We start from the raw sequence: 72,089 nt of genomic DNA on the forward strand, positions 1-72,089 counted from the left end.
GGGCCATGGAACTTTCCCTCCTGCCTTAGCCATTCCCCTTTCTGGGAGTCATTACCTTGATACAAAGGGAATGTATAATCACTGTACAAAAAATTAAAACATACAGATAAGCAAGAAGAAATTAAAATCACTTCAAATCTCACCATTCAGAGAGAACTATGGTTAACATTTTGGGTATCTCTCTCTCCAGAATTTTCTTCAATTAAAATATTTGCTTAAATAAATATGTATATATATTTAGGCCCAGGGTCAGCATGCTAAACCTCAGGCCCTCAGAACTCCCCTTAGGCGGATGGGAGACCAGAGCACTGTTGGTGACTCTGAGTCCAGGACCCTGGCAGGCTGGGGACAAAAACTTTCTGCCTGGCACCAATTTGCTCCCCACCCCCAGCTGGGCGTGAGCTGCCTTCTCCCGCTCTGCATGGAATGCCCCATCTTGGAGCTGCTTCTGATCCCGTCTACAGAGGCAACTTGTGTGGGATGATTGTGTCAGAAGGGAAACCCACAAGAAGGCCCCAGGGAATGAATTGGGCTTTTATGTGAAAAGCAGCTCTCTGCCTAACTCCCAGCTCCTCCTAACCCGCTCTGAAAGCTGACCATGACATCGCTAATAACTGAGATTTTGAGGGGATGGGGGCGGGGAGCCCCAGAATAGATGCAGCTTAACAACAGCTGGAGAACTTAGTGGCAAATGCAAGGGTGACATCTATCTAGGCTTTCTCCACGCCTCCCAAACCTGGGGGCTGTGGAGTCTGCTTTCACGCTCTACCATGGAATTTCTTGGAAATCTTAAAAACCATGACTATACTTTACATATTCTGTGCCAAGCCCTTTACAGAAATTATGTTTATCCTCGCCTCAGTTTTACAAGGCAGGTAAGGACACTGAGACTTGGGAAGGCAGTGTCACGGCCCAGCCCATGCTGTCAAAAAGAGAGTAGACAGATCTGAACCCATGGAATTGGACTCTGGAGCCCACGCTCTTTATTTTCCCATAAAAATTAATGTTTATTAAAGTGACTATTCCCATAGTTAAAAATCAAATGGGGCTAAAAGACAGCAAAAATCAGCCACCCGCAGCCCAACCCTCTCTACTCCTCTGCCCTGCTCCCCAGAAGCAACCAACTCAGCTTTTTTCCTGTTCTTTACTCCCAATTTCATTTCTTATATATTTTTTCCCTTGAGTAAGTAATCCCCCTAGTCTCTTTCCCATTTCTTAGCTTCTTCTTATTGCAATTTCCCTCAATTCCTTTAATGGGTCTATCAAAGGCCTAGCAATAATTTTTTAGCAACTCGCCCAGGCCATATCATCTTGCCCTCCCTTCCCTGTGCTCTGTCCCACTGCTTCGGACTGAGCTGGCTCTCTGCTCTTGGCCCTGAGACTTCTCTTTGCCATTCCCTTTGCTGGGGCCTCTATTCTTAGGTGCCATGGTTTCCTTTTTTGTGATAAGCACAGCTTTTGAGTCCTGCATGTCTGAAAATGTTTTTATTTTCCTTTAACATTTGATTGGTCATTTGGCTGAATATAAAATTCTGGGTTGGAAATCCTTTTCCTTCATAAGTTTGAAGGCATTTCTCCATTGTGTTCATCAGTGTTTCTGGGGAGAAATCTGCTGCCTTTCTAATTTCCATTCCTTTCTCTATTACGTTTTTTGTTTGTTTGTTTGTTTTTTAATTTCTGGGGCTTTCCAAACATTCTCTTTATCTTTTGTTTTCTAAAATCTAATACTATGTGGTCTGATATGAATTATTTTGGGCTCATTGTGCTGATCATCTATTGAATTTTTAAACTTTAGTTATCATTTTAAATTTCTAAAAACTCTTCTCTGATTGTTCCTTTTTCATGGGATTCTATTTTTATGTCATATTTTCCTGAGGTTACTAATTTATAGGTTTTTTTTTTTTTTTAGAATTTATTTTAAGGTTTCTTTTCCTTGCTATATGATGTCTGTTTCCTCCAACTTCCCTCTTTTCTTCTGTTTTAAACCCTCTCATTTCAAATGTCTGGTGATCCTTCACATTTAAGAGCAAGGCAGGCTTACGGCCTAGCAGACATCACAGTAGGGTGACCAGATGGCTAGAAAGCTGTTTCACTGGGAATCTTCAAATAAAATTTTGTGGAGGTCTTTTCCTAGGAGCAAGGGCTGGGGGTGAGAAGCAGCTCAATCTCTCCAGAGAATTTTCCAAATGCCTGCCTAGAAGAGAAGTGACACTTAGTTCTGGGAGCCAGCAGGGAATCTGAGTGTCCATAAAATAAGTTTTTAATTTAATTAATCTCCCAGTTTTCAAATTCCTACCTCGCCGTCACTGTCTGCTGTGACTAATGTGCTGGAGTCCAGAGCATCTCCAGTTCCAACACTCCAGAGAATAACTTCAGGTGGCTCCCATGGAAAAAGACAGTGGGGGCAGCTTCCCGTTTCGCAGCCCTGAGCCTCACTCCTGTCTGCTATGGTACCTGGTACCTTTAAGCACCCAACACTTGCAGATTCCGTGGGGCTCCTTGGTCCTCTTCTCGTCATTTTCCTCTCGTATGCATGGGACTGTGACTTCCTCCACTCTATGCAGTCAGAGACGGCTCTTCTCTCCACCTGCCCATCTATAGAAACGTTTTCCTTCCCAGTGCTGTTCTCTCCTCTTCTCTTCATCCTTTTGGCGTGATGCCTCTGTTATTCCAGTGCTGGTGGTTATCAGGGGAAAGGGGTGAGTGAAGTGGAATTATCAGTTATAATTGCATTAGTTATCTCTTTCATATAACAAATCACCCCAAAACTTAGTGGCTTATTTTTCATGATGCTGTAGATTGACTGGGTGGTTCCTCTGCTGGTTTCACCTGGACTCGTTCATGCAGCTGTGTTCATTTAGCAGTTGGCTGGGCTGGAAAATACAAGTTGGCCTTCTTCACATGTCTGGCGGTTGGTGCTGGCTGTTGGCTGTGATGCCTCAGTTCTCCTCCATTGGCCCCACATCTTCCAGTGAGCTAGGCTAGCTTCCTTAAAGGGTGATCTCAGGACAATGTTCCAAAAGGTTAAAGGCAGAAGCTGCAAGGTCTCCTAAGGCCTGGCCCCAGAAGTCGTGCAGCATCACTTCCAAATTCTATTGGTCAAAGCAAGTCAGCCCAGATTCGAGACATTGTCTCTTGATGGGAGGAGTGGCAAAGCCACACTGTAAAGGGGTATACATATAGGGAAGGAGAAACTGGTGCAGCTCTCTTTATTTAAAAAAATCTGTCATAGGAGAAGACATAAATGCAGATCCATCTACCATGTTCAACTGGAAGTCTTCTCATGCTCCTTAGATTACCCCACACCATCAGAGTCTGTGTCCTGGACATTCATATAAGATCATTTCAGAATTTTGCTGATCAAACCCCCACAGTCCCAGGTAGTTGTAAGTATATAATACCATAACCCCATACTGAGGAGAGGAGTAGAGTACCCTAATTCTCATCAAAGCATTTAGAATTGGAGGAACTTGGGATCGAATCCCAGTTCCACTATTTATTAGCCCCATTACCCTAGGTATGTTAGTCTCAATTTCCTTCATTATAAAATGTGGTCTTGTGTACAGTAAATGAATTAACAAATGTAAAACCCATACTTAGAACAATGTTTGACACAGAGCAGCATTCACTAGTTAGTGCAAGTAAATGATTTTTCTGGGAAAATATCACATCTCTAATAAATTTAACCACCGGAGATGAAATTTGAGAAAGAGTCTAATTTAAGTCTCGGCTCTTTACATAAATACCTCATAGGGCTGTTGCAAGAATCCAATGAATTAAAATAGATAAAGCACCTAGAAGACTGCCTAGCACATCACATGTGCTCAATATGCATTTGTGAGCATCTTGCTTTCTTGGCTGAGTGGAAGCATTCAGCATAGCTTGGCTCTGACAGGGCCACTGTGATGGACAACACTGCCTGTCAGGTAAGGTAGGGGTGCTCCATACAGTGAAGACCAGGCAACAGTGTTAAATCACTTTGTCTGCTCTCTAGGGTTGGGACAGGCAGCTCACAGGTGTGTCTATTTCTACAGCTGTGGTTCTTAGCCTGGGTTCCATGGGTGCGTCTTAGGGGGCAGAGAACCGCCTGATATTGTATGGAGCGCAGGGGTATGTATACATCTTTCTGGGGCTAGAGTTTTCAGCTTTCATCAAATCCTCAGAAAGGTCACTAACCCCCAAATATTGAACATCTCAGCTCTACAGGCTCTCTCACCCTTCCAACATGTGTGCTTCTAATGTAATTTGGGTTGAGAAATAAAGTGATTTATCATGTTAGAATTCTGATTGAAGTAGGTCAACAGGACCTGGAAAAGAGCCAGGTGGGCTCTCCATTTGGGGAATGGGTTGAGCTTCATAGTGGATTCCTGTTTTGCTGCCCATAAGCCCGCTTTTGCATCTGGGCTGATGTAGCTATTTGTAAAATTTGAGTGACGAGAAAATTGATCACCAGCGAAGTTAGCTGGTTTCCACTTTGTTCATGCTATGGGCATTTTCAATGTCTGTCAGGCAGTCCACATATCCTGAGTCCAGTGTGTATGCTCCATCTTAACCTCTGGGTTGGGTACATCAAAGAAACCCCTTACACTGCACCAGGAGCAGACAGAGAAGGGCTGGCCTTATCTGCTGACTTGCAGTGATATCTGTCCAAGGAAATCATCTGCTATTCCTTGACTGGTTCTTTTAATATAGTCACATTTATGACCAAAAGAATCAACTTTTAAGGTTGGAGCTATTCTCATGAACATGCTATTGTATCATTTTTAAGGGAAGGAAACAAGCCCAGCAAAGCTGCAACATTTAAGCTAAATCTTCCCTTTTAAGTTTAATTCTTTATCATCTTCTTTTGTGACTCAAAGGCAGAGAGAAGATTTACCCAAACTCTGTGAAATATTTGCTGACTGATCCAGTCCTCGGTAGGGTTGTGCTAAACTCCTGGAGAGGAGCCAGGGAGTCACCCGGAGTCTCACTCAAAAGCATCCTGGGTAATTTGGTGGCAAGCAGAAAGAGAATTCTAGAGCCTGTTGTGCCCAGCGTAATATCTGTGCAAATCTACCTCAGGGCACCATCTTCCCCCAACTGGAGGCTGCCTCCCTCCCCCGCTACCCTCACTCACACTATGACTAGTCATTGCTGATCCTCTGGTGGGGACCTGGGGAGGTAGCCAGGACAAGGACAGCTGGGGGCCAGTGTTCCTGAGTTAAGCCTGTCTCTGAAAAAGGCTCCTCCCCCTGTGCTTCTTAGCACAAAGATTTGGTGACTCATTCTGAATAAGACAGCATAAATTTCCTCCTAATAACACACTTGTCACTGAACCATTCCAAGAATTTGGCATTGCAAGAGATCTGGCTCAAGGCAGTGGGACCAACAGGTAATACTAGAGGGGTGAGGACCACCAAGTCAATGTCACGCATTCCTTTAGGAGCCAAATATTCCCACTTTACAGATGGAGGATGTAGTGAATCAGCCCCTAGGCCCAGCTGGGACCGATCCTGCACCTCCTCCCATAGACAGCACTGTGGAGGAGCTTTGGTGGCAGAGAGCTGGGGTTTGAAACCTGCTTATGCTACTTCCACACTGGGCCACCTTTGGCCCAGGTTTCTTAATCTCTCTAGCCTCTCCTTTCGTCATCTGTAAAACAGAGATAATACTTAACTCGTGAAGCTTTTGTAAAGATTCAGTGAGGTAGGTTAGATAAAGAAGTGAGTGCTCCCAAGTGCAGGGTTAGCATTGCTGTTCTACTCAAGTGCCACCTGCTTCCCTGCTTACCTCGTTTGGCGTACTGCTGTCCTCTACGCTGGCATTCTGTCCTGTTATTCTTTCTTTTGAATAGGAGAGGTGGCCACTCCTACATTATACCACTTATTATTAACTAGCATTTGAGGGAGATATTATCCCTCAGTTGACGGGTAGAAACCGAGGCTGGGAGAGTTTGAGTGATTTCCCCAAGGCCACCACTAGGGGCAGGACAGATCAAGATCTGAACCTGGGTCTGACTGAATTCATTCTCCAACACATCAGCTCCCAGGGGAAGCCCATATCAGGACCAGCTGCCAGCAGGGAAGACCTGGATGTGGCCAAGTATTTTTGTCACTGCATTCTTCCCAGGCAGTTCACTCTCCGGACTCTGGACAGTTGCCAAGGAGGTGTGAACGAGAAGGCAGAAAGAGGATTTCCTTTGGAGGGTGCAGTGAGGCAACTGAGCATTCATCTACTGAACCCTTGCTACGTGCCCTCCATGCTAACGCTTTGTGTCTCCTTTAATCCACACACACTCCTAGTGCAGTCCCTACTTCACAGAGGAAAATGAGGCACAGAGAGGGCAGGTCACTTGCCCCAGCCTGTCCCTGGGTGTCTGACTGTGTTGTTAACCCCTCCACCTACTGCCTCCCACCAGCACGGCATAAAGTGCAGCCAGAGCAGTCACTTTTGGATACCACATTCAGGCTAAATGACCTCCACCCACCACCAGAGGCAGAACTGGCAGGCCCGGTGTTCTTTCGGGAGCTTCCCAGGCATCTCACTGAGCATTCTTGAATTTCTGGGGGGCAGGGTCAGTAGGGGACATCTCCTGCTACTTCCATGCATCCTGGTGGTGGGGGCAGAGGTAGCAGCAGCCTCCTCAGGACTGCCCACCTCAAAGTTACCTCTGTGTGTCTGCAGTGGAGCTGGATTTCAGCAAAGAGCAAGGCGGGCCCTGGAGCCCACGGGGTCCTCTGTCTCCCTTGAACTAAACTTGCCTGTACCTCACCCCATCCCATGAGGATAGGGGTACTCTGCCTGAGAGCAGGAGCTTGACCCCATTCCCTTCTGCATCTCTAGCGCCCAGAGCAGTGCCTGGCCCTCAACAGACATTTGCTGACTGACAAAATGACAGATGATGGAATGGCTGACGAAGCCCACCGGCCCCAGTGATACACAGAAGCCAGCATGGCAGGAACTCGCTGGCGAGGGGTCCAGACGGCTCCTCAGCAGCTACCGTGTGGGAGCTGAGGCGGGGAGGCGCAGGCAGTCTGGATGCAAGGAATGTGTAAAGGACTCCAGGAAGCACAGGTTCAAACCCAAACTAGAGAGGCCAACGGGCTGGCCAGGGGTGCCACGGCCACGCAGTCCAAGGCTTCCCAGCCATGTGCCAGTCCTGTGCCATATGATGCCAGGGCTGCTAAAGGCCTTCTGCCCCCAGCACTGCCTTCTCTGCAGTCACTGACAGGGAGAGTCCTTCACGAGAAGGGGCTTGGCAGGTGGTGGGGGGCAGGGGATGGGGAGGGTGGGGAGGTGGTAATGGAAACTGACTGCCCGAGGAGTTACAGATCTAGGTTGGCATGTCCCACTCTCTGCTTGCTGCTCTCCCTCCTAGTGGATGTCCTCGGGACTGTCCCTTCATCTTTGGGTTGTTTGCTCACAGCTTCACCGTCTGTTTGTCGAATGGAGAGGGAATCTGCCTCCCACAATTGTGTGGAGTGAGGATGTAGAGCCTGTGTAGGCCCTGCACCCCAACCACGCCCCAGCACAGGTGAAGGCGCCAATTCTGCCAAGATGCCACATCCCTGAGATGTCTCAAGTGCAGACTTTCTACATCCCAGCTCTCCAGGCCTGGACCCTGGAAATTCTTCACTTCCTTCCTGCCAACCCTCCTAGCCCTAGGAGCCTGGCTTCCCAGTGGAGCAGTCCCTGACACAGAAAAGGAAGTAATTAGCGTATTCACCAACTGAATTCTTTCCACTCCTCTGTGAAAATAATTTGTCAGCGCCCAGAGAGAGGGCTCCCCTACTAGACATGCCAGGCGGATGGTGAGGCTCAGGGAATTGTGGAATCTCACGCTAATTAAGTGGAAGATGCTCTGGGGGAAACAGGCTCTGTGTTCCTGCTGCTCTGAACACATCACATTAAACAGAGAAGCAGCCTCTGGAAAATGTGGAGAAGGCATGGAGGGATGTGAATGACAAAGATGATTAGAAGGTTGGAAAATGAGATGGATGTGAGATTAAAGGTTAAGGCAATTGAAGTATGTAGCCTGGAGGAGAAAAAGGCATGAGGGGCTGGCAACTTAATCATCCCTTCCTGTGTTGCAAAAAGAATATTCCCCTTTGGGTCTTTCCCTCCTCCAGGCCTGTGTTCTCTTGGCCTCGTTCCCTTTATCTCATCTCCCTTTTTGTTCTATTTACTTGTCAATTCATTCAGACCTTTACTGAACACCCACTCTGTGCCAGACACTTTGCCAGATTCTCGAGATGAAAAGACAGTATCTGCCTTGCAAGTCAAGTGTCAGGAATGGGCCCATAAGCCCAAACTGCCTAGACTATAGGACTGGAGGACTACAGGACTACAGGCCCCGTCTAAGGGACTGGAGGTAGGCAGAACTGAGGCTTCAGTTGCACTGGGAGTCCAGGAGCAAAGCGGGCCTCTCAGCTCTGTCTGGGCTTCAGGGAAGGTTTCCTGCAGGAGATGGTGCCCAAGTGGAATCTTGAAGAATGAATCAGTGAGCCAGGTGAGGACAGGTGGGAAGGGCATTCCAGGCAGCAGGAGCAGCCTGAGCAAAGGCCCAGGAAATAAAATGAAGAGCATATGTAAGCAACTACAAACTGCTAGGCTTTACTGGAGCAAAAAGTAGAGACCCATGTGGTGTGGCGTATGGGTCACAGGGCCCAGATCCCAAGGCCCTGGACTCTGTGGTAGGAAATGTAGGCTTCATCCAGAAACAGTGCTCCCCAGAGTGTTTAGAATGGTACAGGTTACTTGCAGCGTTAATAGCTGTCCTCCCAAAATAAAAGGTGTGTCACGGTCAAATAAGTTGAGTGACACTGAGTTAAACCAGTGGTTCTCAACTGAAGGGCAATTTGTAAAAGGGGACATTTGGCAATGTCTGGAGATATTTTTGGTTGTCCTAATTTTGGGGTGGGGTGCTGCTGGCATCTAGTGGGTTGAGGCTTGGGATGCTGCTCATCATCATCCTACAACGCACAGGTCAGCCTCCTATAAAAACCTCTGCCCCCTACCCCCAGGGCTCCCACGGCCCCCGCACAGGCCCCACTGGATCGTTCATCTCTGTACTATCAGGGTCCGTCTGCCAGTTAGTCTCCCCAGTAGACTGTGCAGGTCGAAATGGCTGGGTTTAGGTCGTTAGTGTTTGGGGGAGGGAGAAGGAAAAATGAGAGACTTTCTGGTGGGGCTGGGAGAGAAGGCAGCTTTGGGTAAAATCTGACTCATGGGGGATACCTCTGCCAGCAGGATTGGTGGGTGATTCTAGGGGGCGATCTTTCCATCCTACCAGCCCCCGTCTGCTGTGGCTAGGGGTGTAGGAATCAAAACCAGCTCTAAGAAGCTGGCCAGATCAGGGTCAGGGGCCTACTCTGTGCTAGGCCGTGGGTGGTGCTGAGACAAGAATCTCCTATGGCCAGATTCTTCTTTCCTGTTTTATTTTTCTCCACAGATTCTTTTAACATACTTATACCTATTTCAAAATTTATTTGCCTGTCTGTTCTCCTCACTCCCTTTCCTGCCTCAGAATATCAGCCCCGTAAGGCAGGGCTTTTCATCTGTATTGTTCACTGCTTTATTCTCAGCATCTAGAACAGTGCCCGGCACATAGTATGTGCTCAGTTAAAATGTGTTGAAGAGACGAATGTCTGAGCCACCCCCTGCCATACTTGGAGTGTCTGGGTGCTGGGGCCAAAGGCTACCACATGTAGTCCTTTCTTCTCTGCACCAGCGGGAATGGGGCACGTCCCAGGAAGCACCCTCCTAAGCCATGCAGCATTCTCCACTGTCTAGAGGCTAGCCCCCAAAACTGCTGTAGGGGTGGGCAACACTTGGGAACTTTACACGTACACCCTGGTCTTCCCTGAAAGAGCGGGAATGGTGGACTAACCATTAGCCATGGGAGGAGGAAGCAGGATGGGGTGATGGAAAAGGCCCAGCAACCTGGCAGCCAAATGAAACTGTAACCAGCTGACAGGACAGCGCCATGAATGAAGGCCTCACTGCCTCCTGGAACTACTGCCAAGCACTGTGACACAGGGACAGTCGCACCATAGTGCGCGGCCGTGGAGGAGTGGCCCACGCGCTGGCTGGGCTTCAGTCACAGCCGCTGCCTGAGGAAGTCCATCCTTCACAGCACAGGGCCAACAGGGCGCTCCCCGATTACACAAAGGGAGCGAGGACCAAAGCACAGAGAGCAAGTGCCTACTGGTCCCCTTGGAAACAAATGCAAGGAAATAGAAACCCGTGGGTCGAAGCAGGTATCCAGGTCTAGCCAGGGTTGCCAGGTTCTTTGTTAATTGGAGGCGGGATCTGTGTACCCCTAAAGCTGTGGCCCATGGGGCCTCTGTTAAGCTTGGGCTCATAGCCTAGGCTATGGGCAAAGCAAGGCTATTAGAAACCTGGGTTCAGATCCCAGCTGACCCTCCAAGCTGAGGTTTCTAGGCTGCGGAGGCCAAAGACCTGACACTGTCCTCCTGAGCTTTGTGGCCTCAGGTAAGTGATCCTTAGAAAGTATATGTGGGTGAAGGGAGGGTTTATCTGCTCTGTTAACCTAACCGGGTTATTGGGAGAATCAGAAAGATGGGGCAAGTAGAAGAGCCTTGAGAATGTAAATAAAGCCGGAAGTGCAGAAAGGCATGAGGGGGTGCAGCTGTGTCTCTCCCCAGGGAGGGGTCATGCACAGGAAACAACAGCAAACCCTTGGGGTGGCCTGTAGCTACCTGCTGAATCCAACTGCTTTCATGGCACATCCCCCTCAGCAGGAGATACCTTTTCAGATCTTGAGGTGGTTCTTAGAATCCCACTGAAGGACCCTCAGTGTACAACCTGGAGGAGGCCCAGAAACACAGTTCATTTGGGTTATTTTGAATGATTTCTTTAGGCAGATAAATTTATAGTCAGCTCATATATATATATGACATTTTCCATTTTTTAAAACTAATGCAAATTTCATCCTTAAATAACACCAGAAGATAAGCATCATTATGCTCATGTTATATAGGGTATAATTTTAGAGCCTCAGAGAGGTTGGGTGGGTTTTCCAAAGTCACACAGCCGGTTTGCATCAGACGTCTTTGAGTCCAGGCCTCTGGTTGTAGGTTAGATTGATGCCTGCTGTGCGGACATGACTGTCTCTCCTTTCAGTGTCCTCTCCACTCCTTCTTTTTTAGGGTCTTGGTTTGGGGCCCACTTTTATTGCTTGGATTGTTTAACCACCTTCCCTGACAAATTTAAGCAGAACTCTCTTTCTGAAGAGGGCAGCCTGGAATATGAAATTCTCCTGGGAAAAGCTAATGTTCTGAGAGCTGAGCCTGGACAGCTTCCTCGGCGGTGACACGGGGGTACTGAACTCGGGAGGGCACCTTACATGGTGTGAACCACACCTGCCCTGAGGACCTGCAACCCCGAGTAAGGCAGACGCGACTATTCACAGTCACCTGAGAAGGTGGTTACGGTACATCTCCTAGGTATGAGATGATGGACGCTCTCTCCTTAAAAGAAGTGCAGTTCACTTACCTCCCTGTGAACAGCTTGTGTCTGGATTTCAAATCCTGAGGGAAAAAAACAGGGGAAGAGAACATTAGTTTATAATAAAGGTTAAAGTGCTTTCGGATTTTTAAATGACACTTTACATATTACCAATCGAGTTCACGTCCATTACCACATTTAATCCTTACAATAGTTCTGTGAGAGTAGTTACAGCCCTATGAGGTATTATTATTCCCATTTTAAAGATGGGGAAAATGAGGCTTAAAACTGCACAGATGATTTGCCCAAGGTCACAAAGGTGATACAAGGTCGAGATGGAAAAAAGATCTGATTCTTTTATATACAAGTTCAGGACTTCACATATGGCAACATTTTTTACCTATGAAGTGAGAAGTTAATTAACAGTAAATTCAAAGGTTGATTAGAGCTTCTAAGGAGAATTCCTTTAATCCCTTGTAACATTATTACTTATCTCTTCTTCAAGAATCATAACATCAGGCTAAAGGCATCTAATCAACCTTCACTACAAACCTACGATCTAACATCCTAGCAGGCTCTGTAACGAGAAGACAGAGCCTCGCCAGTCACGGCTCAAGGCTTGGGCACTGCCTGGGACTCTGCCTTTAGAGTGTCCAGGCCGGGTTAGTGTTGCTCCAATGAGCATTCATCCAGCGGCGCTTGGTTGGAGCCCAGAGGAGTTTAAGAAGTGTATATCATAGTCCCCACTTTCAAAGAGTTTATGATTTGGTAGGAAGGTGAGATTTGTTATGAAATCTTTGAAAGGCAATGTATAAAACATAATGGAGTTAAGTGCCCATCTGTTTGGTATACAGTCTAAGAAGGCTTCACGGAGGATGTAGGTCTTGAGAAAGGGTAGCGTTGGAGGGGGAGGAAAGAAAAAGCGTTTCCATTCCGGTGGAGGACGAAGTGCCAGTGGCAGGCTGGTGTGGAGATGCACGGTTCCCGGCTCCACGCCCCCCGCCCCCACCCCGCACGCCCAGCACTGGTCATTCCGCACACATTACCTGGGACCTGGCACAGGCAGGTTTAATGCATCTCTGAGCCTTTATACCTGCTATTACCTCTTTGGGAAAGAAACTCCCTCCCTGGTTCCTAACAGCCCACAGACCGGTACCAGTCTGTGTCCCTGGGGTTGGGGACCCCTGAATTAAGAGAATTAAGCCATTTCCACAGGATAATGGGACACAATTAGACCTTCAAGCAGGGTGTGTTACAAGATTATTATTTTCCTTTTTTTAAAGAAAGAGGGCTCTGACTGAAATGTAGAGATGGATCAGGGGAGAGCAAGCCTTGGAAGCCAGGTTTTAACGGTGCTGCAGAAGCTTGAGGATGAGAGAGTGGGGGCTGCACTAGCAGGGTGGTCTGTGGAGATGTAGAAACAGAGAAAGTTGAGAGTGCTGAGGAGTTAGAATGGACAGGACTTAGTGACAGCAGGATTGGCGGGTGGCTGGTGGTTCTGGTGATGGGAGTGGAGGAGAAGGAGCCAAGGATGAGAACGCCAAGGAATCTGGCTTGGGAAACTGGGTGCATCCCAAATGAGACATGGGAATCTAGGGGAAGAGATGCAGTTGGGCTGAGAGTGGAAATAATGAATTATTTCCAGAAATTTTTTTATATGTAGAGTCTTAAATGTGTGTGTGTGTGTGTGTGTGTGTGTGTGTACATATACACAGATATAGATATATTATGCTTTTTCAACTAATGTAACAATATCTTCCCATGTTATTACAGACTCTTCATAAACATTATTTCTAATAAGGGGCAAGCTGTGAATACACACACAAGCCGTCAGAGAAAATGAGTCAACTATGCTGATTGAAGAGGGTCTCCCAGGCTACACACATGCAGGCCATCAAAGCATGTTCCCACAGAGGCCTGTTCTGTGGTGAGTGATACAAATAACACATGAAGAGCCTATGGTTGTACCCAGGAGGCCCCAGAAAACACAGTACCAGCTAGAATGTGGCCTAGGTTATAAATAGCCTACAAAAGGTGCAAGGGACCCAAAGGGTAGTCTTGGCCACAGGGGATGGAGGTGGGGTGGGAGGAAGATCTGTGACCATGATGGAGGTCTGAATAAAACTTCCCAAACCAGCTGGGAAGGGAAAAGGAGACTGTGTCTTTGAAGGTATTTAGTAATCTCACAAGCTGAATACAAATTTAAGGAGCCATCATTATTATTCATACTCACAACCATTAATTTAAAACTGAGGAAAGTTTCCTAACATTCACTAACAAAGAAACGGGTGGAAATGGGACTTTTTACTATATTCTCCTTTGTACCTCTTGAATCTTTCAACAATAACTTAAAAATTTGTTAAATCTATGCAAACCAATTCTCTCTTATTCACTAAGAGTTGAGATGGAGAAACAAGTCAGATCACGAGGATTTTTTGACTTGTCCAGAAAGAAATCATAAAAAGAAAGAAAACAATTGCATTTAACAGTGGTTTTATTCATTTGAAAAGCATGATGCCCATTACTAGAATGACATTAAATGATCACACATTGAGTTAAAAGAAAATAAGCCAGAGTGGCTTTGAGGGAAAGGGCATGGCAAGAGTGAATAGGACTTACAGTCCAGTTAGACGCAATCTCTTGGTGCCTCCATTTTTTCAACTGTAAAATGGGTATTAATACAACCGAGCATAAAGAATCATTATGAGACTCAATTGTACCCAACTGAGTCTTCTGTGAAGGCAGCTAGTACCAATGACTTGTAACACTATACATGTCTACTGAATCTTAGAAATACCAACTTTGCACATGCATCCACAGACATGCTTGTGACCACAAATAACAAATAAACCTGATTACAACGTCTAAGATAAATAAGGGCTATTTGTCTCATTATATATTAAGAACTCTCTGGAAATAAGCATTCCTGGGCTACAACAGGGTGACAACCCTAGGATAGGGTCCAGGTTTGCTCAGGACCATTCTGGTTTTGGCAGCAGAAGTCCTACATTTCAGGAAACTCCTCAGTCTCGAGCAAACTAAGAGGTTGCCCAGTCTAGCAATAATGGTCATCAATGATGCCACCAAGAACCAAAGTACTTCCTTTTTTTTTACTTGGCCATTCTGACTGTTGCTTGTTGCCTCATGGTTGCAAGATGGCTATTGTACCTCCAGGCATCCTGTCTGCATGCCAAGTAGGAAGAAAAAGGAAGGCCAAAGGATCAAAGGCTTTCTCTTAGAGAGGCTTCACCTCTCTAAAGTTTTCTGGAAAGAAAACTTTCCTCAAAGTGTTACATCTCGCTGGCCAGAACTGTTTCACATGGCCACCCCCAGCTGTAAGAACAGCTGAGAAAACTGAGTGATTCGTTTCCAACCCCACAGAGAAGAAGGCAAGGGGAGAAGGTGATGAAAGGCTTTTGGGTGGTTGGTCCACAGTGTCTGCCACACCCCCTCCCTCTTTACTACATCTAGCCAATGCTGAGCACCTGCCAGGTGACAGGCACTGTGGTAGGATCTGCAAAGGAGACAATGAATAAGACACAATCCCCCCACCAAGTAAGGGCATGGTCTCGTGCAGGCTGACATGAGACAGAGGTGACTATGTCAGAAGGCAGCCGTGAGAGAGTGGGAAGTGCTGTGCAGGCAAATCTTGCCCAAGAGGCAGGTGGGAATGACGTGGTTGGTGGGTTAGCCAGGGGACAATGAATACGATGCACCTTGCGAGGACAAACCCAAAGATGTGAGGATGGGACTTGGCACCAAGAAAGTTTCAGGAAAAAGAGCAAGTGGGTGTGAGAAGAAGGAATGTGTGTATAGGGGTAAGTACTTTTCATCTCTGAAGATGACCTGCCTTTGGGGGCCTCTGGTCAGGACTATGACATTCGGGAGTGTGCGCATAGCAGGTCTGAGTAACTGTGGAGTGCACGCTGCAAAGAGCTTAGGAACATCTCATAGAGACAGGACCTCAGTAAATAAGACTGCAAGCCAACCGTGGAGAAAGAGAAGATCAAACCTGTGTCCTCTCTGAGAATCCTGTTGGGTGCCCGAGCCCTCACTTTACCCTTGTTTTCTAACCTTTCAGCCTCTGAAGCCAGTCCCCACCCCTTCGCTTCCCAGCTTCTCTGCTTCCCTAGCTTAGTTGTTGGATCCATCTCCAGGCTGGGTCTGACCAGCCTCCAAGCCAGGCAGTGCAGAGGCTGCAGCCTCCGTTGCCAACCAGGGCCAGTGCCTGATGCCAATGACCTGCCTGATTTCTGGGAGAGCAGCCACATGCCCTATCCCCACTGGTGCTGGCCCTGGTCACAGTACAGCTCTTGCCTTAGTCTGCTCTCAGGATGCAGCTGAGAGCCTCTGGAGCAGATCTGTAATTGTCCTTCAGATGCCTTATATTATCCCACAGAAGCATCAGAAAACAAACCTACAAGGTGGAAGGAGTTATTCCCAGGTAGTGGGGGACAAAATGAGGCTCAGGGAAGTTAGGCAAACTACTGGGGTGACACAGCAGCGCAGTGGTAGGAGAGGGATCCAAACCTGGGTTGGATTCTTATGGTCCCTGCTTTCTCCACTGTTTCACATTATTTCTCTATACAGAGCCGAGCTCCCTCCCCGCAGTCTCCTTGCCCTGCAAGCTTGTCTGTGCCCAGGCCCCCGGCCCTGATGGCATCTTCTGGTTTTGATTGCCAGAGACCATGATGAAACTTCATTTATTCCTCCACTCAACAAATATTTATTGAGTAACTCCTATACGCCAGGCACTGTGCTGGGCCATTGTGTTATTTTCTAGCTGCCTAAATTTGTCCACAGCTTGGACGACTGACCTCTAAGGACATCAGCTGTCAGACATTGCTCTGTCCTCAGGGCACCATGTGTAGTTCTCTGTGGCCAGCTCAGACCGCCCCAGGGGCACGGCTGGACCCCCTCTTCTTCTCCTCTGTGCATTAATGGCTGCTCTGTCCTTGCTTCTCGACCTTTCTTGCCAGACCTGTTTGCAGTCTAGGCTTAGCATAGTCGTATCTGAGCCTGTTCCAATTAAAACAACTAGTCACTGCTGTCATCAAAGTAATGGATCAGAGGATGAGAAATCATTGAAACAGCCATCAGATCTATTTGATTCTTGATAAACAATATGGTGAAAGTGGAGATTAAACAAGAAAAGTCTTTCTGGGGGGTGGGGGAGCTGTCAATAATCACACTTTCCCTGTTAGGTAGGGGTTCCTAGAGGGGTGCCATGGAGAAACTGAGACAGAGGGGTTAAATGATCAACCTAAGTTGCATTTTTTTTCTATTTGTAAAAATAATACGTTAATTGTAGAAAATAGGAAAGTACCAAAAAGTATAAAGAAAAGAAGAAAATTAGAAAATATCAACAGGTTAAAGAATAAAAACACCCTGTGATATCATTACCCAGAGATGATAACCACTGTTAACATTTTGTGTGTTTACCTCTAGATTTTTCCTATGCACATATGTGGATTTATTCTGTACATACTATTTTGTATCCATCTTTTCTCACTGAACATTTATACCACTGCCCACTTGACACTGTTTTATGAAAACATTTTAATTGGCTGCACAGTATTCCATTATGTAGGTGTACCAAATTATTTGACCTATACTCTAAGCTATTTGGGTTGTTCCCTACTCCTCCATTTTGTCCTGTATAAATAATAGTGAGATGAATCTATTTGTACATAAACATTTGTGCACATATCTGAATTATTCCTTGGGCTGAATTCTGAGGGACACAATATGACAAACCACTTTGGTATGACCTGTCTCTCTGCCCAGAAAGGAGGGATGGGGGCATTAGTTATCACCAGGCTTCTTGAGCAGGAGCTTTGGAGGTACCCAAAGGGGGAAATGCTGAAGCAGGGGGCATGGGCACCCTAAAGCTTCACCTCTCTTTTAGTTTTTCTTTGAAGGAACCCTGATTTATTACTCAAGACTCTTTAGTTCAGAAATCTGCTGAAACCAGCTCAAACAAAAGAAATGGAGATGAGCACATCAGGCAGGAACCTGGCCAGTCCTCAGAGAGGGCCTGGGAGAGAGCAACACTGTCTGGACTCCCTCTCCTCTCCCTTCTCCTCCCACCATCAGTTCCCATGGGGCAGTGGGTCTCAAACTTGACAGTGCATCAGACTCATCTGCCGGACTCATTAAAACAGCAGCTGCTTAGAAAGACATTCCCAAGTTTCTGACTGAGCAGGTTGGAGGCAGGACGGAGACTCTGCATCTGTAACGCGTTCCCAGGTGATGCTGTTGCCCCAGGGATGACTCTTTGGGAGCCACTGCTGGAGGACAGCATGGCCACTGGGGCAGGGCAGACACCCTCCAAGGCTGCTACCACACCCTGGTGAGTCCACCCCCAAAGTCGGGATGTTGCTGCCTCCTGTCAGGAAGAGACCCCCACAAGGGGGTGAGGGTGCTCGGGCCTTTCCCCGGGGTCCTCTCTCCCTTACGGCCTTTTTCTGAGAACTAACTCAGTCCCTCCTCAGGCAGTTCTCTCACAGCCAAACCTTCTTTCCGGCAGCCTGACGCCTAGATGCTGAGTGCTGGTTAAGGAGGGTCTCCCATCCTGGGGCCACTCAGAAGGGCTCCTCTGGTCACAGTACCCATCAAGCAGGGCTGCTGAGGAAGTCGGGGTGGCCAGAGCCCTCCCCAGAATAGGGCCACCAGGGAGATGCGGCCCAGCCCCAGGGGTTGGGTTGCTTGGAGGGTCACCAGATAATGACTCCAAGAGGCCACCAACAGGGGGATTACTGTCCACTGTGAAGCCACAGAGGAGCTCCCACACTGGTGACAACTACAAAGTGAAATGGTGCGGGGGCCTGTAAAATCGCAGAAGAAGAAGAACCAACATTTACTGTGCTCCTGCCTATGCCGGGCACCGAGTGCCTTATGTTGGTCATCTGATTAATCCTCCCTAAAAGCCTATGAATGCAGAGACGGGTACTTCTATGCCCATAATACAGATGAAGAAATTGAGGCACAGAAAGCCTAGGTTACTTGCTCAGGCTCACTCAAGCTCTTAACTACTACTCTATAGCTGTTTTTGGAGAAAAGCCAGAAAGCCAAAAAAGGGCAGAGGGGATGAAACTAATACATATATTCTTTTAGTCATTCTATTAACATTCTCAGAAAGGCAATTTTATCCCCATTTTATAGGTGAGGAGACTGAAGCTTAGTTAAGAAGCCACCCAAGGTCACACAGTTGGTAAGTGCCACCCCAGGCATGGAGCCCAGAGCCCAAACCCCCTTCTCTCTACCACTCTGCTTCCCAGGGATGATTAATTGCTACCAGGGAAATGGGCGGGCTTCAGCATAGGTGGTACTGGAACTAAATAGTCAGGTAAGGGTTCAGCGAACAGATGGAAACGCCTGCATGAACAGGGGCTTGAAAATGCTCGGCCCGTCCGTCAGTGGAGAAGTGGCACATTTCTTCCAACAAAAAACTAACTGGCCAATAAAATACCACATCTGAATATTTGGACATGCAAAAATGATAACAAAATAAATAAATCGAAAACTCAGGACATAAAACCATATATGCTAAGGTTCTAATTTAGAATCAACCTCTTCCTCTCCTGACTTCCTAGTTCACACATTGATTTTCTAAAACTTTTTATTTATAAGCTCTTGATATTTGATTCATCTGTTCAAAAACATTTTTTGAGAGGGTGGGAGAGATGGCGTTCAATGGAGTCTTGCTTTAAAGACCTCAGGGAGAGCTCTAATTTAGCCACAGCTGGAAAACACAGACAGACTGACACACACACACATGCACACACGCACGCACGCACGCCGTAGTCTTCTCAGAGCTTTTCCCATCTAATGGGCCTGAGGTGTGGTTTCCCCTGAAATCCTCAGCAGACTTCCGAGCACATAACCCTTAGGCTCATCTTGCCTCTCCACGTAAATCACTGCCCTGTAGAAAGCAAACCCTCAAACTCAAGTTGAAATTTCTATGATCTTTAAAAGCTTTCTACAATCAAACCACCCTGGAACTTAGTGAGATATAATAATAAATTTGACTCCATTAATTTTCTTTTTATGATTTCATTCTCATAAATTTCTATTTGTATTTGGAGGAGTTTGACGCCTATGCTAAAGTGTTATTAAAAAATTTCTTCGGAGCTAAGTAAAAGGAAATTACATAAAAGGAATATCCACCAAAGACTGGAACAAAAGAGCAGCTCCAATTTAAAACTAGTCTGTGAGGTGACTTACAAAAAGAATTCAAACATCCCCCCCTCTATCACCTATATTTGAAAAGTACCTCTCCTCCTCCCCCTGTATAATTTTTTAAAAGGTCTTGGTTTCCATTTTCAAAATAAGTTTTATATTTTTAAGGGTGACATACCAAGTAACCAGAAACTGATCTTGGCTTGGAAAACCTCCCAGTTCTCATAAACATGCAATCACTAGTTCCTTTCAGGATGATGAATGCTATTGATTGGCTCGGATCAGCTTGTGACCCAACGGTGGTATTAGACATTGGCTATTAAACATCTCCTTATGAATTTTTCATTGGCTCGAGTGTCTGGAGAGCTGACAGCTGCCTCCCCCACTGCTCATTCTCCCTCCTCGGCCTCCCTCCTCCTCTCTGAGTCTCAGGGCTGATGATGCCACTCTGCAGGGCCACATTATTGGATCAGAGTGATTAGCTTATAGCCTGATTTTCTGGGTCAAATCCAATTTCTTTTTCAGGTACAGCGGGCTTACGAGTAGTCATGTGCTTTTTGTTTTGCGATGGCATCACAGGATTACTAGCAGATGCAGTCAACTGAAGTCATTTCCCATTAACCGTATTCCTCATGATACTAAGACAATGTGTCACTCTGCACTTGCATTCCCGAGCATTTTTTAGGAGAAAGAGTGCTTTTAGCAGCTCAAGTAAAAGCTGACAAAGAGGCAAACTGTTGAGAAGCGCTGTGTCAGCCACTTTCAGATACCTCGGCTCCCCCGAGAGAGGAGCAACACTATTTCCTCTTTTACATGGCTAGACATCTGAGAAATTTGGCAATTTCTTAGAATTTATTATTGTGGATTTTTCAAGTGCACACTGAAGCCAGTGGGAAAGTGGAACCCCAGTACTCCAGACTTGATTAGGTGGCTAGAGCAAACCCAAGAGTCACCTTCTTTTAAGAGAACAGGGAAAGCTTCGCTCATAGCGAACCTGTCCCCTGCCACATCTCCATTGGTTCTTATATTCTAGACGTGGACTGCATGAAAAATTCAACTTCTCATGTCTAAAAATGGGGATTTTTTCCCATTAACATTCATATCCAGGTGAAATTGAGTTACAGTAAACTTCAAGCATCAATATGGGAGAGAAAATAAATAACATACGGTCATCAGTCATTGGGGTATGGAGGAGGGTTGAGTCTGTTTATCAGCCTTCTCTCTCATGTGTAGCTCTCCCTGGTCCTGCTTCCTCTGTAAAACATGGAGGCTCTGGGTCTCAGAACACACAGTGAGTGAGAGTTCTGAGACATTTTAAAACTATGCTAAATAGGTGACTATTGCCAAATATTTTATTGGAGGAGAAAGAAAAAAATAAAGGAATCAGGAAATGCCACGTTGTTAATGAAAGCAAGAATTCTTCCTGGTTCTGGTCTTTGCTAGACTACTTGGGAACACTGGACAATTTGAACAAAGTATATCATTCATCTCATTCACAGCGACCTGCATACCTGAGCCATGAGCCTGTAACCGCCAGAAACAATCACGCCAAAAGAAATCTATTTTTGTATCCATCATCATAGCACAAGTGCACCATTTGCTCTTGAGTCTTTGATATAAACTGTTAGGTAAGACTGAAGACCAGAAACGAACACATGCCTAACTAGCCCCTTCTCCGGAGGCCAGATGAAATGGAAATGATTGTGCTGAGGTGCCTGAGGAGACTGTGTGGTTTCTGCTCCTGCACATTACATCTTCTCCTATATTCACCCTTGTTTTTATAACGAAAAGTCTCAAATGACTCCAGAGAAACCCAAGAGTTAATTAGCTGAGCCAGATTGAATAGAAAAGTCATATTATAGATTCTTTGAAACTCATTAACCTGGCACCTTCATCGGGATGCTTAATGATTCTTCTAGACAGCAAATGGTAGCTTACCTATTTCATGGATATTAAAAACTCGTTGGATGACCAGATGCTTTGTCAATCTTTGGTGATTATCTCATACCGATTTCAGTTTTCAAGCCCTCGGGACTTTCCTAAAAATTTGTATTTATTGATAAAATTTCAAGCAAAGGTGGACAAAGTCTTGCGTTAAGTTCAAAGATAGTCATTCTGAAATATCAAAGGTGAAAGGAACTCCCATTAGTCTTCCAAATTACTGTCTAGACCCACAGGCCTCAGTCTCGGTGGACATGTCTGCTTCCCACTGTTTTATCCGGAGGAAACGACAGCCCCTGGTAGGGGTTTGTTATAAGTTCACTTCCTTGCAACCATGCTCTCCTGAAGCTCTGGGAGCCTTCTATCCTCTGTATCTTTAGTCTCTCCTTGGTGGATTAAACAAGTTAATAGCACCCGTGAGAGAGTTCATAGTCAAGCCCACCCCGCTGAATGCCTTTTAACTCAGAGGGGATCTTAGAGGTCACTTTGTTTAACCCCAATATTAAAAATGAACTGGCTCGTAACAAAAGGGTCTGATATCACGTGGTATGAAGAAGGACAAAGTTCAACTTCTTTGAAACTGCAAATGGGGGCCAAATGTCAGGAGAGGTTCTTGGGGTCACACGGGTCTTTGAGGGGCACAGTCCCTGGTCTCATGACAAAGCTGACACAAGATGACAGAGCATTTGGGGATGCTATTTATATCTGCCTTGCAGTTTTGGGTGAAAGAGTGGGTTGATTCTGATGACTATGGTGAGCTCTTCCTTCCTCCTTTTTCAAAAAGGTGAATGGCCCGGCACAGCCTGGTCTTGAGATGGTCCTTCACATGAATATCAGCGATGGTGAACATTTATTTATTTTCTTATTTTGCTGGAAAATGTTTTTCCTAACTAGTGGTGTGATCATGACACAGAAGCATATTTCCGCTTCCAGCTAAGAGAAACAATGCGAGAGAAACAGAAAAACAAGCAGAGACAAACTTTTTCTTCAGGGTTTAAGGAGGGATAGCGACCTCCATGGTTAGTGAATAGCTTTCAGGATCACTTTTGTAATCTCATTTGCCCCTAAACTCTCCACATCCACTCTGGCCAGGCGGGGATTTCACTGGCCCACAGGAGGGCAGCTTGCGTTGCCTTCACGTGTGTTCTACAGGTTGAAGATTGCCTGCCCTTCCCCACTCTGACTCATTAAAATCAATTTTTAAATTCGGTTTAGAGACCCCTCTCACTATTCCAGCTTAAAAGCCATCAGTAGCTCATCTCATTATTAAGCAGAGAACTTACTTCCCTCTAGATTCATCCCTTAACAAGATCCCAGTGCCTGGCACAGAACAGGGGGTCAGTGGTATCAGGGGACCAAGTTGCTTACTTTTGGCTCTGCTCTTGGTGTAGTTCTTTGCTGCTTTGTATGTACTTTCTCCCGACCCGCTGCCTCTTCCTGTCCCTTATATTTACACTTTTGCATCTTTTCTACAGAATCCAGTCCTTGCTGCCGCTTTAGGAAGTCATCAGCCACTATTTGTTGACTGGACATTGGCAACAGAATATATCATAGGACACTGTGTGACAGACAGTTCCAGTGTGTAGTCTGAAATCCTCGGGCAAGCTATTCACTTAATGGCGGGTGTCTACAAAGAAACTAAGTTGTCTACAAAGACAACTCTATTTTCTCTCACCTCTTCCCCACCACACTTCTTGAGAGAGTAATCTGTATCTACTCCCTTTGTTTCATACATTGTCCACTTAAATCTGGTTTCATTTTCCATAACCCTTCCCATAACACATATGTAAACTCTGAAATGCTCACTCTAATTGCCAGATGGAATAGCTTTTCTTGAATTCTGTCCTCACCAATCTTCCTAATGAATGTGATACAGCTGTTAACTACCTTCTGGAAAATCTCCCCTCAATTTTGGAGTTACTGAAGTATAGTTTTCCTCCCCACTCTGACTGACTTACTATTTCCTTCATTGGCTTCTCTTGTGCCTCAAATAAAACACAGGTGTGTCCCAAAATTTGTCCTCAACTCAGTTTCTCTTCCTTTTCTATACCTCCTTTCTGGTGATCTCTATTACTCCTACTGTTTCAATTAGCACCTCTCTGCAGATGCTCCCAGATCTTAGGGATCTCGATTTACCTACAGAGTTCTAATTTCATATTTTTAACTATCTGTTGGATCTCATCATCTAGATAATCCTCCTAGTTTTTCAAATCAGCAGTTTAAAAGTATATAAATCATCTTCTCCCCCAAACCAGCTCCTACTCCTAACTTTCCTATTAAAAGAAAACATGCTACTAACATTGAAATAAGTTCAAAACTGAATAATCTTTCACTCCTCCATTTCTCTCAATCTTATATCTAATGAGGTGATATTCATTGAGGTGACATATCTAATGAGGTGACATTCATTGAAAGCCTACTATATATCAGACTCTGGGGATTTGGTACAGAAAAAATAAAGAGAGGGAGGTAAGGAAGGAGGGAGGAGGGTAGGGAGGGAGAGAGAGAATGTGATCTTATCCCTGAGAACTTACAAGAAGGAGACAGAAAGTTACTCATTCATTTGATGAATATTTCTTGAATCCCTACTAAAAGCCGGGCTCCGTTCGGGTGCCAAAGTCCTTCAGCCCCACCTCTGCAGTGTTTCTCAAGTGTACTGCAGCCTACTTCAGATCTGGTGGAATTTCCCATTTTTGCCTTTAGTATTTTATTATTTTTTCCACTAGTAATTGTCGTGTTAGCTGTTGGTTTAAAATAAATACTTTAAAGCGGTATTTGTCTATCCTAAATCATTATGTCTAACTTTTCCTTTTTATATTAAAATTTTGTTTGTTCCCTTATCTTTCCAAAGCTTCCTAACAGACCTTCCATCTTTTGTCTCTCCATGCTTCAACACAGCCTGTATGCTGCTATCAGATAAATACTCCTACAACAGAGCCCTAAGGGTGCCTCCTGATTTTGAAATGTTTGAAAGCTCAACGAATATAATCTACATTCTGCAATTAGGAATTCAAGACCCCCATCCCGAGACCTGAGCTCAAATCTCTCCTTTTTTCCCAGTCCCCTTTCATGTATACCTGCTCTCCAGCCAAACCAGACTACTCAGTATTTGCAAACATGTCCTATATTTTCTTTTCTTACTGAAGTCATGTCCTCCATTGGGAATGCCACCTGGTCTATCAGTATTGAGTCAAAGCCTTCCTTTCTCGTTCAAGGGTCAGCTTAATTGCTTTATCATTATAAGGATTTGTGCCTTATTCTCCCTGGTAGCTCGCACAGATGGCAATGACTGAGTTCTAATCATCTTTATGGTAAGCCCACCCACTGCTCCACATTCAACTTGCAAAGGGGTCTTCTCATTACAGATGCTAAATGTTTAGTATTTCCTAAATACATGTTACTAGAAACAATTTTCTAGTAGTTTCACATGTGTATATTATTTCTTTCCAACATATAAAGTCAGGAGAGCAGGGACCATGTTTTCTCCCTTTCTCTTTGTTTTCTATAGAACTATAAATACAGGAGGAGTATAAATGTTAGCAGAATAAACAAGTGTTTTTCATAGAAAAACACAATATTTTATTAAAATCCATAGACATCCTGCAGTCTAAGATTAATGCCATGTTTGTACACTAGGGGAAAAAACTGCAGCCAGTTTATTAACATCCATAATATTCTTTAGCTATTTTTTCTTTATGTTTTCTAAGTAACTATTACTGCTCTATAAGAAATCTATCACTTTTTATGTACTTATTTTATAACTGAATCTCACTGAACTCCACTATAAGTCCTTCAAAAAATTATTTTAAGTTTTCCTGGTAGATAATCATTATCTATAAAAATAATTTTGTCTCTATTTTAAAATCGTTGTATAACGTCTTTCTTTTTCTTATCTTATTACATTGGCTGGAATTTCCAGAACAATATTTAAAAAATAAAAACAATGAGCTGTTTGTTTTTAGTGAGTTTTTTCTACAAATAATCAGGTTAGCTGTTGATTTAAATTAAATATTTTTATTTTAAGGAATATTAAAATAAATCACCGCATCTAACCTTCCTTTTTTATATTAAAATTTTATTTGTGCTCTTATCTGATTGCTCTCTCAGACTGAGCTATATAATCTAAGTGAAGTAGAAATCTAGCAACTGTTCAGTGACATGACCAATTATAAATGGCTATACCAGATAACTTCAACCATTTGAAGTCATTTGGTCTATCTTTTGATAAAACTATCAAGAAAGTTAATGAACACACATTAGCCTTTGTACCATTTAGACATGAACACTCTAAAATAAAGGTGACAAAATATGAAAACACTAGTGAATTTTTCATCCTTTTGTTCATTCATTCAACAAATATTTCTTAAGCATTGCTATGTGCTAGACACTACTCCAGTGCTAGGCTAAAGGAACAGATAAGACAAACTCCCTGTTCTCACTGGGCTTCTATTCTAGGGAAGATAAACAGTAAGTTAACAAATAGGTGAGCTCGATATTTTCAGATATTCATAAATGCTATAAAGATAATAAAGTAAAGTGATGTATTAGAGAGTGACTGATAGGGATGGGTTATTTTGGCCAAGGTGGTTAGAGAAGACTTCTCCCAGGAATATTTGAAGAGAGACCTAAGTGACAAGAAGGAGTCAACTATGTAAAGATGATAGAGAGAGCACAGCAGGCAGAGGAAATAGCAAATGCAAAGGTCCTAAGGTGAGAATGATCTTAGTATTTTGCAAGAACAGAGAGAAGGCTGAAGAGTAGTGAACGGAAGGAGAGAATAGGATATGAGTTTGGAATGATAAGAGGACCAGATGATATACATATACTATGAAAATCGCTCTCAAGGCTGAGCATAATAACACATTTGCAACAATGAAATATTTACACTTAGAATATTTACAATGTAAATTATAAACAGATAAACTTAAATCTTAAGTTTATTTTGTTATTTGCATAAATAAGGCAAATAAGCTCTTTACTGCATTCTATTCTACATCGACATTCTCATTTACTTGTGTTTTATCACACTGAGTGGCAGTGCAAATCTTGGAATAATATGCATTACTGGGAGCAAAAGTTTCTTATGTAACAGTCTGTGAGCCAAAATCTTTTTGGCAGTTTAGGTAGTTCAGAGGGACACATCGTCCCAACTAATTAGCCGTGGGCTTTCCAAAGCTGAGGAATCACATCATCAATACTAGTTGCAACATTCATGGAAGTTAAACAAAACCACATGACTTAGTTCCTTTCTTTGTACTCTTATTTGGAGAAAAAACAGCAAATGAAACACTTTCAGTCCCCATTAGAGTTATCTAAAAATAAAGTATGTAACAAATGAGTCTGGGTGACTCAGGGTGGTCACTCTCCATGTGTCTTGATTTAGACTATGGGGCTATTTTTGGTTTGTCATAACTAGCTGGCTGTTGTGGTCTCAGACCAGACCCAGTACACTGGTCAAAGCAGTGCTTTGTCACAGCACAGAAGCTTGTGGCAAAAAACCTGGCAACTTTCTGTCCCTTTGTGAAATGAGAACAGTGAGTCCCAGTGTGGCTAGATCCTGCTACAACAGCCTCCGAAGGGCTGCTCACGCCTTGGTTATATTGGAGTTTTAAATTTTCATATAGTGATCATGTTTTTGGAATGAGCCGATCACCAATGAGATCTTGTGTCCTAATGGTTTTCATGGTGACTAGAATCAGAAAGAGGCAGGGGCAGGCTTCTCTACTCAAACACCGCTAGGAGGTCATCACTCCTTAAGCAAGCAAAGTACTTAGCAGAGGGCCTGGAATAGAGTAACCCTTCAATAAAAGTCATCTATATTTTGCCTCTATATGGTCCCCAACGGGATTCTTTGGGAGTCTCTGGAGCAGCTCTCAAAGACCAGTCTACAGAATTAGGCCGGTCCATTTTCACTGGCCTCCAGCAAAATGTGAAAAAAAACTTTAAAGTTATCATTGATCACTTTTTGTTAATTGCCTCTACTCTGATATTTTCGTCTTTCCTACCAGGTTTTTCTTAACATTTACATGGTCTTTCTCTTAGTAAATAATGTTGTTAGTATGTGGTCATAGTTGTTGTTTTAAATATCCATACTTGGCAAATTAAATGGTGGAATCTTGATGCTAATCCTCCCAATTTTTAAAATTAATTAATTAATTAATTAATCAATTAATTTAACACCTACAGCACCCAGGATTCCTAGGTGGTCTCCCATCCAAGTACTAACCGGGCCCAACCCTGCTTAGCTTCCGTGGTCAGACGAGATTGGGCCAATCTTCCCAATTTTTTGAAAATGTATTGAGCCCTGAACCCTAAATCTTGGAATCTTAGTCTGGATGTTTACAGCCTCTAGTTATCTGACTTTTCTGGTCCCTACTATAGTATTTGGGATGGAAAAAGGCTCACTCTGTAGCCTCTTCACCAATTTACATCCTTCTATGCAATATCTTATAACTGACAGCTGGAAGTCTGCAAGGAAGGGAGGAATGTGGTAAGAAAACAGGAATAAATATTAGCTATTAATAGTAATAGTACTAGCATTTATATTAATATTGCACAGGGACAGAAAATAAGGCCACATAAATAAAACATACGCATTTCAAATAAGTATAAAAGATCAGGAGATTTCCTAATGAGTATATTTGTTTTGTAATAATATGAACATATTTTAAATATTAAATGCTTCCGTTCCTTGTAATTAGTTTTCTGTTATTAGTTTGCAAATATAAAAGGTACTTTAGACATTTTAAGAAATATTTAGAACCAGAAAGACCCCGAATAGCCAAAGAAATCCTAAGAGAACGAAGCCAGAGTTATCACATGCCAATTTCAAATTATACTACAAAGCTACAATAATTAAAACAGTATGATATTGGCAGAAAAACAGACACACAGACCAATGAAACAGAATTGAGAGCCAAGAAAGAAAACTCATACATTTATGGGCAACTGATTTTTGACAAAGCCCAAAACATTACAATAAAGAAAGGAAAGCCTGTTCAATAAATGGTGCTGGGAAAATGGAAAGCCACGTGCAAAAGATTGAAACTAGACTGCTATCTGACACAGTCACAAAAATTAACTCAAAATGGATCAAAGACTTGAATATAAGACCTGAAACAATAAAATACATAGAAGAGAACATAGGTATTAAACATATGAACCTTGGTCTAAGAGTTTTTATGAACAAAGGCAAGGGAAATAAAAGAAAAAATAAAATCAAACTAAAAAGCTTCTGCACAGCAAAAGAAACCATCGGCAAGAGAAAAACCACAACTAACGCAACTTACAAATAATACCTCTGATAAGGGGCTAATATCTAAAATATATAAAGAACTCATACAAATCAACAACAACAAACTATAAACTAAAAATGAGCAGAGGACCTGAATAGCCACTTCTCCCAAGAAGACATACAAATGGCCAACAGGTATATAAAAAGATGTTCACCTTCACTAGCTATAAGGGAAATGGAAATCAAAACTACAGTGATGTACCACTTCACAACTGTTAATAATGGCTAGCATTAACAAGACAAGAAATAAGGGTTGGAGAGGATACGGAGAAAAGGGAACCATTGTATATTGTTGGTGAGAATGTAAATTGGTGCAGCCTCCATGGAAAACAGTATGGAAGTTCTTCAAAAAATTAAGAATAGAGCTACCATATTACCCAGCAATCTCTCTTCTGGGTATCTACCTGAAAAAATTGAAAGCACTTCTTTATAAAGATATATGTACCCCTATGTGCGTATGTGCATTGCAGCATTATTCACGATAGCCAAGACATGGAAACAACCTAAGTGTCCTTCGACCAATAATTAGATAAAGAAGATGTGGTAAATGTATACAATGGAATACTACTACTTGGCCATAAAAAATGATGAAATACTGCCATTTGCAACAACATGAATGGATTTTGAAAGTATCATGCTAAGTGAATTAAGTTAGGCAGAAAAGGACAGAAACCATATGATTTCACTCATATGTGGGATATAAAACAGAAAGCAACTAATAAACAAACAAACTCACAGACACAGACAACAGTGTATAGTTACCAGAGGGGAAGGAGGATGCAGGGAGGATGAAGAGGGTAAAAGGGGTCAAATAGATGATGACGGAAAAAGACTGGACTTAGGGTGGTGAGCCCACAACAGAGTGTACAGATGAAGTATTATAAAATTGTATACCTGAAGTTTATATAAAATTATTAACCAACGTTAACCAGGTAAATTAAAGAAAACCAACAAAATGAAGAAACATCATACCACAAAGCAAACATAGATTTTCTATAATTAAATCAGTCTAAATCATTGCTTAAATTATGCTTCATGATACAACATACAAATAAGAATGTAAAAAGCTAAGTGGCTATTTTTATCCTAGTAGGACATCCTGGCTAGAGTACAGGACTCTGAGATGTTGGTCTTGTATTCATCTAAGTAACTGATTTGCTATTGTATCACATTGGGAAAATTGCTTAAGTAGCTTCTGTTCCATTTTTATAAATTTGAGATAGTAAAATTTATTGCTAGTGGGTCACTGTCAAGGGTGTTGATGAAGACAGATTACAAATGATGGCCTTATTTGCTGGAGGATAGTTATTTGCGTATTTGAAGGTCATATAACTATCATATATATCTGTAATAAATAATAGCATAAGAATAAACATTTGGATTAAAAAGTTTATAATAGCATTAATAACAGCTACCATTTATCTCACATTTATTAGGTCCCAGGCATTATTTGAAGTGCCTTATGAACAGCATCTGCTCTACTCTTTTCAGGAAGGCACTACTACTGCCTTTGCCTTACAGTTCAGGAAATCGGGGCTTCGGAGACTAATTCCCTATGAGTAACAAAGACCAGGCTGGGAGGCCTCTTAGGAGACGGGCAGCCCACCTGTTCCCATGGAGCAGCACTGACTCGGGCGGCCCATCTGTTCCCATGGAGCAGCAATGACTCCCTTGGAATCTCTCTGTGTTGACCAGGCTAGTGAGTTATGCATTTCTCCCATCTAATACCTAATAAGGCCATATTTTCCTTTTTCTCTACTTCCTTTTAGAATTCTTAATTTTCCTTTGTCTTTTGTCATTTCACTTTCATTTCCTGTTTGGAGTTTTCTGCTTTCATAGCTCTGAGCCTTCGGTACTGCCCTGACTCATTCCTCTTCTTGGTGGATTTGACCTAAGTTCCAGTTTTGGTGCTTTTTCTTTAATGTTTCAGTTCCTTACACAGTCTGTGTTTTGCAAGTGAGGTTACTTTTTATGGTCTCCATCACTTTTTTCCAAACAAAGTTTTCTAGTTTTTCTATATTCTTTTCATATGTATACACTTAAAGGGATTTCCTTTGGAGGCTTCTAGGTTGGACTTCAAAAAGAATTTTTTGATTTACAGAACATTTTACTGAAAAATGCCTACAGGTTTTGTTTTTATATAAAAAAGGATAAACACTGACAGATATATAACCAAGGAAGAGGATCTGAGAGCCGGTATTTCCAGATAACAGAGTCTTCACAGGATTTTAAAGTTGGGAGGCGTCTTGATCATTTAGTTTAACCCTCTACACAGCACAGGTATTCCCTCCCAACATTCCTGCCGTTTGGTCACCCATCCTCTGCTTTCATATGTTTTGTGACAGGAAGCTCATTCCACTGAAAGACAGCTTTATTCATTGACAAATTCTTCTGTAAATACTCCTTTAGCTGGGTTCCATTGGAAGCCGCTCTTAGCCGAAAATTGCAACATATACTTCTTCTTTGTTGTAGGCCTGACCCTTAGATTTGTGGGGTCCAAGACAAGAGTATAAATGGAGGACCACATACCGTATGTCTAAATATGTAAAAGTTATAAATCAAGCTAACAAGCTGTTAAGTAAAGCACGTTCTATATTTCTACCTTGACAAATACACCTTTATAAAACCTGTAGGGATGAAACTGCATCCCTCCCAAAATTCCTGTGTTAAAGCCCTAACTCCAACATGACTGTACTTGGAGATAGGGTCCTGAAGGAGGTAATCAAAGTTAAATAAGGTCAAAAGAGTGGGGCCCTAATCCTATAGGACTGGTGTCCTTAAAAGAAGAGACACCAGAGATCTCTTTCTCTTTCTGAATGTGCATAAGGAAAGGCCATGTGAGGACACGGTGAGAAGGTGATTGTATACAAACCATGAAAAGAGGCCTCACCACAAACCAACCCTGTGGCAACTTGATCTTGTACTTTCAGCCTCCAAAACTGTGAGAAAATAAATGTAGCAACCTAAGCCATCCAGTCTGGTATCTTGTCATGGAAGCCTAAGCTGACTAATAAAACACACAAGTGGAAAAATAGGTGAAAGTTGAGGTTTTTATATGAGCAAAATATGAAAGCAGAATTTCCTTATTATTGGATATGTCTGGGTGTTCTGTGATGAGCTGACAATGTTGGATGGGTAATAAAATACTTACAATTTCATAAATACTATATAATTGTTTTAATTTCAGTAAAATCTCTAAGAATGTTGCTATACTCAAGATTTGCACATAATTTATGTTCTATTGGCAATAATTATATTAAGGATTAAAATGGAATATATTAAATTAGTACATATTTTCATCAAAAAGTTATTTTTTCCTTACACTAAAAATCATTAAGTGAAAAAGTAAAAGATAAATTATAATTGATATCACCTTTTAAACAATTATTTAAAGTTTTTTTGCTTTTTGTTAAAAATTTTATTAAATATCAGTTTAATAAAAATAAAAACATTCACTATTCTAGTATTCAATGTCCATTTTGTTGTCAATGTAAAGAATCATTATCCTTCCTAATGCATGTCATGTCTCAGTCTATATACAAATTAAAGAGTAATATGGATTATTTAATAATATAACATGTTCCTCGGCCACTATGTGCAACTGTTCAGAATACCATGCTAATTCATGATCACCTTTGTAACCATGTATTGGAGCACAAAGAGAAGCAAGAAAATTAATTCCTAGCATTAGTAGGAAAGGATACTTTTCAATGCAAGAATGTATTGCGTTCATGGTATCTGAGAGAAGGGTTTGACAAATGAATTTGACAAGTCTTTTCTCCTACCTAGGTGCTTCTTCCCCTCAAATCCTCCCTGTACCCAAAGAAATGGCTGACTGATGTTGGTGGCAATGTAACTGACAAAACTTCACAGCAAAGAGATGTGATGAATTATTTCCCTGAGCAGACTTTTAGGATTATAGGCTGCCCATGTGATCTTTAGTACAGTGTGTGTGTGTGTGTGTGTGTTTAGTCAGGGGGTGTTTGTAGGGCACCCTGAAGCCTAGGATCCTGGGCAGCGGCCTCTCTTGCCTGGGACTAAGGGTGGGACTACCACTTTATTTAAACCAAAACCTACAAATGTTATATACCGCGTCTTCCTCTATATTTGGATTATCTTTGTGTTCTGGAGTTGTCTTAGGATATGAGTATAATGTAGAGGTTCAGAATTTTTTCTTATACTTGATGGCATTTGATTCAAATGCAAAACACGTTTTATTTTATACACCAAAGCAAAGAATAAAAAATGAATAAATCTTATATTGCGCAACAAGGACTGTATCGCTGTAATTGCATCGTATTGCATATGCAAGTCTTTGTTCTGCACCACTTCCTGTTTATCTTGGAGCTGCATGTGCCAAAAAAATTGGAAGTTAGATTCTTAAGGGAGAACAAAGACAACTTAGGATCTCCCCTCTCACGTCTCTAAAAGAAAACTTCATAGGTTCATCTATACTTAGGTAAATGTCTTTTCTTCTACTTTAATTTCCTTTTTTCCACTTGAAGAAAACAATAAAATAAGCTGTGCTACAGATACTGATACTCTTAGCTCTTTAAAGTCTCTTCTTATTTCCTTTCTCCTTAAGGGGATATAAGAACTAAATACCTGCCTTTTTTTTTAAGTGTAAAAGTATATAAAGTGTAAAAATCGTTTTCCTTACTCTATTCCCAACCCCTAGTTATATTCATCAGAGTCAGCCACTGTTAACATTTTCTTGTGTAGCTTTCCAGAATTTTTCTAGGCATATACAAGGACCAACTCTTTTTTTTTTTTTAACATTAATGGGATTATGCCATACATGCTCATCTGTATTTTACCTTTAAAAAAAAAACCAAAACACAATAATTTATCTTGAAGATATTTCTATTTCATCACACATAGAACAAGCTTATCTTGTAAAATTCTTCAAAAACTAAATGAGGTAATTATATATCATTACAAGCACCAGGTCTGTGGTATGTCTGGCTCTCAAAAAAATGTTAGTTTCCTTCCTCTCTTTCAATAACAAAAGAAGCACATACATTTGTGATTGTGATACTGGAGGATTCTAACATTTAAATGCAGATGAAGGTTGAGAAAAATCACAGAATTACAGAATTTCTGAGTGAATGGCTCTCGCAGTTTACTTTAGTAGATACTGTATTAAAACCAAGTTTTTGCTTTCAATTTGGTGTTCCTTTAATCCTTTTCCATTTCCAATATAATTTTGATTTTTAATCTATTGTTAATCTTAAACATTAAAGTAGAGCATGTAAAGGTGTTAAACAAATCAGTTTATGTATACTGCTCAAAAAAAAAAAGCTAGTAATTTTCATTTAGAGACATAGCTCGAACCAAAGATAATATATAGTTTATTTGAAAAATATAAATTATATCAAAAAACTCAAAAGTATTACTTCTGAGAAAGACTCAGGGTTTGGAGTCGGAAGGAGGGTTCTTCCACTGTCTGAATTTGTTTGCACATACATTCGTTTTTCTGTTTGAAAAACAAGGATTAATAAAAGTAGGTTACTGGGCAATGCTTGATGTCTTGTGTTTTACACTTGGGGGTCCATCCCTCACAGCCTGGAAAGCACTGATGGCAGGAGTGGAGATCTAGTGTTCAGGGGTAAATATCGAGAAACCAGGAGAGTGCTCTAATGTTAGAAAGGAAACAGAAATAGGGAATTCCTTGTGGAGGATAAAGGCAATTATGACAGAAGCTTAGACCATAAAGTATGGACTGTGATTTTCACTTTCCAATTGTTCTAAAAAAACACTGGCTTGTTTGTGAATAAGATAGAGAGGCCTGGGGGGAAATGTTAACAGTGAAACTACTCGATTTAATCTGGTGGAAAACTTTAGAGAATAATTGATTAGGCCAACATAGCAGTGGTATAAAATGAGCTCTATTGTCCTGAAGAGACTAACTTGTTTTCCTCCTAAACATATGATGATCCAAGATAGCCGCCTAGAATGAGGTTAGGCAATCCATCACATGACCTAAAGTCACCCATTCTGATTCCCATCTGAAAATGGAAATTCAAAAAAACTCATGTTTACATCACAGTGATGTAGTGAATGCACAATAGAGCAAAGCAAAAAAGGCATAAGTCTTCAGTTTTGGCATTGCCAGTACTCTGTTATTTGAAAGTCATTCTAAGCTTAGAACCACAGAATTGGAAGAAATCGTAAAGGTCACTGAGCCCTCTCATTTTCCAGATGAGAAAACAAATAAGGACCCAGGGACTAGTGTAGGTCTCACAGCTAGTCAGAGGGGCACCAGTACTAGAATCCAGGTCTCTCGAGTCAGTGCTTGGCTGTACTACTGCCCTTCCTCCCACAGAATGTTCATTTCTAGTGGTCTGATGTTTGCCCCATCGTGTGCCAATGCCCTCTTTTAAAAATGATTTGACGTTTGTCTTTTCCCTCTACTAACTGTATGAAATTGTAAATCCAATACGAAGGAATCATATGTCTTTACTTGTGGGAAATGTTTAATGGGCACATAAGCTATGTAAAGACATAGCTTTATGAAAGTTGTGGGAAAGTTATGAATGTCCCTCAAATTTTCCTGATTCTAGGCTATAGAGATGGAAGGTGTGGAAAGGTAGATACCTCATTGAAACATTCATATTACATGCACATGTGCACACACATACACACACACACACACACACACACACACACACACACACACACACACCCACACACCCCAAGCATAGAGACAAAAGCAGATCATGCTTATTCAAGTGTATGAAATAGAGATTGTGGGGGAAAGAAAAGGTAAGAGTGAAGAGCCTTATTTGATTCACTCCAAAATACTGGTGATAATAATTCACCTTCTGTAGCTATTTGCTAGTCATTCAAATTCAGTCAACAAGAATTTACTGGATGCTGTCTATGTTTCCTAAACTCTAAGTTTCCAAATATGAAAAGACACTATTTCTCAAAGAGCTCACTGTCTAGGAGAGGAGATAGGTAAGTAGAGGCAGCGAGTAGGTTTGGTATCACATGCTAACATTATAGTTAGTTGGTCAGCTGATTTTTAGAAAGCAAAAATCTAAAAAAACATTGTTTGTTATTTGACCAGTTCTTCAATTCTTTAATTTCTAAAATATTGAAGAATATTATATTTCTATTACATTTGCAAAATGAATTTAACACTGAGAAAGTTAAGTCAGTTGAACAAAGAATATTTTTGGCGCTCTCCATAATTAGATGACATATCTATGTACAAGAGAGCCTTTAGCTAGTTTAACTGAAGTATTGGTTCATGCCTTTGAATACTGATGGGATTGTGGAGAGCAATGAATCACAGTTATTAGCTATTATGATCCTATGGCTATAGATTTTCTCTTACATACAAGTTAACTAGTTTTGCTATTGATTTAAGTGCTATTTTTATGTAGCACTGAGCTTCAGAACTTCTATAAGGAAAAAATAAGATTCAAAAACCTGAAAATTACATTTGAGAAAATGTTTAAAAACTTTATCGTGGTAAGAACACTCGCTTAATATGGCTTCCACACTCTTAAAATTTTAAGTGCATATTATTGGTGACTCGAGGTACAATATTGTATAGCAGATCCCCAGAGTCTATTCACCTTGCTTAACAAGCTTTATGTCTGTTGGTTATCGTAACGCCCCAATTTCCCTTTTCCCCAGTCACTGACAACTACCATCCCACTCTTCCATACTATGAATTTAACTATTTTAGATACCTCGTATTAGTGGAATCATGTAGTAGTTTTCTATGATTGACTGATAATTTACATTATAATGTTCTCAAGGTTCATCCATGTTGTTGCATATTTTAGATCTTCCTTCTTTTTAAAGGCTAAATAGTATCCCACTGTATGTATATACCCCATTTTCTTTATCCATTTATCTGTCGATAGACAAGTTTAGGTTGTTTTCACATGTTGGCTATTGTGAATAGTGCTGCAATGAATATGAGTGCTAATAGCTCTTTGAGATCTGATTTCTATTCTTTTAGATACTAGAAGTGGGACTGCTGGATCATACAGTAGTTCCATTTGGAATGTTTTGAGCCTCCATGCTGTTTTTCCATTGCAGCTGCACCACTTGGCATTCCTACCAACAAACAATACACAAAGGTTCCGATTTCTCCACACCCTCACCAACACTTGTTTTTGTTTTTAAAATAATAGCCATTCTGAAAGGTGTGAAGTGATATCTCATTGTGGTTTCAATTTGTATTTCTCTGATGATTAGTGACACTGAGCATTTTTTCATACACCTCTTAGCTATTTTTATGTCTTCTTTGTGGAAATGTCTATTTTAAGTCCTTAGTCTATTTTTAAATCAGATTATTAGTTGTAGGAGTTCCTTATATATTGTATTAGCCAAGATTCTCCAGAGAAATGACACCAATAGTATATATATAGATAGATAGATCGATGCATGAGAGGAGATTTATTATAGGAATTGGCTCATGTGGTTACGGAGGCTGAGAAGTCCCACAATTGCCATCTGCAAGCTGGAGAACCAATAAAGCTGGGCATGTGATTTAGTCTGAGTCCAAAGATCTGAGAACTAGGGGAGCTGATTGTGTCATAGAGTCTAAAGGACCAAGGACCAGGAGCTCTGATGTCCAAGGGCAGGAGACAATGGATGTCCCAGCTCAAGAAGAAAGAGAATTCGCCCTTCCTCCACATTTTTGTTCTATTCAGGCCCTCCATGGGTTGGATAATGCCTGCCTACATTGATGAGGATGGAACTTCTTTATCCAGTCTACTGCTTCATATACAAATCTCTTCTAGAAATACCCTCATCAACACTCCCAGAATAATGTCTTACTAGCTATCTAAGCATCTCTTAGGTTAGTCAAGTTGACACATAAAATTAACCATCACATATACTTTGGAGATTAACCTCACATGAGATATATGGTTTGCAAATGTTTTCTCCTATTCTGTAGGTTGCCTTTTTCACTTTGTTGAACGCTTCCTTTGCTGTGCAGAAACTTTTTAGTTTGATGTAGTTTCACTTGTCTATTTTTGTTTCTGCTACCTGTGCTTTTGGTGTCATATCCATGAACTCATTGCCAAGATCTATGTCATGAAGTGTTTCCCTTGTTTTCTTTTAGATTTTTTACAGTTTGGGGGTCTTACATTTACGTATTTAATCCATTTTGCATTTATTTTTGTGTATGGTGTAAGAGAAGGGTCCAATTTATTCTTTTTTTCCACACAAGCATCAGTGGGTCCTTTGAGTTTCATTCTTCTGCATGTAGATGTCCAGTTTTCCCAGTGCTATTTGTTGAAGACACTGTCCTTTCCCCATTTGTATTCTTGGCACCCTTTCAAAGATCAGTTCACTGTATGTGTGTAGATTTCCATGCTGCTGGATTTGGTTTGCTAGTTATTTTGTTGAGGATTTCTGCGTCTATATTCATTAAAGATGTTGGCGTGTAGTTCTCTTTTCTTGTGGTATCTTTGTCTGGCTTTGGTATAAGGGTAATGCTGGCCTCATTAGTTTGGAACTGTTGCCTAATTTTCAATTTTTTGAAAGAGTTTGAGAAGAATTAGCATTAATTCTTCTTTAAATGTTTGACAGAATTCACCAGTGAAGGCATCTCATCCTGGGCTTTTCTTTGTTGGAAGGGTTTTGATTACTGATTTGATCTCCATACTAGTTATAAGCCTGTTCAGACTTTCTATTTTTCATGATGTAGTCTTGATAGGTTATATGTTTCTAGGAATATATCCATGTTTTCTAGGTTATCAAATCTGTTGGCATAGTACTCTCATGGGATCCTTTTCATTTCTGTGGCATCGGTTATAATGTTTCTTCTTTCATTTCTGATTTTATGAGTCTTCTCATTTTTTTAGTCTTTCTAAAGATTCATCAGTTTTCTTTTTCAAAAAGCCAACTCCTAGTTTCATTGATTTTTCTCTTATGTTTTTTATTTTCTGCTTTATTTCTGCTCAAATTTTTGTCACTTCCTTCTTTATGTTAACTTTATGCTTAGTCTGTTCTTTTTCTAGCTCCTTGAAGTATAAAATTAGACTGTTTATTTGAGAACTTTCTTCTTTTTTAATGTGTCACTATGAACTTCCTTTAGTATGGCTTTGTTGTGTCCCATAAGTTTTGGTATGTTTTCATTATTTATCTTGAGGTATTTCTAATTTCTTTTATGATTTCTTCTTTTGCCCAATGGTTTTTCCGGAGTGTGTTGTTTAATTTCCTCATATGTGTGAATTTTCCAGTTTTTCTTCTGCTATTGATTTCTAGTTTCATTCCCTTGTGGTCAAAATATATATAATATGATTTCAATCTTCTTAAATTTGCTAAGATTTGTTTTGTACCCTAACTTGAGCTTTACTACAGAAAGATCCACATGCACTTGAGAAGAACGTATATTCTGCATACCCTTATTAATATGAAGTGTTGGTTCAAGTTCTCTGTTTCCTTACTGATTTTCTATCTATCTATATGTTCTGTTATTGAAAGTGGGGTATTGACGTCTTCTGTTATTATTATATTACTATTTATTTTTCCCTTCCTTTCTATTAGTCTTTGCTTTACATATTTAGCTGTTCTGATGGTGTATATACAATTATTACATTTTCCTGGTAGAGTGAACTTTAACCATTATATAATGTCCTTCTTTGTCTCTTGTAACAGTTTTGACTTAAAGTCTATTTTTCTTCTGATATGTGTACAGCTACCCCCATTTCTTTTGGTTACCATTTGCATGGAGTATTTTTTTCCTTGCCTTCATTTTCAGCCTATGTGTGTCCTTAAATGTTAAGTGAGTTTCTTATCAACAGCATATAGTTGGGTCTTTTTTTTTAATCTATTAAGTCATTCTATGCCTTTTGATAGGGGAATTTAATCCATTTACATTTAAAGTAATTATTCATAGGGACAATTTGCTATTGCCATTTTGTTAGTTGTTTTTGTTAGTCTTGTACTTTTTTTGTCTGTTTTTCTCTCTCTTTTTGAATTCCTTTATGTTTGGACTTTTTTGCATTGGTATGCCTTGCTTCCATTCTCTTTTTTCTTTTGTGTAACTTCTATAGAAATTTTTGTGCGTGTATGTGTGTATGATTACCTTGGACCTTACACAAAATATCTTATAGTTATAATAGTATATTTTAAGCTGATAACAATTTAAGTTCAATTACATACAAAAATTCCATTTTAACTTCACCCCACCCTCCCACACACTTTGTTATTGTTGTCATTATATACATCTATTCATATTGTATATCTTTTAACATATTTTTTAGTTATATTCATTTTAATACTTTGATCTTTTAACTTTTATACTAGAATTAAAAGTGATTTACCCACCACCATTACATTAATACAGTATTCTAGATTTGTCTATATATTTGCTCCTCTGACTGAATTATTTCCAATAACTTGTCTTCAAGTTGGCTGATCCTTCCTTCTGCTTGATCTAGTCTACTGTTGAACCCCACTAGTGAATTTTTCAGTTCAGTTATTGTATTTTAAGCTCCATGATTGCTGTTGGTACTTTTAAATGTTTTCTTTGTCTTTGAAATGCTCACTTTGTTCATGCATTTTCCATTTGACCTCAGTAAGTCTTTATGACAGTTATTTTGAATTCTCTATCAATTCTCTGTTTCATTAGGGTCAGTTTTTGGAGATTTATCTTGCTCCTTTGTTAGGAACACCTTTGCCTAATTCTTCATTTTCCTTGTCTCTCTATGTTGGTGTCTGTACATTAGACAAAGCAGGCACCTCTCCTAACCTTCATGGGCTGGCCTCATCTAAGAGAAGACTCCCACCAGTCATCCCCACCAGAGATTCTGGGGGCCTCTATCAACCCTTTCCCTCCCCAGGGAGAAGCAAGAAGCTGTGTTTTTGTCCACTTGCCCTGTGCTGAGATGGGGGTGGGGGAGCTATTGCATTTATCAGTCCAAACTGTTGTCTCCATTCTCCCCCAGGCAGTTAGACTACACCACTCATCAGAGCTCCAAGACTGGCGAGTCAGATTCTAGTTCTCTGATCAGCCCCAGAGAAGTTGGGGTGCTGGATATGTGGATTAACTCTTTCCCTCCCCAAGGGATAACCGAGAGCTGGGTTTTTCATTTATTCACTCTGTGCTAAGCAGGAGGGAAGATCTATGACATCTACTAGCCCACACCGCTAACTCCATTCTCCTGCAGGTGGCTAGATTATGCCAGACTTGTCAGAGTTCCAAGTCTTGCAAAACAGAAGCCATTCCTCTGGGGAGCCCCCTTGGAAAAGCTGGAGTGCTAGATGTACAAACCAACTCTTCCTTCCTCTGGAGAAGCTGGGAGCTAAGGTGGTCTCCCTGATTGTGTGTGCTGTGCTGGGGGCAGGGACTCTGGTGAGAGGGTGTCTTGAATCCCCCTGCTGGTTTTGGCGAGTCTGGTTTCACATTTGCACACAGTGTGAGAGCCTTTCAATTAGTTTGTGGGTTTCTCACAAAGTTAATTTGTTCATGAACTGGTGTGTTTGTGAGGAAGAAGGCACCAGGGCTTCCTACTTTGCCATCTTGCTGATGTCACTCCTATAAATTCTTATTGTACAGATTTTTCTAAAGTCAAAATAGTTTGCTAAATTTGGAAAAAAATTTTAAAAAACTCTTCAACATCTGTGATATTTTCTCACTTACAAAAATTATTCCTAAATTTATTACAGTTCTATTTATAGGAATACAACATTCAGTATTTCAGAAATCATTGTTTATAAATCATATCAAGTTTGAGAAAACAGTTTCTATTTTTAAAAAGAGCCAAAAATTAACAGTAGTCATGAAAAATAAAAGAGTTGGTTAAATATAATTTTACAGCAATGCTAAATGTAGATTTAACCGTGAAGAAATATTATTTCATTGAATTTCATTTACCATATGGTAACTTACTTCAGGTCAAACTAAAAATGTTGCCATGGACTCTATCAGGCTACCATTTTCTAGTCTTCAATTTCAAGCATTTCTATTAAAGACAACAGAAATACTTGCATAGTGATAACTGGCCTGTAAATGGCAGGCAGGGAGTATATTTCTTTGAAAAATAATCCTATTAATAAGCTTCTTGGAAAAGAGCAGTTAATAATACTATACAAACAGAAGTCTCCTCTAAAGATTTTGAATTTTAGGATGTCAGAAAGATTTAGCTATTATATGTAAATAAACATATTCTATAAGACACAAAAGAGATAATAGCACAAAATTTTATCTTTCCAAAGGTTGGTTCAAAAGCTATTTAAACCATATATTTCTTTCCAATGATTATTCAAAAACTATTGAAGTACTGGTTTAATAATAGCTAACACTCAATGAGTAATAAAAATTATACCTGATTTTCCATTAAGATTATTATTAATGGAAAATATATCAAATGAAAGGCTAAGGGATTGAATTTTTCAAAATTGAGATCTATATAGGTGGTACTGTAACTTTTCATCATTAGTTAGGGGGATGATAAGTGATAGATAACTGAAAATTCTAGTTACTTATCCAAACTTTACAGCTTTTAACTAAATGCAAACTTAATTATTAATATAAGCCTGGTGGTAGGAAATAAATGCTTATGGAAGATTGTTTGAGGAATATGATATCCTGGATGTCACCTGCTGAAGGAACAGGGCCATCAGAAAGTTTCCTATCTAGACTAGATTCAGAGTTAGATCACTAAGACAGCCAGAAAATCTAGTCTAAAGATACTAAAACATTATTAGAAATGTAGCACATTAAAGAAAATGTGCTTTTCCAAAATTTCCAAGTGTATTTACCAAAATTTCCCTCAGAAATTAAGGTAGGAAGGCATACTATGATGAGCCATTTAGGGTGGGGCACGAGACCCCAGATGAACATGCTCCAGCAACCAGAGAGTCGCTAAATCACCTCCTAAGGAGGGCAAGTGCAGTTAGGAAACCTTGTTTTGCTTCAAGGGAGTCAGTGTGTGGCAAGGGATAAATAGCTCAGGATAGTAGACTTACCTACCAACATTCTTCTAGCCTCCCATGAAGTTTAGTGGGATGCCAATTAATAATAACCCCACTATCCATTCACATGCCCGTGGTTCACTTCAGAAAATATTATTTAGTCTCTATAGAACTGCCTTTACATAATGATGCTGAGGGCCATAGGATACACTATAAGAAACAGAAATATTCTATTGTAGAAGTAAAATTAAGAGCAAAGGATCCTTTCATATCTACAACAGGCCTTTCAGGAAATAACCGCTTTGTTTTGATCTATGCAACTTGCAATTGAGAATATTTTTCCTTTTGCTTTGGATGCTAGGAAACTTAAGGGCCAGATTTACCCTCCTATTCTTGAAATTGTATAGGCTCAGAGTATGTACTTCTCTTTCTCTTATTTATACCTTCTATTTTCTTACACCTTTTTCTTTCACCAGTACTCCTTCAATTTTTATTTCAATCTTCCATATTATGAATATTTTTTAAAGTTACCTCTATTCCTTTGTAACACTGGTTGGAGTCCCTGGTTCCAGCATCTCACACCTTCCTCTAGGTTCATTTCCTTATTTTGATAGAGTACTCCTTCCAATAGCTTCCTGAAACAAAAGCAAAGAGAATTAATTTTTGAGAATTTGTTTATTTGAAATTGTCTTTATTCTATCCTCAAATTTGATAGTTTGGATGGGCATAGAAAATTCATTTTTCTGTGCTCACTGGGCAAGAAAAAATGGCATTTTTTGTTTCATTATTTGTTTGGTTGCTCTATTACCATTGTACGGGTCAAATTATATAACAACTTTAGGAAATCAGAGTAGGCACTGTTTTCTGAATCTTAATACAATGTAATGTATACAAATTAGCACTGTATAAAAAAAGAAACTTTTGTATTCTTGCTTTATTTTTCCAAAACATTTGCCTATTTTTTGTGTTGTTTGTATAACTCCTTTACTTTTATCTCTTTTTTATTATAGATGTCACATAACAAGATGGCTTATATAGGACAATATTCTCTTTTTGGTGTTTTGCTCTGTTTATTCATTCATTCATCATTTGTTCAATCATTCATTCAATAAACATCTTTCCCTTTCTCAACTTTCCCATCTTGTTTCCTTTCTCTTCTGTATTGCCACTCTTCTTTCTTTCCTGAGAAAATCCAATAAACGAAAATGAGTACTTAACCAAAAGACAAATTAGGAGTAATTATTCCCTTTGAGATCACAGGCCAGTTCTAGCCACCTGTTATGTGCCATTCAAAGAGTCTATTCTCTCCTCCACTATGGACAACTGTGGTACCCAGTGTACAAGTAACTTTTGAAAGTTGCAAGATGAAAGAATTGGGCTATTAGCAAGACACTGTTCCAAATGGTTAAACTCCAAATTCCTCCTCACTGCTTTTCTCATGGGACATGCATTTTGTTTTGTTTTGGATTTTACATATAGGAAAACTGATGCCCAGAGAAATAAATTTGCCTTGTTTCACAGCTAAATGACAAAGTTGGTATTCAAATTTAGGTCCAACTCTAAAGCCTAGGTTTTTAACCAAGTTTTAAGTTTTAACCTACTATTATCAATACTCTCAATGTTTACTTGAGAAAATCCAAGTTATTCTCAGATCCCTCTCTGCTCAGCTTGAAACCATTCAAATTAAAGAAAATTTCATTAATTTAACAAATCTTTAGGCTTCTTTGTACAGATATCTTTGTATGGTAATAAATAAATTAAGCCGACATGGTCCTTGCCCTTAAGTTGCTTATTTCAGGAGGGCAGAAAAAATATTCCACTTTTAATATTCACTGAAAAGACTAAAACACAAGATAGCAAGAGAAAATGCCTTAAGGATTTAGTCATATCCTGATATTTGGGTAAATGGACAGAGGGTAAAGAAAAATACACCATAAACATACATCAGGGAGATGGACCAAAACAATAAAATCAATCCTTCTCTTTCGTTTGTAACACCTACCCAATCATTTTAGAGTAATATATTCAAAATCTTAGATTTGTTTCAATTACATTTCCTTCCCTCTAAAGTTGTAATTCAGTTTATAACAACAATGGCCCAAGGCCTGTATACCAGGCATGTTTTCACAAGTCTTATATCATTCATTTTACTTAAAATTTTATCTTCAGGAAAGGGATTGACCACGAAGAGGCACAGTAAACTTTCTGGGGTAGTAGAAATGTTCTGACTTGATTGCCGTAATGATTATGACTGTTTGTCAGGATTCATAGAACTTTACACCTAAAAGAATGAATTTTACTGCATGTAAATTACCTCACTAAACCTGACTTAAAAACAAGACAAAAGCCTAAAATCTTAATTACCTAGCTAAAAATAAAATGCAATTTAAAATACAATTTACAATTTAGGTGCAAAACAAATTTTCTCTTCAAGAGTGAAGGAGCTTTGGTAGTTTTTTGTGTTTATGCTGCTAATAATCCGATTTGATATTATACAATTATCAATATCAATATTCTAAAATAAGATATAAGAAAAATGTGAGTCTTTTTTTTTAAATAAGGATTTGGATTGCAAAACCTTTATTATAACCAAAATGTTACTAGCAATGCTGTGTGTGTGATGTGTGTGTGTGTGTGTGTGTGTGTGTGGCTGTGCTTTAATCCCAAACAGAAAATGTTAAAAATTTCAATGATTTAAACTTCCATAGTATTACCATAAATTCTGCTTACATAATATATTGAAAACTTTACATTTAACAGTTAAGGACAAAGAATTATCAGCTGGCTTCTTAATCGGTAGATTCAATTACATTCTAAAACATAATTATAGCTCAGTTTCTTAAAAAGGCAAAGGAAAAGAAATGATCGTTTTCCTCAAAATTGAATTTGAAAAAAAAAAACACTTTTAAGAACACAGGAAGGGCTAATCAAGTGATGTCTCCTCTTTAATACTCTGTTTTTATTCTACCAGACATACCCAAGCCAACCAAGTCAATTTAAATTAGGAGGGGTAATAGAATTTCAAGACCTAGAAACCCTGGAACAAATGTACTGTAAACAGGAAGAGCTCTCTTGCCTTGATTAAAGTAATATAATTGTGGTAGATGTCATTGTCAATCAAAAAATACACACCTGATTTTTTTTCTAATATAGAAGAGTTTATTTTTATTTGTGGCTTTAATTAAAAAAAAAAAACCCTTTAAGTGTATTGTGCTTGGTAAATGACCTTTTAGAAGAATGAAAAATACCTTAAGTGATAACTTAATATATGACAACTATCTGTAACAACTGCCCTCTCCCAATGAAGCTCATCTTCCAGAACCCATCTTAAAACTTTTAGTTTTAGAAGCTAGACAGGCTCAACTATATCTTTGAATATCAATAAAATCTGATTTCGTCCATGTGTTTTTTAATGTTTTCCAATGTTTTTATCCTTAATAATACATAACCTGTTAAAACCTATAAGGCAGAGAAGGTATTCAAAGCATTATTTGGGAATGAAAATGTTCTGGATATTAAAGAACATAACTTGCTAAGAACAAATGCTCTGAGGCTATTCATGAAAAATGCTGAAGGAGCAGTATTACGATATCAGGACATCTATGTAAGGCAGCAGTCCCCAACCTTTTTGGCACCAGGGACAGGTGCTCCTATGAGAATCTAAGCCTGATGCTCTGAGGTGGCGCTGAAGCAGTGATGCTAGCGCTGGGGAGCGGCTGCAAACACTGATGAAGCTTTGCTTGCTCCCACCCTGCCGCACACCTCCTGCTGTGTGGCCCTGTTCCTAACAGGCTACAAGAACCAGTACCAGTCCAAGGCCCTAAGGTTGGGGACCCCTGAGGTAAGGTGTCCTAGGATGTAACAGAATAGTGCCAACTAGGCAAAATTACTCTAAGAATTTTTCTTTCCAAAATTGTAATCAAGTAACTAAATTTAATAAACAATATTTATTAAAAGTACGTACGTCATAGAAGTATTTTTAAATAAGCACTCTCTGGGATGTGGGTTCACGAGTCTTAACTTAACCAAGTGAGGTACCCGCAATGACAGTTGCTTCTGTTGCGGGTAGAGGGTAGAAAGGTTAGAGTTCTAAATGACAGTGACAGTGATGACAGGAGTGAGTTAAGAATAGTAAGAAAGGTTGGACCTAAGAAGGCAGTTAAGAGAAGGGAAGCTCATGGGCTCCCCAGGCTGTACCATCTGGGCTGGAGGCCCTTCAAAGAGGTCAATGAAGAGAACTGAACAAGAAGTCAGGTGGGATTTGCTAATGTGGAGGGAATTACTTCAAAGGGTTATGTGAATAGAAAATCAGAAAGCTTGGAGTGTAATTAGAAAGCTGGGAAGTTATTCTAAGGAAGGAAATGGCTGTATTGTGTGTGCTCTTGAGGAAGGGGATTCTGAGTTGGTTACTGATATTTAAATACCTGAACTAAGTAGGTGTTTGTCAGGTGTGAGTGGGGTGAATGTTGACAGACTTTCCAGATGAGAGGACAAAGACCCAGGGTTAAAGGTACTTTGGGAATCCCAGAATGGGAGGGAGACATTGTGACATAATGTAGAGAGCATGGGCTTTGCAAATCAAATAGATCTGTGTGATAGTTGATTTATTAACTTGACTAGTCTACAGGGGATTTTTGGTCAAATGTTATTCTGGGTGTGTCTGTGAGGGTGTTTTTGATGAGATTAATGTTTATATTCTAAACAGAACTCTTAGCAAACTGGAATTGATGCCACACTTAATTTTATGAAAGGCTAATGGCAACAAAATAAGTTGCTATCAGAGATTTAGTTTTGAAAATAAATATGTAGTATGTTACAGTGATTAATATTTTCAGTAACAACTTAGTATCTCTGCAGAATTCTAAATCAGAAATTCCACCTTTTTGCATTCACAGTGTTAAGTCAAGAAAGAGTGATGTGTGTTTGGAAAAGTTTTAACAAGATTTTAATGAGGGTTTTAGAAAGTTCAGCTGAATTTCCCCATGCAAAGAGGTACATGAGTGTGATGAAACATAGAAAGTAACTTTCACAAAAACAGAGAAGACTAGAAGCTTTACTGCAAAAATCCCCCTGACAACAGTAACTTCTCGGGAAGGGAATAAGTACAATCTCATTTTACATCCTTAAATCTCTGAGTTGGCATGAAGTATCACTGTGCAGAAACTGATTCTACTTCAAATGTAAACATTCCATTTAGCAACCAGTCTTAACTAAATTCACAGAATCAGCAGAAGTTGTGAAGTTTCTTTTTTTTTTTTAAATGTGAAGACTAGCCAACTGTGACAAGAATTTAATACCAGTGTGTAGATTACAGTTATGGCCTTGTGAACAGTACGAAGTTCCACCATCTTAAATGTAAGCACACCACACCACTTAGATCCCCAAATAATGTTTGGTTGTTGCTTTTATTTTCCTTGGTTCCTTCCTCATGGGTGATGGTAGTCGTGGGAGTGGGGAAGGAATTAGGGTGGGCCTGGAAAGAAGAAAACTGTTTCCCTTACCCCAGCCATAGAAGTCTGTAGTTCCATCCTCTCAACTATAAAAACTCCTCCCTTCCCCAAATGTGCAATCTGGTTTTGGTAACCTACATTTACTTAATAAAACAAAATGCTACAAAAAATGTAGCTTACTACATGCTAACACTATTCCAGATGCCAGATATAAAGACAAAGACACTAGTATGAGGCCCAAGAGCTTTATCTAGTGGGTGAAACTAACATGGAAGCAAACAATCACAACACAGTGAACAATAACTAAGAAACAGATGTAGCTCAAAGAGAGCAGGTACAGCTTGGGGGCAGAGAAGAAAGACTTCACCAAAATGCTACAGGATGCAGGTGGCCCACTCCAAGGTTAAGTATTTTTCAAGCAAAAATTCAATTTCCGGACTAAAACTCTTAACTTCTGAATATGAGGTCTTTTATGTTAAAGTTCTTATACATTACATACACACACAATAACCTAAAGGGAAATTAGCTCAGTTTGCAAATATGATTATCTTTCACACCTGCTCAAATTAAGACCCTCCCAAAACAGGCACTAAGGAAAATGTGGCAGCTATACAAAATTAGGATAGACTTCTGTTGTTATATGAATATAAAACTATACACATATTTTTGGATGTATTTGTAACTATATGTCTGTAACTATATGTCCTCTTTTTAAACTGTTAAAATGGATTCTGAATGAGGAAAGTCCTAGAAACTCACAGTTCCACTATTTATATCTGAAAAATCTCCCATTCACAAACTGCCAGTGTGGTATTTTTGAAACACAAATGAAAATTATACGTTTGGATTTACGGATTTCTGTTATTCACTCATGTCATAATCCCTAATGCTACCTTTATTCCACAATTGATTTTCCATTTCAATGAAAGGGACACACGTTTTTTCAAAAAACGTGCCCATACTACCATCTGACACTCCAGTTCACCTTTATATTTAATATTCCTTTGTAACATCCAACACTTTTCATCTAACAAGGGCAAAGGCTTCCCCATTTTATAAGATGCCTACGGAGACAAACCCCGTGAAAACAACACCATCAACAAAATACAGGTCACTGTGACATGGCAGACCATTTTGCAAAGTCAATTACTTCACTTTACGCTGACAGATCTTTCCAGATCGCTCCCCACTCCCTCCCTGCCAAAGACTGGGAGAGAGTGGATTTCACTGGATGTCTGGCACTACTTTCTCTAAAACGAAGCTTTTATCTGCTTCCTGGAATGTCACCTTCGTATGCCCCAGGCTCGGGCTGGAGCACTGGGTTTTGTGGCATCAGCGTTGGCTTCTCAACTGGTGACCTTCAAGCCCCTGTGCTGTGCTTGGCCTGACCCTAGAACGGCCACCGCCCTTCACACCATGTAGGGAGCGTTTCTTCCCACTGCCAGGCCGAATTCGGACTCGCTGGCTCAGTGGGGACCCCGGGCGCCGCACCCCAATCCGTGCTAACAGCAATGCCGGCCAGGCTGGGGCAGCCAGGAGACGCTGAGCAATAGCTCCATGTGTCCACTGGGGATGAGCGCCGACGGGCTTGGTCCACTCCGCCTGCCGGGGCCCTCACCAACCCATCTCCGTTCTGACTTCAGCCCACACTGCCCGGCTCTCACTGGGAAACTTTACAGAACCCTGGCCCCCTGAGAAGTTCTGAGTCGCCGTCCAGGAAGGAACGTCGGATCGTTTATTGAGCGCCAACTCTGAGGCAGGCGAGCTGAGGGCCGGGCTTGCACGCTCCGGGGACCCTTCGGAACCGGCCTCAGGAATTCCAGCGCTCCAGCACTTCCAGTCCGGCCGGGCCCGGACCGACGGCGGGGCAACAAGGGACTGAAAGAACCGCGCCCGCAACCCCCTAGCCCCCTCTGCTCGCCTTTACCTCGCCTGACCCCACCAGAGCCGCCGGAGCTTAAATTAGAAGCAGCGCAGTGCGTGCTCACGTGCGCCCGGCCGCACGGGGCCTGAGGCGCGGTCCCGATGAGTCACGGCCCCGCCCTCACTCGCCGAGGACGCGCTGACGTCAGCCGCTTCCCCGAACGGTGACGTAAGCGCGTCTGGGGGAGGCCGCGAGGCTACCCTAGAAAGTTCACAGAGTTTCAATGCCTTAAAGGGAACAGGCCTCGGATGATGGAAAATCTGGAGATGACCACTCAGCCAACCGTAGAGACAGACCCTGTCTTATATCCCTTTGTACAGAGAATTGTTAACTGTTGAGATGATGATGAAAAAAGGAGAGCAACCGAGCCCCAAGGGTTCCCTGAAACCCCAGAGCTTCTTCCTGGAAGCCCTCCTTGATTAACCAGAGTCCGATCCTGACCCAAACGTCAAAGTTTTCTAGGGCCCTTGACTCCCTATTCCTTCATTTACAGCCCCTCCCCATAGCATACATCTCTGCTGGTAGAGAAAGGCTGTGGTTTGACTGTTGACACGATCCATCATCAACTTGGGCCAGCCTGGCCCTTTTATCAGTTTTGGACTGTCCAAACTCTGTCATCAGTTGTATGACCAGAAATGACTTATTTAACTCTCTGAGTGTGAAATTTATAAACTGATCTCCAAATCCTCCTCTTATGCTAATGTTGCCTGTGGAAGCATCCAGAAGCAGGAACCCTGTCTGACACTTGACCACTCAAAATTATCACAGCCTCATGGGGAACTAACAATTTACTGAGGTTTACTATATGGCAGGTATTTTCATTATCCACTCTCTCCCCTATTGTAATCCTCCTATCTCTGAGTTGGTATTATCCCCATTTTACTGATGAGGAAGGAAATTGAGGCACGGTGAGGTTAAGTATGTTTCCTTAGGTTACACGGCTAAAGAATGGCAAACAGGAAATCATTTCCAGATCAGCTGGACCCCAAGTCTATGTTTCTTGTGATAAAGTGAGCTATGAAATGTATGTCTTATTCCAGATGTATTGAGCCTAGAACTAGCTTTTTCCCATTCAACACAACCCAGTTCCAAATAACCCATCCATGCCAGAAGATCCCGAGAGAAGGAAGGGCCAGGCCTCAGGGTAAGGCAAATGAGAAGGAGCTCACTGTCAGGTGCTCCTCCTGAGAACAAGTGCCTCCTTGGGGTTGGCACCTTCCGCACCTCACTCACCTAGTCCCAGCCTTGCCAGGCCTACCCTTGATTCTCTGTTTCCTCTCTTGAAACTAAAGAGGCCATCTTGCTTAAAGCATCCTCACCCGGCATACCAGCAGCCAGCTCTACTGAAATGCAGAAGAAATACCTTGTTTCTCCTCCCTTATAATCCCCTCTACATATAGCGACAGAAAATTTCTGGTTGGACCAGCATGTTCACACCAAAAATAAATTAGAGACAGGAACAGCATCTCAAAGTTTTGAGCAAAATGGTGGTACCTGTGTACCGGAAATGGAGCCTAGTGGGTGAGCTGCTGTCACTGTGACCTTTTAACAATCATTACTGGTCCTTGGCTGAGAGTCACAGCTACACACACCAGGTCTACCAGGACCTTTCTCCCCTGCCTACCTCTTGGAGTCATTTAAAACTAATCCCTCTTCCCTGTACCCAGTCTCCAGCCACCACCAAACTCTCTTCTTTGTGTTCTCTGCTCCTGTCCACTCTATCATGCTGATGGAGTCACTGCTCACTGCTCTTCCTGTTCTGCCATGTTTCCTGAAGCCTGTGACCAAACAAACACCTGTGCGTGCTCCCACCACAGCCTCGGAAGGAAATGAAGAAAACCTCAGCTGTTGGGGCAGCAGCTTCTTTCTCTGTACTGGGGCTGGACACACATATATGGAAGCCTAGACCAGTATGATACCTTCAGGCCAACCAGGCTAGCCCCTGTTTTATAATTAAGAAACTAAGGTCCAGGTGAGGTCACCTGTCCGGGGTCACATGGCCTGTTAGGTAGTGTCCTAGTCACCTGACTTCTAATCCAGTGCTCTTTCCACGGATCACGTCTGTGTTATAAGTCTCAGGTCGAACAGTGGGCATAAATGCGCATGGTAAACTGTAATATGTCATATGTGATTGAAGGGAAGATAAACGGTGACTTGAGGTAAATATAGAGATGAAGTCATAGGAAAGAATCGGAGAACACAATTTCTGAGGACCCCCGGCTGTTCCCACTTCCCCTTTCTTTTCTCTCCCATCCAGTCTCCGGATAGGCGAGGTGGTTATTCCTCCTCAGACCTAGGAACCGTTTCCCAGTGGAATGACACGATGAGTTGGATTGCCATTTTTAAACCTTCAGTAATCCAGATCTTATGTGTCATTTCAAGTTTTGACTTTTTATCTCCCAGCCTTCACTTCCCATCATTTTCCTATCCCAGGAGCCCCATTAAATATCATTAAGAGCCGTAAGTGTAACTGGCCACTAATGTGGAAGGATTGTGATCTTCAGCAAACAGCCCCAGCAAAGAAAGGAACAGGAATCCTGGGGCTGTTCCCAACCGTGCTGGTGACTCACTGGATGACAGAAAGCAAAGCTTGGCTTTTGTGGCGGGGGGGAGAGAGGTGGACGACAGGCACAGCTGCTGGCCTGACAGAGGTGGAAGTGTTGGGAAGAAGCCAGTTGGTGGGCTTCCAGCACAGTGGAAGCTCAGGGGTCCCCTACTAACTGCCGAGCATTGGCCCTTCAGGTCAGCACTGGGTCGGCCCTGAGCTCTGTCCCATTCAAATGCCTGCATCCGACGGAACACCAAGATGGTTTGGGCTGGATTATAGCACTTACCCTTCGTAACATCATTGTCATTGGTTAGGAATGCACCCTGGTTATTCCTAACTCCACTTTAATAACTTGTTATAGATCTGCCCTCCAGGAATTTATTTGAAACTTTCTTTAATCTATTTATATTTTAGCCTGTACAGCCTTTTCAGGCAACAAGTAGATTTACCATTTATGTAAAAGCACTTAGATAGGTCCCAAAATACAGAAAGTGCTATATAAAGGTTTTTAATAATAATACTATAATTATAATATATTGTTATATATAATATATATAATTTAATGGTAGTAATACTTCAGGTGGTCTCACAGGCTTTTTGGTCACTCACTCTGTTTGTCTTTGTCTTTATCTCTATGTGCACACGCACCATCCCCCCATCAAAAAGTATTTATTAATGGAGTAGGGTGTTGTGATGGGTGTGACTCTACATACAAACTTATGTAAAAACATTCAGTTTCTTCTAAGGACTTACCATCTAGAATCAACACATAGTAGGTGCTCAATAAATACTTACTGGAGGGATAGAATAAAGAGAGAACTGCATATGGTAACTGGTGAGACATATTAGCCATGACTGTTTTGGAGGCTGGAGGACAAACATGAGAGTGTAATTGTCATGGAGCAAAGAAAATATCCTGATTTTATGGTAGATATGCATATGTGAGCTCTCCTCTCATCAGCCCTAGAGCTCGTCCTAGAGTAATAGCTGGTTCCCAGGCTGCTGAAATAGACAAAGGATGTCAAAGAGGCACCCCTCCCCCACCACACACACAGAGAGGCTGCGTGGATGGCAGGAATGAGGAAGCAGATACGTGGTCCAGAAGAGGATGACAAGGCCCTGTGGCCATCTCTACTTTCAATATGATCCACACAAGAATGAAGTTCTAAAAGCCAGGTGATTCAGTGGGTGAAGGGACAAACCACAGTATATCCAGACAATGGAATATTATTTGGCACTAAAAAGAAATGAGCTATCAAGCCCTGAAAAGGCATGAAGGATCTTTAATGCATATTATAAGTGTAAGAGGCTAATCTGAAAAGGCTACATATTGTATGATTCCAACTGTATGCCATCCTGGAAAAGACAAAACTATGGAAACAGTGAAAAGATCAGTGGTTATAAGGGGTTGAGGGTGGGATGAAAAGGCAGAGCATGGGGGATTTTTAGGGCAGTGGAAATACTCCGTACAATATTATAATGATGGATACATGTCATTATACAGTTGTCCAAACCCATAGAATGCACAACAAGAGTGCGTCCTCTTGTAAACTATGGACTTTGGGTGATAATGATGTGTCAATAAATGTTCATCCGTTGAACAAATGTACCACCTGGTGGGGGATGTTGACAGAGGGGAAGGCTGTACATGTGTGGGGGCAGGAGGATCTATGAAAAATCTCTGTACCTCCCATTTAGTTTTGCTGTGAACCTATAATTTCTCTATAAATTAAAGTCTATTAAAAAAAAAATCCAGGTGAGGTGATTACACCTTTCTATATGCAGAGTCTGGTCCACTGTGGAGCCACAGAGACTTGAGTTGAAATCAGAGCCCCGTCATGACCAGCTCTGTAACTCTGACCCCAGTTTCTCCTAACTCCACAGGACTGGAATGCCTTCTTCAGAGCATTTTGAGAATCAAATGAAAAACTATATGTAAAGAGTCTAACCCAATACCTGGATATATAGAGCATGGTAAATATATACAAACCCTCTCCCCAATTCCTCCTTAATGACTAATTATTAAACATTCTGATGGCTACTAATTTCATACTTAGGCCAATGGAGGAAAGCTGTCTTGGGCGAAAGTGACCTTTTGCCAGGAACAAAATCTGTATGTGGGAGCGAGCATGTGTGTCCTCAAATGCTCAGTCAGAGATGGTGGCTACAGAAGGTCAGACATGAACTTGAACCCTAGGAGGCAGGATCAAGCCCCTCACTCAGCTTTCTCCTGTGAAAGGTCAGGATGATGGAAGGCTATCATATTTAGATGATGGCTCGTAGGGAAGCCTCGGTGGGTTAGTCACCTATGCTATGACATCATATTGCCACTCAATATAGTAACAGCTGTTGATTGCTTTAGGGGGCAGGGGCGGGGTCAGCTTTTGTTGACCAACCATATCTCCAGGATAAATTCAATAGAATCAGCCTGAAAGACATGACAAGGGGAGAAAGTCTCCTCTAAATAGGACGTTCCACAGTTTTCTAAGGATTTTCAGCACCTCACCTCAAAATGTGAGTCTTGACTTTTCTGTGTCTTTGGAGCCAAGCAGGAAAGATGTCATGGGTAAAAGGTGTTTGGTCAGGAAGACTTTGGCTGGGAGGCTATCTACCATGGCCAGGGTATGCATCGCCCTGTAGAGAGGTGGGAAAGTGAGAAGTTCTGTGCACCAGATGCATGATGTCTATGTGGCACCCAAAGAAATGGCCCAAAGAAGGGGGATTGAAAAGGCCTGGAGTTAGGGCGCTGTGGAATTTTGGGGCTGGATTTGGCATTTAAACTCTCACAGGTTACATGACAACTGTGGAGCCAAATGAGCACCCCACTGAGGTGATAATGTCATCTCAGCTGTTGAAATTGGCCAGGATGAAGCCATAGTTCGAAGATACCACTGATCAGTGCTGTAGTTAATCTGGGGTCTTGATTAGTCATATCATAATGGAAAGCCACTAGATTTGGTTAACCTCTTCCTTCCAGTGTATTCGGCTCCTTGACATCTTTACCTCTTATGGGGCCTTGTACTTTGGGAATAGCATGTTTTGAATCAACAGTGCAAAATGCATAGGTTCACTGGAGAGTGTGGACTCCTCCTGTGTCCAGTGAGGAAGTAGAGATTAGAGAGAAAAAGCTCTGGACCAGGGGTCAGGAGGCCTAGTTTGGCAACTGGTTCTGGCACATTTTGAGCTGTGTGACCTTGGACAAGTCACTGCCTCTCTTTAGATTTTGAGTTCTCCTCTTGTCTGTAAAAATATGTGCACTTGCAGCCCTTCCAACCCTAACCGGCATGCTCCAGTTCTCCAAGTGTGGATTTGATGTTCTGTTGTTGCAGAGTAGAAAGGATCTGGGGTCTGCGTGTATAGCTCTGCCACTCAGTGTGTGACCTTGCACAAGGTCACCACTTCTCTGAACCTCAGTTTTCCCACTTATAAAATATGGGTTATTTTTAGACGTGGGTGAGATAGCGAAGACGGTGGGGTAAGGTGAGCCGAAGGGGACCGCTGGGGTTACTTACTGGCAGGTTGGAGTGTGAAGAGGGCTGGGAGCATGAGGAGGTGGGGGTTGTGGTCAGCCGGGTCTTGAAAACCTCCAGCCCTGTCCTGCTCAGTTCCTGGTCATTTCCCAGCAGTTCAGGGAGCGAAAACAATTGAAAGGTTGTAAACAATGCTGAAAACAGCCCAGGAGAGTGGCTGCAAACTCTAATCTGAGTGGGCACAGCGCCAAAGCAAAGAGAGCAGTGGGGAGCTCTGCCAGGGTCTGGAATCCCATGCAAAGGAGCAGCCTCCCATTTCCTGTGGATGCTCAGGTCACATCCCTGCACCATGAACCTCCCACGGGTGTGAAAACACCTTGGACGGGAGCCCTGGACCTGACAGATCCGTGTACTGACCGGAGCGATCTGTCTCAACTCATCCCTTCGGGGAAATCACGGATCCTCTAGAGAAACTCTCCCAAATCCTGTTTATTCTTCACGTAAATCGATTAACATAGGGTTAAAGATTTTACTTCAACTTTCCCTTTGCGTGCTCCCAGAAAATGTTATTGACCACTCCTTTGAAGCTGTTCTTTGAGCCATAGGCGTGATTTCTCTTTCCTCCCACCAAAAGGGGGTTTCTCTCTTTTTGAATTTTTTTACTTTTGAAGCCCCAGACACTGAGGGTGGAGAGGCTGGCAGGAGGCGGCTGCCATAGGAGCAGCATGCTGACCTGCTGACTCATCTGACATTACCATCATTATGTTTCGGGAGTCAGTGATTTTCAAACTATGAGTAATGTGCGGTATTAGAGAGAATGTTTACAAAGCAGCAGGCATTTCAGCACACCGAAGGAACCAGCAGCTGCTAACAGCTGAAATGAGTGAAGGAATAAGAAAATGCTCTCGGGAAAAACACCCTCTCTCTCAGGGCTCCTCTTTGAAAAGGATTCAGACAGGAAAGGCTGGTGACCTCAGAGTTCTCTGAGGAGGGATCCAGATCTAGCATCTTTATCTGAATACCTGGATGTCCAATCGTTTTGTATGAGAAAACCTTTATCGTGTTTTTTTTCGTGTACCCAACTCTAGGGAAAGATGGATTTACAGATTTCAGCAAATTATTTCTCGAAGCTGATTTATTGCCAGTATTAATCATTGTAATACTAGTCTGAAGTTGTGTGAAGAACAGTGCTGCTTCTTCTGAGGCAGGGACAGGAACAAATCATTTCCCATAAGGGCGGCGAATGTCTTGTTAAAGTTCCTTTGTGGAATTAGTATGAGAAAAGTTCGAGAGTCACTGAGGACAATGAGCCAAGTATTTAGACCTCAGGAGAGAAGAGAGGGGGCTACAATCCTGTTTTAGAGCTGTGCCTGTCCCTTGCCTCTGTTTCCTCATCTCATGGTGGGGACATTAATAACACTCGCTCTGCCTATCTCACAGGAAGAGCCTTGAGCTCTGGGAAGGCAGGGACAGTGTCTGCCCACCAGTCTACCTCCAAAGTCTAACTGGGAGACTACCAGTAGTAAGTGCTCAGTAAATATTTGCAGAATTAATGAAAGAGATAAGAGCTTTGAACACCGGAACACTGCTCTTCTGTTCAGTTGGTCTTCTTGCGTTTAGTTCTCTGGCCCAGGGCTGGATGGGGAGCTCAGCAAGTGAGGCCATGCTTGGAGACGCATCTACTAAAGATGCTAGCCCCTAATAAGGAAAAATAACTGCTCACATCCTTAGGAACTAACTGCTAAAACCAGATGAAAGTACAACACTCAACTCAGAAATTCCTTTAGAAAAGGCTCATTTAAAAGCACAGTGATTTGGTTAGATGTTGGAGATATATCAGGAGAACTGTCAGGCTCAATTTCACCCGCCGATTTGTGAACTCAGATTTTTCACTGCAGGTGTAATGACGATAAAATTGACTTGATGTCTGGGCACTGTGAAGGCAGGTGAAGGAAAAATAGTTGGACTGGATTAACTTAAAAAAATAAAAGTCCCATTCTTGATATGTGTTTAAATGAATAAAAGAAAAGGAGAAGTCATGAAAAATTAATCCTGCCTTTTTTTTCATGATAAAAACATCCACTTGATTTTATACGCTAGGATATATTTCTAAACTTTGATAAGGCCTTATAAGTAGAGCTATCGCCTTTTCCAAAATCCTCTCTGAGCAACAGATGACTCTGTTCTCTCGTTCTTTCTGTTTCTGCTTTGGCTTCTATCTCTGTCTCCTTCTTTTCCCTCCTTTCTCCATCCCTAAGGGAACTCCTTCCTTCCATTCTTGTTCCTATGTCCCTCGATATCCCTTCTCATCTTATAAATTGTCTTATAGCTTCTAGCAAGGAGTCATTCATGGGGTGAGTGGTCAATAACGTTTTGAAAGAATACATACAAAGAAAAACTCATGAACTAATCATGAGCTCCCTTATAAATAAATTGTTCATAAATAAATTGATAATTATTTTTAGGCTACCAAGCTTAATCACATACAAAAATATTCCTGTTCACTTGAGAATGTCTTTGACGAAGCTATAAAAATTAATTTTTATCAGATCTCATTCTTTGAGTTTGTGACCTCTGAATGTTCAATGTTTGCATCATGGAGAAAAGGGGTGGCCCCCAGAGAAAGAGACACCCTGAGACTACTAACCCACCCTCCACTCAGAGGCCCAGATGGGCTTTTTGTGGACATCCTGGATTGACTGATCTTTCTTCTTCCCAACCATTAAAACAGTATTCTCAGGGTTACTTTGAGAAGTGAATATAAAGCAGAACATTCATGGCCGATCAATCCAAAATGGTTGTTAAAGAGAGTCAGGATCTGTGGTCCCTTCTCAAATATCTGGGGAAGGTGTCGGGAAAGAAAATGTTGTGTGCGCTCCCAGTGGTTGTCACCTGGTCCTTCTGCCCTAAGCACACTCTCCAGTTGGGTAAATCCAGGCTTGGGGGCATCTCAAGGCTCTCAACTTCCACTACGTTCTTTACATCAGAGCTGCATACCCAGACAGTCTCTATTTCACATCCTACAGCCATCTTGTTCTGGCAGGTACACAAATGCTTCTCAGGCTAGGAACCCTATTTTGGGTTTAGGTGGCATAGTCACTATTCCCTAAGGCATCTCAGGTAAAAAGTACCTCATTTTTGAACCTGATTTATTTATCTTATAAATATTTATGAATAATTTAATAGTCACTTAATAGTGTTATTAAGTTAGTAGCAGGTTACCGAACATTTGAGATCCACATGTTTAACCATATTTTCTAAAATAAACTTCGGCTATTTAGAACCCTCACAGAATAAACTCATTCTAATCTCCCCTCATATTCTTTCTTTATTTTTTTTCCTATTTCCTTCTATTTTTTTCCCTCCCTTCATCTTTCCTTCCCTCTTTTTTTTCATTTTCTTGTGTTTCGTTTGTTGCCTTTGGTAGATGTCTTTCTAAAAAATATATCTAGAAGGAAATTTAGGACTAGAGACTTTTTGTTGTATGCATATTTTGACTGTTTCCATTTTTAATCATGTGCACATAGGCTTCTTCCCATTCAAAAAGAAGTTAACCAAAACAGTATTTTGTACTCTTCCTGTTTTCATTTTTTCAAACTGTTTCATTTTCTCCCTAATTCTAAAGCCAGCCTATTTCCTCCTCCTGAAACAGCTTCCAAAAGGGAAATGAGGAAGAAGGTTAAGGGAGAAAGTTGACAGAAGCTACATGCATGTGCCCACAGCAGGGATCTAGGGTAAGGGTGGCCTAACAGGATCAAGGAAGTTTTTGGTCTTTTTCTTTTTTAAACTCAAGATGTAAACATCTTCCCACATCATTAAATATTTTTCTATGATATCATTTTTAATGGTCGTATAAGAGTTCTAAGTTAATTGAACTGTAATTAATTAATACTCTGTTATATATTTGGGTAACATCTTATTTGTCAATTTTACAGATAGTGCTGTAATAAATTCTTGTAGCTAAATCTTTGTGCACACTCAGTCTTATTTACTTTAAATATCTCTTCTCAATGGAGAATAAATATATTTCTCAAAGGAAAGTAAATCAAAGAGTTACAACTCCTAAAGACTTTGATATATATATATTGCTTCTGATATAATTTTAATTTAAATTTCTGTAAACATGTAGAAATTTCCCCCCTTTGTTTATTAATGAGTTTTATTTCCTACTTCTGAATTTTCTGTTCAGAGCCTTTGCCCATGTATCTGTTAGTATCTTAAGATTTGTAATAATTTAGAATGATTTACATATATATCAATTATGTAGACACAGACCTTGTCTAATATATTGTTTTAAAATAATAATCTTCTGGTTTGATATTTACATTTTAATTTTTAGTTATTTACATATTTTTTGACATACAAAAGTTTTTAGATGAGAAGTAATCAAATCGATATTTTCCTTTCTGAAGAATGACCTTTGCCATATAGAACTTTGAAATTTATTTAATGTTTTCTTCTAATATAAAATTTTTTTAAGGTAAAGTTTACATATTTTACATATTTACAGTGAAATGTACAAATCTTAAGTGGATCATTCAGTGAGTTGTGACAAATGCATAAACCTACTAAGATTTAGAAATTCAAAGGGTATGGGTTTCTTTTCGAGTTGATGGTTGCACATATATATGAACATACCAAAAGCTATTGGACTGTATACTTTAAATGGGTGAATTGTGTGGTATATGAATTATATCTAAATAAAGCTGTGAAAATGTATGTAAAAGAAATAAACATCATCCCAGAAAGTTCCCTAATGTCACTTGCTATTAGATCCTCATCCCACTCTACCCTGAAGCAATTACAGTTTTTAGTTTAGTGTTGTTTTGTTTTTCATCATAGATTAGTTTTTCCTGTTTTAGAACTTTACATAAATGGAACCATCTGGAATCATACAGAATGAACTCTTGCATAAAGTTTTTTTCACTCAACATAATGTTTTAAAAATTCATCTGTGTTGGTGTGTTTCAGGAGTTTCTTTTTGCTGCTAAAAGTAATATTTCTTATGTGTCTATATTACAGTTTATTTATCCATTCCTCTGTTGATGGACAACTGGGCTGTTTCCAATTAGGGGCCATTATGAACATTCTTGTACATGTCGTTTTGTGGACATATGCTTTCATTTCTCTTGGGAAAGTACCTAGTGGTGGAATTCCTGGATCATAGAATAGACGTATGTTTAATTTGATAAGAAACTGCCAGACTTTTTTTCAAAGTGGTTGTACCATTTTACTCTCATAAAAGTGCATGAGAGTTCTAGTTGCTCTGTAGCCTTCCAAACATTTGATGCTGTCAGTCTTTTGTAAGTTTAGCCATTCTGTTCAGTGTTTTATTGTAGTTTTAATTTGCACTTCCTTGGTGTCTAAAGTTATTGAACATTTTTTCATGTGCTTCCAGTTTTTTTTTTTAGTTTTATGTTAATAGTTTTGTATTTTATCTCTAATTACATCTATTTATCCATCTAATTTTGATTATGATTTGAAGTAAATCTCTAAATTTATATTTTTTAAACAATCAATTACCTCAGCATAGTTTATGAAATAATTTATTCCCAGTGATTAATGATGCTTTCTTTATCACAGATTAAGCTCTTATGTATAATATGGTCTCAGGATATCTATCTTGTGCAACTGGTTTGTACATTTGTACATTTTTTCTTTTGTCAGTTTCACACTATTTTTTTAATATTTACTTTTTTAAATGTTTTAAAAAAGTAGGAACACTGCCTCATCATTCCTTTTCATGTTCCATATTTTCTTTGCTGTTCATACCTAATTGTTCTTTCAGTAAAATTAGAATGATGTCTGAAAATTATCTTGTTGAGATTTTTATTGAAAGTATATTAAACATTCTAATTAATTTGAAAAACACTGACATCATCGCTATAGAACTTAAGGTTCAAATTTTCTTCTACATTTCTCAGTAAGATTTTATAGTTTTAATTATATGGATCCTTCACATTCTCATTAAAACTATTACAAGGCATTTAATAGAGGTTTTCAATGTCATCATTGTTAATTTTTGCTATTATAATTTGATTTTTTTAATTGTATTTTCTAACTGGATGATATTCCTATATAAAAAAGCTACTGGCTTTTGTGTCTCCTTTGTATATTAGCAGTTTTCTTGAACTCATAAATTCTGATGATTTTTAGTTGAATTATCCTTTTGAGTTTCCAGTTTAATAATATTATCTACAAATACTTTTAAATCTGTTCTCTCTCTTCTAATACTTATGCATCTTATTTTTATATGCGTCTTATGTCATCGATCAGAACTTCCAGATCAAAATGAAATAAAAATGGCAATAAACTATATTTCTATTTTGTTCCTGATTTTAATGATATTGTCTTAGTATTTTATTCTTAAGGATGGTTTGAACTGTTTGAAAGAAATACTTTTTAAGAAGGAGATTTGGATTTGTAATTATTATTTTAATAAGGACTAGCTGTTGAATTTTAATGTCTTTTCTGCATCTATTGAGAATCTCTTTTGGAATTTCTTTTTTAGCTGATGAATATGGTATATTATGCTGTTGGATTTTTCAAATATTAAAACATTAAACCTTTTCCTTTTAGGTTTAACCCTTCTGGGGTTATTCTTCTGATATTCAGTTATTTATTTTTGGGTTTTCTTCTCTGTGTTCATAATTTAGATAATTTTATTATTTGTTTGAACTGTCTTTCAAGTTTTGACCTCAGGGTTATCTATATAAAGTAAATTAGATAAACTTTCCATATTTTTCAATGTTTGGAAGTAATTATTGAAGCATAGTAGTAATTACTTATTCCTTAGGAGTTGAAAGATTTTTCTCTATAAGGTTTTTAGGCCTAGACTTTTTTTTTTTTTTTCCCCTGGAGGAAGTTCTTTCTCTCTTTTCTCTCTCTAGTTTCCTCAGCTGTGATTAGTGTGCCTAGATTTTATACTTCTAAGTTTGTTAATGTACATATTTACAGAAGATTATCCATTTCATCTAGGTTTTAAGTTTATAACTTACAATTTTGCAATAAATATTGTCATAAGTATTGTCTTATGTTTAAAATACCTTCTTCTTATCTGATGTTGGATCCTCTTTTTTAATTGCTAATTTTATTATCCACAGGGTTTTTTTCCTTCTTTACTTTCTCTAAACATTTATCTATTTTATCAATTTTTAAAAACGAATTCTATAAATATTCTAATTCATTTAGTTTTGTTTTTACTTTTATTCTTCCTTCTCTTGATTCCTTAGGGATTTTATTGTATTGTTTTTAAAACCTTTAGTTGAATACTTTCATTTTTCCTTTCCTCAAAAATAATAAGAACATAAAGACTGTAATTTTACCTTTTAATACACTTTGATAATATTTCATAATTTTTATATGGTCTGTTATTATTTTAATTATCTCCTAACTGTTATGTTCTTATACTTTTTTTTCACATTTTTAAACAGCTTATTTATTTACACAATAGTTTAATTTCCTTTGAAAGCTAGAAAATAAAGATCACTTATTTGTCTTAATTTGTTATTTTTTCCATATGGCAAACATTGATCTTTCCTAACTCTCCTAAAGACCATTTTAAAAAAATCTGTGCACACACCAAACCACTGACCAGGAAAGTGGAAAGCTCTAAGGAAACTATTACTTGAATATTTTGAGGGTGACAAAAGATCATAATTTGTGGATATACTCCATAAACAGTTTTCTTTTTTCTTATTGATAAAACTAGTTTTCAAAGTGGCATATTTTGGATGATTACAATCCAAAAGTAATTCTCAAAGTAGATAGTATTAACTTTAGGAGAATCTCTGAGCCAAGATACTTGAATGATAAATTAAGAATATTATTTTTCTTTGACCTGAATGTCTGGATTTGATACATATTTTTTTCTCGTGTCATTTCTTTTTTAAAAAATTTGTTTTAAAGACAACATACCACACACTCAGAATACAATCTTAAATTTGTTTCTTATAAATACCAGAATGAGCAAAGTTAAGGTATATTAATTATAGAAACAATGAATGAAGGTAGTATATTCAGCATCACGTGTGACGTGAGGCCTTAGTTACTTCATTGTGATTTTAGTATTCGCAACAGTATATTTCCCTAGTGTTTATACACACAAGTAAGTAGGCAGACAAAGCAAAAATTTCTAAACATATAAGGAATGAAGACAATTTTATCCACGTATTATCAGTCAATAGATTTGGACTCTTTTAAAGTAACTGTTGGTAGTAAAATAATCTGATCACATTTTATATAGCAATTACAAAGAATAGAAATTAAAAGTCTCCTATACAATTAGAGCATCTCCTGATATTTAAAGCAGTTAAAAGGCCCACAGATGCTGCCCAGACTGTGACCTATATCAAAACCTACCATTGTATAGTGCGTTTTGAAAAATACTTTTCTAAAAATACAGTACATTCTATAATGTATATTTATTACCAACATGGGAGAGATTTCAAACCTAAACAATAAAACCAAACATATACACAGGCCATTCAACAATAGCTTGTAATGCTAGGAAAATTTCACATACACTTATTAAGTAGCATTTTATGTTTATTATTTCAGTCATATCAATGTAAGAGAAAATTTTTTTTCTACAAAGTTACCAGAAAAGACACTGAGCTCGAGTCAGGTAAGCAGATTTCTAGGTCCAGTTCTGCCTCTACTTACCTGGAAGACATGGGGAAAGTTTTCTTAGCCCTCGTAAAGGCCTCAGATTCCTCAAGTATAAAACAGAAGGGTTGAACAAAATGAATTCTAAGGAATATTCCCATAAATAGGATTTTGCTAAATTGGGGAGAACTTAATTTTTTAAAAAAATAGTAGCTATGAAATATCAAGCTTGATACTTATCACCAATCATGTTGATTATAAAGAGAGCTTTAAGCCAAGGAATTACTGATTCTGCATTTATGGGACAAATATGCAAAGTTTTATACTTTAATTTTTGTTTTATTTTTCTTCTGTCCTTATATTTTGTTTATTTCTATTAATAGTTTTATTGCCTTGTGATAAAAATTTAAGCTTGTGTAATTTCTGCTTCCTACAATATATCTCCTGTTTTTGGTTATATGTATTGCAAATACCTTCTCCTCTTTTATAATCAAATATATCCCTCTTATTTGATTGTATGTTTGTATCTTATATAAGAAATCTTTCTCTACTTGGTGACGAATATATTTTCCCACATTTTCTTCTAAAAGTTGCAAACTTTTGCTTTTCACATCTAGGTCTTTAATCTTTAAGGCTAGTGAGGGTAAAAATCGAATTTTTTTTTTCTCCCACATGGATAAACAGTTGTCCTGGTCCCACCATTCCCGTGCTTTATGATGCTACCTTAGAGTTTCCTCATGTGTATAAATTGTCTCTGGGGTTTTGTTCTATTCCATTCATCTGTATACTTATCCCCTTGGCCAGTACCATCATGGTCTTTTTAATACCCAAATATCTCATAAAACAAGTCTCACTACCTTCTTCTTCAAAATTCTCTTTCCTTTTTCCTTTCATGTGAATTTCAGAATTAACTTATAAGAGTCACACATAAATATACACATGCACACACATACACATACACTGGGGATTTTTAAAATGAAAATTTCATTAAGTCTATAGATGAATATAGAGATAATTGATTTTTTCTGTTATTGAGTACTCTAATGAACATGATAATTCATTCCACTTATTTAGGTCTTTTTTTAAAAAATATTGTTCAATAATACTTTTACAGTTTTCTGCATAGAGGTCTTACACAAATTTATACCTGAATGCCATATAATTTTTTTTACTATTGTGAGTAGGGGTTTTTTTTTCTTATTATATTTTCTAATTAGTTATTACTGTTAGAAATGCTATTAATTTTTGTGTGGTTTTTGTAACCACACAAATTTTTGTGTGGTTACAAAAACCACACAAAAATTAATTTGCATTCTTGTTGAACACTTTTTAGCTCTAAAAGTTTCTCTGTGAATTTTCTTGAGTTCTTTATGTAGACAACCACATTTTCTGCAAAAAGGAACAGTTTTCTTTCTCTTTCCAACTTCTTTCTCCTCTTTCTTTTGCCTCTGTTAAGACCTTCAGCACCATGCTGAAAAGAGGCTTATAATTGGTATCCTCATGTTATTCCTGATTTAAATGGAAATGTCTCTAAAATATCACCAGTTAGTATAATATTTGCTTGTAGAATTTTGATATATGGCCTTTGTCAAGTAAAGAAAGTTGCCTTCTATACCTAGTTTGCAAAGATTTTTTGGAAACCATAAATGAATGCTGCATTCTATCAAATGTCTTTTCTGCATTTACCAAGATGGTACTAAAATTTTTTTAAAGGAAAAAGTTTTTTCTCTTTTAATCTGTTGACTTTGTAGGTTTTCTAATCTTGATGTATATTAAATCCTACTGGTCACAATATTTTCTTTAAGATTTTGTATCTACATGAAAAGTAAGATTAAACTATAATTTTCTTGTACTGTCCTTGTATCTCAAAAGATAAGTCGGTTAATATTCCTTTTTCTCCCTATTCTCTGAAACATTTCTTTGTTTATTTGATTGTTTGTTTTTAGACAGCATTAATCTATTTTTTCGAAGTTCTGGTAAAACTATTTGGGCCTCGTATCTTTGGATTAACAATTTAATTTCTCTAATGGCCAAGGCTTTATTTTGGTTTCATCTGAATAAATGACTAGAATGTTATTTTTTTCCTTAAAAGTGATTCATTTCTTCCAAGTTTCCATATTTACTGGTTATTAATAGTATTTTAAATGTATTTTCACATCTCCATTTTATTTATTTCTAACCTCTTTTTATTCCTCTTTTCTGTTTCAGTTTTTTTTCTTTTTCTTAATCACTTTTGCTCAGTGTTTGACTATTTCTGTAAGTTGTTTCGAAAAACCACCTTTTGGTTTTATTCATCTTCCCTAAATAATATTTAATTTTTTTCTCTTATATTTATTATTTCCTCATTTTTAGTTAGGTTTCTCTGTTGTTCTTTGCTTAATTTCTTAAGTTAATCACTTTATTTATTGTCTCGTTTTTGATTTTTTGATATTATTTTACAGAGCATATTTTTAAAGAATTAAATATTCATTGTTCTCTTGAGCATGAGAGCTCCAGCACTTTCTAGATACTTACTGAACTCTACTCCCATCTTATTTTTATTCCAGAGTTGTAGTTTCATCCTTTTAAAAATAAAAATAGTTATGTTTTATATTCAATAGTTATATTTATAATATTTTTTAGTAGTTATTTTAATGATTGATAGTCTATGATAAACTCTCTTGGTCTTGTACATTTGAAACATCTTTTTGGGGGGGTATAGAATTCTAGACTGACACCTATTTTCCCTCTGCATTTGAACATATTACCCTTACTTGCCTTCTAAAATCTACTATTGTCTATGAGAAGGCTGCTATCAAAGAAATTTTCACTCCTTTGTAAGTAAGTTTTTTATTTCTGTTACCTTTTTTATTTTTTATTTGTTAACTTTTGATTATCTCTTTTTCCTTATGTTCTGCAATTTTGCTACCATGTGTCTAGATATGGGTTTATTCTTATTTCAATGCTTGGTACTCAAATGTCCTTTTGATTTAAAGTCTTACATTCTGAAAAATTCTCAGTAATTATGTCTTTAAATATTGCCTGTCATTCCCTCCTTTCTCTTCTTTCAGAATTCCTATTAGGCAGTTGGTATCTCTCAGTGAAACCTCCATATTTCTTAATACTTTCTCTTCTCTGCCTGGACTCTAGGTGTGTTCCTCAGCACCCCTTCCTACATCTCTTCTGTGCTCTTCAGCTTTATTCAGTCCAGACATGTTCTCATCCAGGGCATTTTAAATTTCAATTACTGCATTATTCATTTCTGAGATTTTTAGTTGGCTCTTTTTTTTTTGAACTGGGTATTGTTTTGCCTAGTTTGTTTTATAATTTCCAATAATTTCTTTTATCCATCTCTTTTGACTTTTCAAATGTCCTGACTCTAAAGTCTTAGTTTGGCTGGTCTATAAAATTAGTTTCAGTATAGAGTAAAATCCTGTCCTCATCACCGACTTTGTTGGCTGCCTTTCTTAGCATTAGGTTTCTTCATGTATTTTGGAGTTTGTGTGTGCAGGCTCATTTCAAATGGAAGTTGTTTGTGTTCATTTTGTTTTTTTTTTTCTTTCTCTCTCTCCTTCGCCCTGCACTCACCCCTCCACATTCTCTCACTATTATACCCAGCCCTCCAGTTCCCCAGCCCTGAACTAGAGTTTCTGGTGGCATTTCAGCGTTATTGCTGAATGGTGATGATAAGTGACACAGAAGATGCAGTCACTGACTCATTCTCAACCAGCAAGCTCTGTCTGCCTCCTCCTACATTCCTAAGCCTGCACATTCTAGCAGCTAGAGCCTAGGCAACTCTCTGGAGTGGTTTTTTAAACTTAATTCCATTTACCTGCCCCACCATAAAGTCATAAGTTCCATAAGAAGAGGGAATGTGTATGTTTTTTGTCACCACTGTATACCCCCTGCATAAAATAGTGTCAACACATAAGAAGACAAATGAGTGAATGATAGCTGACAAGTCACGAACTATCCCTCTCAAGTTGAACCTGGAGCTTTGTTTACTCCCAGATTCCCTGGAGAGTGGTCAGCCTAGTGCAGAGGATAACCTGTATCTATAGAAGGAAACACTGGTTTAAGAGCTCAAAGACCTTGGTGTCAGGATGGCTCTGCTTCATTGCCTAGCTAAATCACCTATTCATTCTAAACCTAGAACTCCTCTCCTATAAAATGAACATTCTGTGGCTGGATGGCAATACTCTATCCAGATGATGGCTACACTATCAGCCTAGGTCCCAGAGTGAGAATAACAGAGCAGATCTTTAGCCCACTGCTGACAGATATGTAGTATGAATAAGAAGCAAATTCATTGTTTTAACAGACTGAGACTTTTAGTGTTATTTGTTACCACAGCATAACCTAGGCTATCCTGATGGATACAATTAATTACCTGTGTCCCTCCACTCCACAGATTTTGAGTTCTGTAAATATGATAACTGTTTTTTACTCTATTTTCACTACTAAGGACAAATGTATTAAGAGTCAATAATGATCTCATATTTGTGGTATTCCAATTTTCTGAGAAAATTGCAACACTGTCTAGAATCCTCAGAAATATAATGCATGCTTTAAAAAGTGTCATGGTTCCCTTTCTGGAGATGGGAAGACAAAAGTTTTGACCTGAATATAGTTTAATTTTTGCAAGATGACATGCAACATTATTTATATGCCCCAGTAACTCACTGATGGCAACAACTCAGCATGTGGGTCTGCTAGCGAGGACAGGAAGTAGCCCATGACGGTGGTGTTCTTTGAGATCTTGGCCCCGTGTTTCAGTGGGGCTTCTGCTCCTACCCACGTTGGTGTGTGTGCCTCTAGTGGAAAGCTACCTCCCCAGTGCTCCCTTGAAGTAGAAAACAAGAAAACGAAGAACTCAGATCAATGACTAGAAAAATTGATTTTTAGTAGATACCTAAGAAAAGTCAGTAGTGCTCTGAGTGAAATGCATAAGCCCCATGGCATCCCTTTCGAGTATCCTAGGGGGTATTGTTTTGTTGTTATCGCTGTTGTTGTTGCAATGGAAGCATGCTTTATTGAATTTAAAAGGCAAAATATATTTGTGGTTCCTTAGATATTTGCACTGCTATACATATTACACTTTATGGTATGATAATTAATGATTTGAGGAGGCATAAACAAAATATAGCCTATCTTATGAAAATGCAAGCCATACAAAATAAAAGCATAAAATAATTACTGAGCACCCTGAGGAATAATACTTAATAGACATGTGAAATATCTTACATATACACTTGAAATTGCTACAAACGTGACCTCTAGATAAGGAATTTAGTTAAATATTCTTAAAGAAATACAGTTTTATTATTTTCAAGAACATAACCGTTAGAACTCAGCAAATAGAATGTTAGAGTCCTCTTTTAATGAATGTAGAAAAGCAATGTATAAAAAGCACATTGGTTTCCGAATAAGAGAGAGTTTCTAAAATGTGTGAGAGGAGCCTGAACACAATGTTCTCTGGCCAGTGAAGCGTCTCCCTTACCACTCCCCACTCCCTCCCGCCCCCCCAGAGGGCTTCCAGACTTAGCAAATAAAACGCACAATGCCCAAAAGGAATGGGAATTTGAGATAAAAACAAAGAATTTTTAGTATAAGTATGTCCCAGATACTGCCTGGAACATACTTACACTAAAAAAATTATCTGTTGTTTATCCGAAATTCAAATTTACCTAGGCATCCTGCACTTTATCTGGTGGCCCTCACTTTTTTTAACCCTCATTTTACACCACCTGGAAAGTACCCAGGCAGCCTCTTTCTCAAACCCCATAAATTCTGTATTTGCGAGCTTGCATTACTGCGTTTTCACTTACACATTGTGGGGCTAATAAAGAGACTAGGTTCACCAACCAACAGCTCTCAAATTCATTGCACCCCTGTAAAGCAGTGCGGCCTTTTGAACTTCTCCAAGGGGAGGGCTATGTGGGCTCTCCCCCATACGCCCTATTTTAGTCACAGTCATTAGCGCGGGAGAAAAAACATGCTGGTCATGAGATTCTCCTTTTGCCATGCATGTCACAAGAGAGTCAGTAAAACGAAATGTCTGAAAAAAAGCTTGGGAGAAAAAAAATCTGTCTTCTGAGCTGAGGACTCTGGAAGCCTCCTTCTGTAACGTGTCCAGGTTTTCTAGCTAGCAGTCAAAACCCCTGACATCTCTCCCTCCCTGCACAGAGATTGAGCAGCCTTTTTTTGTTTTGTTTTGTTTTGTTTTTAACCTAAAAAGAGGCTGAGTGATTTCAGGCAAGTAATTCCAGCATTGCCAGGAGAACCAAACTTAGGAGAAATGGGAGGAAATACCAACCTTACCGAGCTTGTGAAATACATACATTGATTAATTTACTCCTCATTCCCATCTGCTATAGTATGGCCTCGCTTTACAAACCAGGAAACAAAGGCTCAGAGAAGTCAAGCCCTTTGCTCAGAGTCACAGAGCTGTGGAATCTAATTCGGGTCTCTGGGGCCACAGAAGGCCAAGCCCTATTTCCATGCCACCACTCTTCCTCTCTTTTCATGGAATTTCTACTACCTTCTGACCCCAGGGTTTGACTAGAGATCAGGGGAGACCCGCATAGGCACCTCCCTCTGTTTCTCCCTCTCCCGATACTCCCTTCTCTATCAAGCTGGGAGAACTTTATTTGGGGCAGGGGAGGTCAATGGGAGGGAACACTTTTCTTGGGCCACCGTACTTTCTTCCTCTCTGCTGCTCAAGGTGCAGAGTTGCTGGGGCAGAGGTAACTCCAGCAGAGAGGCCTCGGCCCTGAGCACGGTGCCTGGCACATAGTAAGCCTTCGGTGAGTATTTGGTGAAAGAATGAACGAACGAATGACTACCTCGATATGAGTTTGCAATCTTGGATGATATTCCTGCCCAGAATAACCTTGGAGAAGGTGCCAAAGAACCTAATTTGGGGAGAGTTTCAAATGTCCACTGCGAAGTCGTTGTCCCCTCTCCTCATGAGCGAGAGCACTGCTCTCTGCAAGCCAGAAGTGAATCAGTGCCAGGAAACGCACACGTGAGGTGCGGCACTGGCAACATGCTCCCATCACCTTCGAATTTTATGAGAAGGCGAAAAATAACCAACAGTTATCGGCGGTAAGCACTAAAAAGCGGCTTTTGTTCACGTCGATGCTGCAGCCTTAGGAATCTCAAAGACAATTGGGGAAGAGCTAATTCCCAGTTTCTTCCAAGTCACTGCGATGCCCGGGAGAGAGCACCAGGAGTGACCTTCTCAGATGGCCCTCCGCTGGGTGGAGGAGCCTTCCGGGTGCAGTAAGCATCCTCTAGAACTTAGTGTCTCTGACAAATGAATGTTTTCACTGACTCTGACATAAGCTTTGCT

The 72,089-nt window shown here is 40.0% G+C and overlaps 1 long non-coding RNA gene across 2 annotated transcripts; it reads right to left on the minus strand.

Moving 5' to 3' along the window:
- Positions 1 to 1,755: 1,755 nt before the first annotated feature.
- On the minus strand, positions 1,756 to 50,961 carry LOC120617519 (uncharacterized). Of its 2 annotated transcripts, XR_005656935.1 has the most exons (6): positions 50,135 to 50,959; positions 43,289 to 43,392; positions 11,497 to 11,531; positions 10,701 to 10,806; positions 2,297 to 3,322; positions 1,756 to 2,194 (listed from the first exon to the last, which is right to left on the minus strand). It is a non-coding gene; the product is annotated as an uncharacterized LOC120617519 (long non-coding RNA). The 2 variants fall into 2 exon arrangements; XR_005656934.1 differs by lacking the exon at positions 10,701 to 10,806 and having other exon boundaries at positions 1,756 to 2,676; positions 50,135 to 50,961.
- Positions 50,962 to 72,089: the final 21,128 nt, after the last annotated feature.

This window comes from Pteropus medius, unplaced genomic scaffold (assembly GCF_902729225.1).
Source record: "Pteropus medius unplaced genomic scaffold, Ma_sr-lr_union100, whole genome shotgun sequence".
Classification (NCBI taxonomy): domain Eukaryota; kingdom Metazoa; phylum Chordata; class Mammalia; order Chiroptera; family Pteropodidae; genus Pteropus; species Pteropus medius.